Source organism: Brachionichthys hirsutus, chromosome 18, assembly GCF_040956055.1.
Source record: "Brachionichthys hirsutus isolate HB-005 chromosome 18, CSIRO-AGI_Bhir_v1, whole genome shotgun sequence".
In the NCBI taxonomy this organism is placed as follows: Eukaryota; Metazoa; Chordata; class Actinopteri; order Lophiiformes; family Brachionichthyidae; genus Brachionichthys; species Brachionichthys hirsutus.
The window spans coordinates 6,500,993-6,573,081 of NC_090914.1; the positions used below are offsets into that span (position 1 = coordinate 6,500,993).

The 72,089-nt window shown below is 45.8% G+C and overlaps 2 protein-coding genes across 2 annotated transcripts; one reads left to right on the forward strand and one right to left on the reverse strand.

Annotated features, from left to right (window-relative positions):
- The first annotated feature begins 871 nt into the window (after nt 1-871).
- Nucleotides 872-40,748, forward strand: kidins220a (kinase D-interacting substrate 220a). The gene is made up of 31 exons (XM_068752444.1): nt 872-1,003; nt 1,737-1,835; nt 2,459-2,557; nt 3,467-3,565; nt 3,824-3,922; nt 4,001-4,099; nt 4,347-4,544; nt 4,646-4,744; nt 5,076-5,174; nt 5,393-5,491; nt 5,577-5,754; nt 5,839-6,003; nt 6,078-6,257; nt 6,505-6,670; nt 6,760-6,911; nt 7,433-7,533; nt 7,642-7,827; nt 8,508-8,648; nt 9,069-9,306; nt 9,416-9,507; nt 10,189-10,333; nt 10,496-10,658; nt 21,721-21,899; nt 23,694-23,905; nt 24,254-24,370; nt 24,796-24,855; nt 36,831-36,947; nt 37,106-37,204; nt 37,503-37,721; nt 38,977-39,201; nt 39,381-40,748. The coding sequence occupies exons 1-31, from the start codon at nt 872-874 to the stop codon at nt 40,245-40,247; spliced, it is 5,124 nt and encodes a 1,707-aa protein (XP_068608545.1). The 3' UTR covers nt 40,248-40,748.
- A 1,082-nt stretch (nt 40,749-41,830) lies between these two features.
- id2a (inhibitor of DNA binding 2a) lies at nt 41,831-43,926 on the reverse strand. The gene is made up of 3 exons (XM_068751784.1): nt 43,573-43,926; nt 43,241-43,301; nt 41,831-42,462 (listed from the first exon to the last, which is right to left on the reverse strand). Exons 1-2 carry the CDS (start codon nt 43,924-43,926, stop codon nt 43,245-43,247), a joined length of 411 nt encoding a protein of 136 aa, XP_068607885.1. The 3' UTR covers nt 41,831-42,462; nt 43,241-43,244.
- Nucleotides 43,927-72,089: the final 28,163 nt, after the last annotated feature.

Consider the following 72,089-nt stretch of genomic DNA (forward strand, 5'->3'; position numbering starts at 1 on the left):
ACATTTGAGTGGTTAAAATGACTTAACGGTATTATCTTTATGCTGGTCTTTGCCCGCATGCCTAAAAATCCTTATGAATGGTGGGACTAAATTATAGATAATATCCTAAAGTGATCAATTTGCATTGATTTGCCAGCAATCGTGGGTCTTCACATGATTGGAGCGCGCTATAGTCTAAGGGACAATTGGGTCGAAGACTCAAAGTTTAAAGCCTGTTGTTTATCTTCAATGCTATGTGAGGCGTAGGGGGGCGTCTACATGTGCAGCGCTGCGATTGCTCTGCATTCATTATACTGAACTAAGTTTCAGTTTTATGTTTTCAGCACAAGCAAACAAAAGCTGAAGCCTGTGCCCCTGTTAGCTCGTCTGTTATGAGACTCATTGCATTGTCTTATTGAGACTGTACATTGTCGTTGTGTGTGTGTGTGTGTGTGAGAGTTTGTGTTTCTGCTTGTGCAACCATCTACCTTTACATTCTAAAGTTAAAGCATAAACATCCCTTGATTCGATGTGCATGCAACCGCCCTCATGTAGGGAAACCACAGTAGTTTAAAGAAATGTGGACAAATGCAGCAGAATTTCCATGTTTTTCCATTCGGGCACTCTTCTGTGGTTATTTATTGTGACATCTGCAGTCTCTTTTTTGTTTACATGCGTGAGTTTGTGCGCGTTAGCTGTTTTTGGATGATACTTGTTTATTCCATTTCATGACTTCAAAGGTCCACCACAGCCTCTTCCCATCTTCTGTTTACCCACTCGGCCTCTCTTTTGGTGGCGCGTCAAGTCGTGTTGTGCAAGCGGATAGATAACACCGGTGTCTGACCTTTCCTCTCGCTCTACGGTGGTGTCCAGTGGTTGTCCCAGGTTAGCCATGGATACCACCACCTCCCTGAAGATGACCTCGCTGGCTGTCCAGAGTCTGTTCGGCTATGTGGAAGAGGAGAACCTGGCTGCCATTAAAGCACATTTGGACAAGTTTAAAGACGTGGACAGCCGGAGTGATGTAAGTCATTCGTTAGCAGTGCAGAATTTGAAGTAATGAGAGGTTCTTAGTGATCAATATTTTGTGAGACAAGGGATAATAGAATCTGTTGAAACTGCAAAAGGAGGAATTCTTTTCCTGTGTGTTTTTGTTGTTTAGTCCACAAACACAAAAGGAAGTAAGAAAACATGAAAAACTCTTGTTTTAACCAAAATTGCTACTGAAAATATAGAAAATTGAGGTAATACAAATACCCTCTGAATAAAATAACAAAGATTGAGATTTCCGTACCCTTAAGAACAATTGAGAGTTTAGATGGGCGTGCAGAAAGACAGGATGTTCGCACTACCTAAGAAATATTTTGTATCACAATGAAGAGTCACAAACTATAAGGAAGCAATCCTACAGACAGCCTTTCCTATATAGCAATGAGCTGCAACCACGTAGTGCTAGTACCCTATTCAGTATGCTCGAGACGTGCTTCTAAGATATCATGCAACATGATTATACTTAGAGCCACCAATGTATTGAGAGACTGCTGCTTTTGATCGTTATCCCTTAAATTGAACAGTTTAAAAGAATTTTCTGTAGAGGCAACATTTCATTAAGACTGTAGGATTATAGTTAATCAAATAACATCTCTGCCTGCCAGTGAATGCTCTGAGGGTTGCTGAGAAAGCGGTGTCATTAACTTCCTTGTTGGTGTGCTAAATTTGATGACAGAGTCTCTGTTCCTTCCCTCTCCCTGTTCCAGAATGGACAGACTCCCCTGATGGTGGCGGCTGAGCAGGGCAATTTGGAGATAGCGCAGGAGCTCATCAGGAGAGGAGCCAACGTTAACTTGGACGATGCTGTAAGCACGCTCACGCACGACCTCACACGCACATCCGCACGCCGTTGGACGGCACAGGAGGCGAGGCACAGGTGGCAAAACAGCGCAATCATTTTAGCCGCATCATCCTGTTCGGAAAGGACGCATCGTTGAACGAGCGACCTCGATGCTCCGTCTTGCTGAACTCGCCACGCTCGGGCTTCGTCATGGCTGTCACGAGCCGTAATGATGAGTTATTACACACTTTTACCGTTGCACTTTTGACTAAATCACAGGATCTCCTTGCTGGCCAACACCCTGTTCTTTCAGGACCCCCCCCCCCACACGCACACACACACACACAATGTCACGCATGCATTATGCTCCTCCCACTTGGACATACGCTTGCACGCTCACACACCACACCTCACGTGTGCGTAACCTGCCATTACAAACTGCACACTTAAAAACTTGAGCTCACATTAACACAGAAGAGGGACAGGAGAAGCGTTAGAGCTTTTGCTCGCTGTTGTTCTTCATGTCCATGCGACACCGTGTTCCTATGAGCACCTGGTATGACCAGCTGGTAGGTACAGTGGCTTTAAAGTTCAGGCAGACAGCTGGTTTTGGTGTTCCCGAGGGTAAAATGTTGTCCATGTGAGCAGGACTGCTGGACGGCCTTGATCTCGGCATCTAAGGAGGGTCACATCGAGGTGGTGAGAGAGCTGCTGGAGAACAATGCTAACCTGGAACATCGAGACATGGTGAGAATGTTAAATGAGAATTTAAGACACTGGGGTGTATTCATTAAAAAAAAATTACAAATCCTGCTATGGCAACCCCATGACTCACCCTACGCAGACTCTGATTTTGTTTTGATACCTTGATTTTATGGTCATTAAAGGTTTTGAAAAATATGGTGATGCCTGTGTTGGTTGCACTGGATGATCCATTATCCACGAAATGGACAGAAAATGGAATTACTGTATGTGTAATGGCTCACTTCTAGTAGTAATCCTATTTACCGTGCACTGTTCTCTCCGCATGGGGATGGGATTTGATTTCATCTTGGGGTCTGGATCTGGACAGAATCTCTGTAGTCTTGCTGTGTCGGTCAGCCAACCTGTACATGCATGTGCACAATATTGTCGGCATGCTGCTGAGACATACATTTTATTACCTGGAGCGAAACATGCTCTGTATTATTTGTGTTTGAGAGGCAATGTGAATTTCCAGCAGCCAGAAATCCCATTAATTTTAAACTGATGAGCAAAGCGCCTCAATGTGGGAAGAAAGTGATGCATTAGATATCAGTAACACATTTTTTCCATTCACTATTTTATGATGTATGACAGGACATGTAAGTTTAATCCTCATCTTTTTTTGACTTTATGGAAGTGACTGACTCAGTGCTGTGCAGGACGTGTCTAAGCGGCGCCGGACCGATCCCAGTCATCACAGTGGGATTATAATAAACCACAGCGTGTGACTTAGTTCACCCACTGGAAAGAGTGTCACACCGTTTTTTAATAGTCTGTCTTTTACCACAACTGCAAAAAATAATTTTCCCATCCACATTATTACATGCACGTAGTATATTTCAATATTTAGACAATGCTACTCTCATATTTGTTTATGATTAATGCAACGCTGGTCTGTGTATGTTCCCTCAGGGAGGATGGACTGCTCTCATGTGGGCTGCTTATAAAGGATGTACAGATGTGGCTGAGCTGCTCTTGGATAAAGGAGCTAATCCCAACATCACTGGTCAGGTACTGAGACTTTTCTTTTTTCTTTTGGCCCGTCCTGTCAGGGGTCACCACAGCAAACCGACCTTCTCCACTGCACTCTCACTGTTTTTATGTATCTATACGAGCATTAAAACCTGTGAAATGGGAGTACCCGCAAGCATGTTCTTCATCTTCGGAGTCTGAGGCCTCATCATCTTCTGTTTCTGTCGTCATGCGCAGCGCTAATGTTAGCACAGCCGCAGAGCTGACACTGATCATTAGTGTCCTCTGCCTCAACAGTACAGCGTCTACCCCATTATCTGGGCGGCAGGTCGAGGCCATGCTGAGATCGTCCATCTCCTGCTGCAGCACGGCGCCAAGGTCAACTGCTCAGACAAGGTAACTACATACCGACGTAAGGATGACTCCTTTATATCTCTTTCTTTGGGTGGGGACTTATTATCTTTTCCCTCATAGTATGGCACCACTCCTCTGATATGGGCAGCCAGGAAAGGCCACTATGACAGTGTGATGCATCTACTGGCAAATGGAGCGGATGTGGACCAGGAAGGAGCGGTAAGATAGTGGTGCATTTGCTGCAAATGGTTGATAAGTATTAATCCATAATGCTCAAAAGAGACCTGATACCCTCGCTCTAAAATCTAACAAACTTTACACAGTTTGATTTCACACGATCCCGGTTTAATGGTCATGAGCACCAACGTGCAACATGAAATAACTCAACCTGGGACCCAGCGCATCGGTGCTACTTCCAGTCATGTTAAAAGTTAGACGAAGGTGTTCTCTTTCTGTGTCTTTTCAGAACTCGATGACGGCTTTGATTGTGGCGGTTAAAGGCGGCTATACAGAGGTAGTCAAGGAGCTGCTGAAGACGAACCCTAACGTTAACATGACGGACAAAGATGGCAGCACAGCCCTGGCCACTGCTGCTAAGGAGGGACACACTGAGATTGTCCAGGACCTGCTGGACGCCGGGACCTATGTCAATATCCTAGACAGGGTGAGGCCTGTTCAGAGGAAGAACGACTGATATGAAAAACAGTGTGACTGGAAAAACAACTCGTATGTGTCTACTTTTCTTTTTTTCCTGGTCTTGTTTAGAGTGGGGAAACAATGTTGATAGGAGCAGTGAGAGGAGGTCATGTGGAGATTGCCCGAGCTCTGCTGAACAAATATGCAGATATTGATGTCAGGGGCCAGGTGGGAACTCATCGCTCACTGTTTTGCAGCCTTGTTGATGTTTCAAAGACCGCAGGAGGCCCTTTTGTGTTCTCTAGCTTTTGTTTCTGACCTGAAATGTAATCTGTTTATTTTTTAAGTACATGAATATACACAAGTAAGTATTATTGCAATATAAGCAGGCACATCCACATGCCCCATGAGTTTTACAACACACTATACACATACTTTACACACATATAATGCACTGCATTCTCAGCTTTGCACATAATTCTGCATGATTGCCTGTTTGTATTTCCGACACCTCACTTTCTGAAGATCACAGTTTTTTTTGCCTGTTTTTCTACGTCAGGATGGAAAGACTGCCCTCTACTGGGCAGTGGAGAAAGGCAACGCTACCATTGTCAGAGACATTCTCCAGTGTAACCCTGACACCGAGAGCTGCACTAAGGTACGCCTGGAACACCGCACCCAGTAGTAAATAAGTAAAAGGACAAAAACTGTCTTATCTTTACTTGTATTAGTCCTCTTGTGTCTACAATGTTGTATGCAAATTATAAAAATATGAACATAGGCAAAGAGTATAATATAATATACTACAGACCCTACCTACAAAGCCACCATCCATAACTAATAACAATGTGTCTGTTGTGCATTTTTGAATTATAGGACGGAGAGACTCCACTCATCAAAGCCACAAAGATGAGGAACATAGAGATAGTGGAGCTTCTGCTGGACAAAGGAGCAAAGGTGTCTGCATTGGACAAGGTACTTTTTAAAACACACTTGCGCATTATAGTGGTGTTTATTTAGTTGCATGTTTTTGAACCTTTTGTTATTTTGTTCCACTCAGAAAGGAGACACGCCACTCCACATTGCCATTCGAGGGCGAAGCCGAAAGTTGGCTGAGCTGCTGTTGAGGAACCCTAAAGATGGCCGCCTGCTTTACCGGCCCAATAAAGCTGGAGAGACGCCATACAACATTGACTGTACCCACCAGAAAAGCATCCTCACTCAGATATTTGGAGCAAGTATGACCCATTAATCAAAAAGCTCATACCCAAAAAGATTAAACTGCACTTCTGCACTGTTTATCTTCTGCACTTCTCTTCCAGAGCACCTCTCCCCCTCTGAGTCAGATGGAGACATGTTGGGCTATGACCTGTATAGCAGCGCTCTAGCAGACATCCTCAGTGAGCCCACCATGCAGCCGCCTATCTGTGTTGGACTGTACGCTCAGTGGGGCAGCGGCAAGTCGTTCCTCCTCAAGAAGCTGGAGGGTTAGTCAAATCACAGGAGTCTCAATATCTGTCATAAGATACTGTTTTGATTCCCTTCTTTTTTTGTCTCACAGATGAGATGAAGACCTTTGCAGGTCAGCAAATAGAGCCATTGTTCCAGTTCTCTTGGCTGGTCGTCTTCCTCACGCTGCTCCTGTGCAGCTCGGTGGCCGTTGTTCTCTGCTTCACTGTGGATCCCAAGCTGGCAATTTCCATCTCCCTCAGCCTCCTTGCCCTGCTCTACATATTTTTCGGTGTGAAGACAAATCTAGAGAAAGAAATGCAATGCTGTTGTGATATCTGATGACTGTAATGACATTCTGTTGTCAATGACCTGCACTGTAGAAGGAGCATGCTCTTGGGAATTGGTTGAAATACATAATGGCATTTTTTTTTTTTACTATATTCTGTTTTAAGGACAACAAAAGGAATTTCAAAGGGATTAAATAGTAATGTTTATACACGTGTTTACCTGAATTAATAATAATTTGCTGTCCTCAGTGTTGGCTTACTTTGGGAGTCGACGTGAGAGGGAGAACTGGAACTGGGCGTGGGCCATCAGCACACGCCTGGCTCGTCAGGTCGGTTACCTGGAGCTGCTGCTCAAACTGATGTTTGTCAACCCCCCTGAACTTCCTGAGCAGACCACCCGTGCACTACCTGTGAGGTGCGTCACACACACACACACACACACACCTGCATTTTGCTATATAACTTAATGAACTGACGCATTGTTTTTCTTTCTTTGTCACACAGGTTTTTGTTCACGGATTATAACCGTCTGTCCAGCGTTGGAGGAGAGACTTCCATGGCTGAAATGATTGCCACGCTCTCAGATGCCTGTGAGAGGGAGTTTGGCTTCCTGGCTGCCAGGCTTTTCAGGGTTTTCAAGAGCAGTGGAGTCCAAGGTGATTTAATTTAACTAGAATCTTACAGCTGCAAACATGAACATGCATTATCATTGGTTAATGGCTGAAAAATGGATGACCAGGTCCCTTTTAATGAGGTTTGTTTTCACTGGTTTCTTGTTGCACCAATTAAAAAAATAGAATGAGACTGAGAAAATAGAATTGCCGGCGTTGGTTTGTTTGTCTGTCTTTTAGCAAAATAACTCAAAAGGTTACAGATGGATCTTGATGAAATATTGGAACTTAAAATTCCCTGTTCAGACTTTTATATATTTACGACATAGATCCTCTAAAGATCTTAATTTGGAACAGCTTCTTCCCCAGAGCTGTGAAAGCAGTCGTTCCCTTGCAGTGATCTGGGACTCGGAAGGGACGCTCTGTGCTTGTTCCACTGTGCTGCTGTTGCTGTTTTGCACTACTGTTACGCTACTATTACGGTGTATATATCTAGAATTTGTGAAGGTTGTAGTAATTTCAAAGTTAATCTCATTTCTTGTCTTCTATCTTCCTCTCAAACCCAGGTAAGAAGTGGAAGAAAACCTGTTGCGTTCCATCCTTCATCCTGTTTGCCTTGACACTGGGATGCTTGATCACTGGTATGGCTCTGCTGGCCATCTTTAAGGTGTGTTAGAGTAACAAGCTGGGGAATCTAGATTTAAATACAAAGACAATTCATCCCTGGATCCCCTTAATTAATAATTAATTATGTTTCAATGCTTTCATTTCTCAGGTCGACTCTGAAAACTTAACAGTGAATGCAGTGCTGATTGCCATGGCCAGTGTGGTTGGGCTGGCCTTGCTGCTCAACTGTAGAACCTGGTGGCAGGTGGCTGACTCTGTCCTCAACTCTCAGAGGAAGCGGCTTCACGGTGCCGCCAACCACCTGCATAAACTCAAGAGTGAAGGATTTATGAAGGTGGGATACGACACTCGTAATAGTGTTGTATTAAGGATGGAAGAAAATCTTTGATGATGATTAAGCAACTGATATAATTTCATATTTCTCAAATTGTAAGCCTGAAATCTCATGCAAATGTCTTTGTAGGATTACGTAAAACATTTAAAGTATTGTGAGGCTTACAAGGAAAAGTTCAAAGAATGGAATGTCTACAATCCTCTGCCACAAAAATGGTCAAGTAGAATTTCACTTGGAAATGTTTGCAATAGACATGTAATATATTCACAGTGATAAAAAAATTGGTGGTGCCCAATCAAACCCCAAATCTTTCTTAAACCCTGGCCTGAGGGCCAGACAGTCAGCTCTTTACGGACACCCCTGCTAAATTTAGATGCATATATTGCATTCCCGGTCCAGCTGTATTCAGTGGGAAGCTGTGGAGACGGATTACATTGCCCACTCCATCTGTTCGGATTCTGGTTCCCATTCCTTGAGAGATTTGCACTTCCAGTCTTGTAAAACCTTTGCTGAATAGATTTGAAACTTTCAAACACTGAATTTAAATATTTTAAAGTCTTGAATATGTTCAGGATATTTTTTGCAGCTTTAATTCTAATTCAATATCGTTCTCTTTCAAGTCACATAAACCTTAACAATTAACAAGTCTAAACCTTTTTTCCCCCCTTTCCTTTTACCAGGTTTTAAAACATGAGGTGGAGTTGATATCAAAAATGGCCAAAGCAATTGATGGATTTACCCAGAACCAGACACGCATGGCCGTCATCATCGATGGACTGGATGCCTGTGAGCAGGACAAAGTGCTGCAGATGTTGGACACGGTGTGTTTGCACGTGATTTGTTGTGTGGGGACGGAAGTGATGAGCGCAGCGTCCTTTTTTGCTTATAACAAGATAATATGAAGGAATGACATTTTCCAGCTGCCATGTGGTCTTAACTTTCAGTGGGTCTTTTATCTGGACACACAGTCCCACACCTTTCTAGTACTACGCATCCATCCTGGTGTTCCCAGCTGCGTCAGCTCCACTCAGCCAGCTGCTATAATAAAATTTCCTTTAGCCAAATGTTATTATTTAATGAAGTAAGCCCAGAGAAGATGGCAACCTCCTGTGCTAATTTAATCTCCTCATCTCTGTAAGCACTCCCCAGTCACTCTGAAACAATTGTCAGCTTTGAAATCCAATTCTTAGGTTATACACGATACCAAAATCGGTTATCTCATCATTCTCGTCCTCCTCCAGGTGCGGGTTCTCTTCTCCAAAGGCCCATTTATCTCAATTTTTGCCAGTGACCCCCATATTATCATCAAAGCCATCAACCAAAACCTCAACAGTGTGCTGAGAGACTCCAACATCAACGGCCATGACTACATGAGGAACATCGTTCACCTGCCTGTATTCCTAAACAGTAGAGGTCTTAGTACGTCTAAGAAGCTCTGCATGGAAGCCCCCACCAATGGAGAGGCATTGTCCACTGAGGGTAAGGACAAGTGCTAATATACGTATATTGTATTATATGCACACAATTTTGGATAGACGTTTTTGGTTTCTTATCAGCCTGTTGTTGTGTCCTCGTATGTCTCTCCCAGGATGGCATGAAGATACGGACAGGAAGCTATCACAGACCAGTCTAGCCCAAGACCAGGCCAGGTTTGGCAGCAAGAATGCCCTAAACCGCAGGGTAACCAATATTCAGTTTGAGTTTATTCTTATGGCGCAATGATCAATATGTTAACACGTTAGACAGAAATATCACAAAGCTGGAAAATGGATGTTAAAATGCTTTTAGATCTCAAAAACATGAATAGACAACCAGGGTTAGAAGTACTGGTACTGCCTTGGTAACCCTCACTGGGGGTGGGGGGTTGTTGGCAGCCAGTGCACAGGCCAGAGGACAGAAGGAGACGCGCTTGGAAGAGAAAGGTGCCCGGTGTGCAGCCAAGGTTCCTGGTTTAATTGATGTAATGACTGTTTATCCTTCCTGCTGCACTGCCTCCGCCTAATGACGAGGTCGAGCAGCGGTGGGTCCTTATGACAAAACACTGGCACCAGGTCTGCTGGCAGGAGGCTAAGTGACTCTGCTGCTGATGCCCCCCCCCCCCCCCTCTCCTTCTGTGAGACCTTCTCTTTACCCCTCCTGCCCTCCTTTCCACCTCCCTCTCTTGTAAGTGTGCTTCACATGTTTGTTCCCCGGGTTTACCAGTAACCCTTATTATTAGTTCTAACCTTTGACCCCCTTATTATTAGGTGGTGTTCTCTTCTTATTTGTCCTTGACCACAATCTTAGAGACTCGCTGGATGCCAGCTGATGACATGACGGTTTTTTAATGTGCATTTTATCATTTGTTTTGACTTCTTGAAGGACACATACCGACGTCGGCAGATGCAGAGGACCGTCACCAGACAGATGTCTTTTGACCTAACCAAGCTGTTGGTGACTGAGGACTGGTTTAGCGACATCAGCCCACAGACCATGAGGAGGCTGCTCAACATTGTTTCTATCACAGGTAAGGAATAAACTCTTTAATAGATCATAAAAAGATTAAAGAACAAGACAGGAGTTTCAGAAATTACTGCATGATTGCTAGGTTTGTTTTCTCTGGGAAGTTGGAAGAAAGACCAGAGCAGTGACCTCTGAGACCACTAATCCTTTATCTTATGATTGACAGGTCGTCTATTGAGGGCCAATCAGATCATCTTTAACTGGGACCGACTGGCATCGTGGATAAACCTGACAGAAGAGTGGCCCTACAGGACTTCATGGATCATCCTGTTTTTGGAAGAGACGGAGGGTATTTCCTCTGAAGTCTCTCTGAAGACCATCTATGAGAGGTGCAGATACAATCTCCTCTTCATCACGTCTCTGATGGAGAAGGAATACAGATTCACATTCTTTGCATTATGTAGCTTCTTTTTCTCTAGTTTAAAACAAATCATTTGTTTTCTTGATTTAGCCTTTTTTCCTTCAGTTTCTTCGTCTTTCATTTTGAACGTAACAGTAGCAGACTGGAGCTACCGTTAACACAAGATGAAATGGAAGTTAGTTTAGCTTTAGATGCACAGTGTTAAAAAAAAAAACTGTTTTAAGTCAAATTTGACTTTGCAAGACAAAGGACCCCAATTGATTCCAGTGGCCCCCCCATTGGTGTAAGAAGAGCTATTCCTCCTCTGCGCTTCCATTACTGGATGGATATGTGTGGCTCAATGCTGCCTTGTCTTGTAAAGCATATTAAATGATTAGTCAGAGTAGAATTGCACAAAATAAACAGTCCATTAATCATTTCACCGCAGTGGTGCTGGAGGCCAGGATAAGGCCATCCATGGTAGCTCTAGCTTAATATTTTTAAAGCTTAGCAACGTTTATGTCATGAATACGTGCCTGAAGTTTGATTAATTGCCTAGTTTTGTTTGTCATTTTACTGGTTAGAGTAATTGCATGGCCTTTACATGACGATAATATTAAATAATAATACATCTCAAATGTTGCCTAAAAAGAGTGTACTGTATACAGTAAATAGTAATAATGAAAAATATTGGCCAAAGCACATATCCTTGGTGAATGCTTCTGTGTATGGATGATTTAAAGAAATGGTGACATAAACAGGTTCGACCAGCAGGTGGCAGTACAGGCTCTTGCTTTGCGTTAGTCCACAGTTTCTGTCTATGGAAATGACGGCCGCACTAACTGGCACTGACAGACAAATTGCGATCATCATAACTCAAAAGACAAATGATGTCTGCATTATTGCTCGGACTTCTCCGGGTTGCTGAGGGACACAATTCCTCATCACTGGTCAGAAGACAAATGAGACTCGGATGTCTGTGGTTGCGCGGCGATGGAAAGGTCTCCTATCTGTGTGCGTGTAAACAGTATGACTGCTCATGCCGTTGTGTGTTTGCGAACGCGGATTCTTCTCGGCATGTTCACGACAGATGAGAGGACGAGAACCGACACGGGCGGAGCCGCTGGGTTTGGGTGCTGTTGTGCATCAGTCGCTGGCCTTTAAAGGTTGCACTCTGTCACAATACACTAGCGACTATGACTCCTGCGGCAGTGAGGTGTCAGAGACCGTTACTGTCAGCCAATCAGCCAGCTAGATTTAGGAGACAAACCCTCCCTCCCTCTTCTCAAAGGCAAATTGCTGTCTCATTTGACTTCGTTTTTAAAGAACAATGGGCATTACCTTTTAGTTTTTATGCGGCAATGCCGTGTTTCGTGGTGTCGTACAGCATTGGGTTGGGGTGGGGGGAGGGGCGGCAGAGTACAGGTTTGATTACTTTATAAGGTGTGAGGATTGTTGCCTCTTGTATTTGTTAATCTACACAATGATACGTTTCCCTACACTTCTCTGATTCATGTTTTTTCATCGTGTTTAGTTTTACCATTATTACAAGTGAAAGTAATACAGGAAAATATGATTGTGTACTACGACAGCCATAATATTCTTGTGGGTCTCTGCAGCTAACAGTCTAGCTGTAAATGAATTTACTGCTTCGTGGAATTGGGTTTACACTCTTCATTCAACTTAATGGAGCCATCTTGTTTCTGACCGGCGGTCCTGCCTTCCCTTATCTTGCTTTTCTCTCGATGTCTTTCCGAATGGCTGCTCTGTGGCCCTAATGATGATGACAGGAAGACTCAAACATGCCAAACACAGCGGCTCGCCTAGAGGCCTTATCTCTTGTAGTGATCTTCCGCTGATAAGACTCAGGCCTCTGTGTGCTCTTTTCTTCCTCTTTCTCGTGTTCCTATTTTCATACGTTGTCCCCTTTGCAAAGGACGAGCACTTGACTGGTCTCTGAACCTCAGGTTAATTTCTCTTGACTGTCTGCTTGAAAAGTGGATAGATACTCTACTTCCCACTTTAGCGGCGTATGTTCAGCACGTGCACATATATCACATTTCATTCCTTAGACTCAACCAGTAGAGCACTTCCTGTTCTCTGTTAGTTATGGTTGAAATGTTTTTGTTTAATTTGTTCACTACAAAACCACAAAAGAAAGTTCAGACCTCATGCATGTGCTTTGTTTGCATTTCAGACGCATATGCGTTTGTGCAGAGCTGCACTCCCCTGAGCGTTACTAAGTGAATATATTAGTGGTGAAGTGAACACGGGGTAAGTCAGCCCCTTATAGGTCAACTGTCGCCCTGCATCTCAGTCACAAGGCGGCCGGGACTTCCTCTCCTCTCCTCTTTGTAAGGATTCGTGCAGCGTAGTGGGCTACAGCTCACCACAGATATGGTGTTTTACAGATAAATCCTTTTAAGGCTAAGAATAAAAATGCATGCTTGATCCTGGCTTGATCTTTTACGTTTGTGACAGTGTCCATTTGGTAAACCCTCCCTTGCTGTGGTTTTGCTAGATTGAAGAAATCAGTTCATTACACATTGTTTAAAACACTTAATAAATAATATGACACTTTCATATCTAAATTTGCCTTATAAATGAATGTATTTTATTCCGTAAACAAACATAGATTTCTTTTAACAATCACTTAAAGATGGAGAAATGTCCTAGCTTAAAAAATAAAAGAAAGAAATCAAATATTTTTGTCGCTCCTCCCATAAAAGATAAATACATATTTATATATAGATGATTGCACATCTCACATGAAAAATAATTTGTATAAACCAGTTAAAATATGTTTTTAACCAAATAACAAGCATCCATGGTGGACTGTAAAGTGTCAATGTTGCACACAGCATGAAGAGAAATCTGTAGTGCTAATTCCTGTACAGGTAGGGGGCCAGTACTGCCCTTCTAATCTGATGTAGAATGTGTAATCCGTTAATAACCTCAGCGATTTCTATCATTAACAGCAAGACAAGGGGCTGCCTCGAGTAATGCAGGGGGAAAGAGCTGCTGTCTGTAGGAGTTATTGGCTGAAAGAAATCAAGCTTACACACATGCAAAGTGTAACTAAAATGTTTGTCTCACTAGTTCTGCAGGGACGCTTACACAATTACACCTCGAGCAGTGAGCCAGCAACGTGGCCTCCCCAGAACACTGACAGAAACAGAACAGAAAACAAAACAAGTGTTTTGAACCGACCTCTGTATTTTTAGTCATCAAATTAACAACTCTAAATCTGTTTTTTTTTTTTGTCACTAGCAAATTGAATTTGGAGCCTGCAGCCTTGTGACCATCATTCTCAGCATTATCATTTCTTCCCTGCCTCTTCTCAGGAGTCAGTTGTTCCTTGTTTTAGCTGCCATTAGAGCCTAAATGGCTGCGTCTAACTAAGCTATCTTCCGCTGCATGGTTATTGCTTTAAAGCAGGCCTGCCATTTCCAATGACTGCTAATGGACTTTTTAACATTTGTATTTTTTTATTTCCTTTATGTCGTTTAGTCATTACATTATATTTAGCCTTGTTTGTTTATTTGTTTGTTTGCAGGATTGTAGAAAAACTGCTGGTCTGATTTTAATGAAATATGGTGGAGGGATTCAACTCGGAACAATAAAATTCTGAAGCAGATCCAAATTGCTGCACAGATACACAAGTTATTTTGCACTTTCAAGGGATTTAGTTGTGGGTCAGCCCCTCCACAACTCAAACGTCCTGTAAGGTAACTAGACAGTAGACGGTAAGTTGCAGCACTCTGATAATCACCGGACACACCTTCAGTCACTTTTTAAATGCTCTTCAGTCTGCAGTTGACAGTTTCAGTCAATGTTTCCAAGTATTGGTTTTTTTGTAATATAAATAGTGCTGTTTTTTTTTTTTTTACTTGCGGGTCGAACACATTTGGGCCAAATGACGTAAAGGGGCAGCGTCAGTTCAGCCCCCCCGAGAGAGCAAGAGAGAGAGCGAGAGAGAGAGTGTATTCCTGGACATCCAGATCCTGTTTTCAGCTCTACATTAAAAAGTGTCACTGGTCCGCTGAGCAGGTTCCTGCTCTGCTCTGACATCTGGTGCCCTGCGTGTGCCAGAATGCCCCCGAAACACTCAAGAGTGTGTTTCTGGCGCTCCACCTGAATCCTCTGTTTATCACACGCCCCCACACAAACACAGATTGCAAACAAACTGTTGCCATACACATATCCACACTTACTCACACGCACACATGTAAAATGCATTCATGCTGTAACTGAAACAAACCCACATGCGAACACTTTTTGCCACGATACAACTCGTCCGTGTCATGCACATGCAGCAGATGCGCGCACACGCGTGCACACCCAGCTCTCGCACCAGTGCAAGAACATATGTCACCACCGACTCCTCTGGGAATCCAGTGTAACTAATCAGGCCCTGAGATTCAGGCTGCATTCAGCAGACGTGCATGCACGCACACAAACACACATATGCACAAATAAACTTGCACACATACAAGTGCTTGTAATTCCACGGTGTCGGAAGCAGAACACTGCAGAGAAAATGTTGTCAGGTAAAGGTGTGATGCTTTTTAAGCCCTTTTCACTGTTTCCATCACGTGAATAATTAGCCACCTCTCTCTTCGCTTCCCTATTTCCCAGTCCCTCTCTTGCAGATTGACAAGCTGCTATCTCAGTACTTCTCAGACACTTCTAACTTTTCTATATATAATCGCACTCTGAGAGAATATGTAGCCTGGAAATGGAGTCTTTGACTAAAGAGACTCTTAGTCCAAGTACTGAAACATTGAGATGACACTTTCTTCTCTTTCAGGATTATTTTAATTGTCACTATTATTGTAATTCAGTTGCAATTATATTCCAAGATAAAAGCTTGTGTCAGTGAATTCCCATTGTGGAGTATTATAATAAGCTCTTGCGTATCTTGCTGAAAAAATTGCGAGATACTATTCTTTTGCTATGATTAATACTTATGGAAATTTCTTTCCCTGATAAGAAAAGTATTCATTGCCACACTGCCTCTTGTTTGTATTCCCCTCACATTCTTAATACTTTCAATTCTACAGAGATGCACATCAAATGCTCAAATAGTTTCTTATCTTCTCTTTGAGGGAGCCTGTGATCCCTTTCCCAGAAGGTATTTCATTTAAAGGTGGAGTTAAGCCTAAAAAGCCAGCGATCATTGCCTGCCTTTTGTCACGAGACCTGAATTTATTTGAAATTGTCGAGGCTGGTGAATCCATTTATGTCTCAACAGAGTTCTCGCTTCATCGCTGAGACGACGCCAGGGCTTTATTGATTCTCCCTGACGGTGACCTAACAGAATCACCCTACAGAGTAACAGATAAAAATGGATGGACACAAAAAAATCAAAATATGCTTGGAGTGAGATAAAGGAAAGGGTTGGTCTTGGATGAAAAAAGGCATCGAAAGACAGTCGGAACAATAACGTCTATTCTGAGGAGCTAAAACAGGGTGAAGGAATCAAAGTGTGCGACTACTGAAGCAGGTCAGAACTGATACGAGCAGGATTACTGCTGTGGATTTGTTATTGGTGTGTTCAAAGCCTCAGGTGATGCTGCTGCACCAAGTGAGATAGTCCAGGTGGTGAACACACACACACACACACACATACGTCCCCTGGTTCCACACAATGGCTGGAACTAGTTCCCTACTGATTCCTTATGAGTGGATGCATGCGTGTTGGCCTGGCCCGCAGCGTCGTTCCTCCATTCCTCAGGTGTTTGGCGGTGGTGACTCGGTGATGAATCAGCCACAGGCCAGGTGACGAATTCGCATGTGTGTGTGTCGACTTCAGCGTAAGGACAGAAAAAAACCATCGTGCGGAATTCTTTGTTAGAAAATCCTTAAAGCCCTTTTCATTCCTGCCTGTAAGCCGAAGTTGAAGGATTAGTCTAATTGGTCTGAAATCAGAGAACGGCTCCCTTCCCTTTTTTGTACAAAGCATAAAGAGTCATTTCAAATGCAGTAAGAGCCTCTAACTACACCTCTGTCTGCCCTCCGCCTTTTAGCCAGAGTCACATATCAGTGAAAACAGGGTTGGATTAACTTTAAATGGAACACTGAGATGGCAGGAAAGGAGTTCGGGGTGAGAAACACACATCTGCTTGATAGTTCGGGATCTCACTGCTGTTGAGAATTATTGCTGATCGCTCTGTTGTTTGTCTGGGAGGGGGGGAAACTGAACTGGGGAACTGGGGGGGGGGGGATTATAAATAGCAGCACAAGATTGCAAGAGGTTCAGCTGTGACTCAGCCTCTGCAGAAGCCGCGGGCACACTTGATAGCTGCACTCACACACACACACACGCAGCACATCAGGCTTTCCTAAGGTGTGTAGATGAGTGCGAGTCCCAGAGAAGGGAAACTGAAGACAGAGCCCAACCAGCAGAGATGAAGAAGGAACACGAGTGCCCGTTTCTTCCCCATCTCTGCTTTTAAAATAACTTCTTTATTTGGCTCATGCTCCCAGCCCCTTTATAGCACCAAATGTTTAGTAATCAGCTTTGTCGGCTGGTTTTTCTCGGCCGATATGTCTCAGGTTCTAAAGAAAATCCTTCATAATCAGGAGAAGCTTTTCCTTGTTGCATCTGACCCTAATTGAAAAAATCTGCTTTATTATACAACGTCTTTGTTGGGCTCTTTCCCACCCATACTCGTACACTAATTGGCATTCTCCTGTCAGTTCACATCTTATTAGGGATGCACACATCCCACTCTGAGTGGGAGGATCGCTGCTCCAACTTGAGAAGCTTCCTTCATCACTCAGCCTTTGTATGGATTTCAGCTCGAAAGCAAAGTTATTCCAGATGTATTGTCTTCTACAGAGTTATCCTCAGTATAGGAGTCCACCTCATTTAACTCAGGATCATACAGCCAATGCCTTGCTCATTACCGCTCTCAACCCACCATTTGCTCCAAAGTGAACTCGACGGCGCAATTAGAGTCTCAATGAACAAACTCTCCATGCCCGTAGGATGCTCCAAACTCTCTTTTAGAGCATAAATCACCAGGATAAGTTTCAGGGTTTTACTATTTGTCAAGAATGAAGCCTTAATATGTCGAGTCGAGGGTTCAGTTAAGGTTTTCAGGGTCTGGAACAAGGAGGCTCCATTTGGTCGCTACACATGAGTTTAATCATCATGTCAGGGAACCACTGAAAGTCCTGAAACGTGTCTCAAAGGGAGAGACTGTTCACTCCAAAGCAGCTCAGTGTGTATCGGCCTGGTGTGTTTCCCATTAGCCTGCTTGTCTTTGTGGTTTGCTTTGAGATGCACAGGTCCCAGCACTGGAAGAAAGTTTCAGTTATTGGAGTGAACGTTGCTGTGAATCTATGTGGAAAGCAAGTTGGCAATGCCAGTACAAGGACTAAAGAAAGAGAAGGAAATTTGAGACAGGGAGGAGAACAGACAGAGGGTGTCCCCATTACATGACGGATTTGATTCAAATCAAGGAAATAAGCCTGGATCTTTAGGAGACAAAGAACATGGCGTCATTTAAGTGGAAACATGTTTTCGCTCTCAGTATCAGCCATTGAAACGGTAAACCCCTCTCTGCTTCGACGCTGCAAGATAACGTGCCAGAATGTTGGTCTGTCTGCCTGTCCACTCTTCTCCCAGAGAGGATCTCGTGGGTTCATCCACACTCTTGGCAGACACTGAGCCGGAGACTCCAGATTGAGTCTGACCAGAAGAGGAATGTGCCCGACCGGGTCCCTGTTCCCTTCTTCACCCACACGTCTTGTTCTACTGGTCAGACAGCCTGAAACACTTCAGCTTTCCTAGCACAATGTGCACAGGCGATTGTCTGTTCTGTAGGCATCTCGCCCTGTCTTTGGGCCCATTATTGAGATGTTTGACAGCGGGACCACCTCTTTGTAGCATGCTTGCGCATGTCATCTGTAAGCACAGTGGGCAGCTGTAAAGCAAAGTCAAGTGGCACATTCATGCTCGGTGCCCGGATAGAGGATGGAGGCAATAGAGAGTTGAATTCTTCTCATTGGCCTCGGCTACAGCATGTGGGAGGATGAGAGGAACAGAAAGGCTCTGCTCTGCTCCAGTCATCTTTGAGACCTATTAGCATTTGGATAAGCTCAGAAAACTCTCAGCGGACACGCCACACAGAGAGAGGTTGGGCCCGAGCGCCTGCGCTGCTGCAGCTATAAGCTGAGCCCCGTCAATGGAGCCATTGTGCAGAAACTGCTGCTGGGATGCCTGCCTGACGACCTTTATCTCACTTTGTCCTCAGTCTGCTTGAGAGTAGCACGCCGGTTTGTCGTTTGCCAAGTGATCTCTGATAAGAATGGCTTTGTTAATTTTGCCTGTCTGTTCACTGTGATTATAATTGAGACTGAAGTGATTTGTTGCTTAACGCCAAGGCCAGCAGCTCATCATTAGTTCACTTTACAAGATGCGTATTTAAAGTTCTTCCACCTCATTGACAGACTGATGCTTTGATTTGATAGGTACTATTTGTTCTGTAACAAACGATGCCGTCTGGCCTGTCTCACTCATCAGTTTACACATACTGGGTAATTGCATTTGTACTCTTTTTCTTTTCACCTTTCTGGGTGTAAGTCCGTGTGGGATGTACTCACCAGGAGCTGATGAGAGGAACACGGTTGTCTTTCCCACTTCAGGTGTGCAGTGTTCAACTGCGGGCCAGAGCAAACATGCAGGTCAGCAAAATATGTGCAGTTGTAGCTTCTTGGATACCAGGCTTGTTACCGAGGATTATTTCACACGTTGCTCTGCATGTTTAAAATCCTGGATGAGGCCCCAATTTTGCCACAACCTGGCTCGGCGGCGCAGATGGGAGAAAAAAACTTTTATTTGAGGAACAAATCAGTAGCAGAATGTCAGCAGTGGTAAAAAGCAAAGTGCACAGAGTGCAGAGAGTACCGGTAACTCAAGCCTGAAGGCGGGTTTTAAATAGTCCCAGAGTACCGGGCCCAGGTACTCCAAACCCACAGGTGTACCTTCTGCAGAGAAGAAACAAATAAGCAGAGGCCATCACGGTCGGCTTTTAAAAGGAGGTTTTATAATCACCGGCATTGTTTTGTTTGTCTCCGAGTACTTGTCTAGTTTTTATTTTTCATTACTTTACATTATCAACTAGGTAATTGTTGAAATTGCTATATTAACTAAAATAAATATCTTTCACTTTTGGCACCAAGTATAACCAAGTTTGTGTATGCACCACTAAATTATGTTAGATGGTCCTAAAAAAAGTCTCAGGATTCCATAGAAAAACTTTGGAGGGTGTTCTCTATTTAACTGTGTGTGTGTTTGTGTGTGTGTGTGTGTGTGTGCGTGTGTGTGTGTGTGTGTGTGTGAGTGTGAGAGTCGCTGGCTCCTGTTGGTCTGTGTCTGCAGACCCATAAATAAACAACACTAAGCCAGCTGGAAATGGGGGGGGGGGAAAGCACAGGCTACTCTCAGTCTTGATACGGGTTAATGCAGTTCATGGGAAAAGGAACCAAGTGGACTCACATACTGTACATGTACTTACCACACATCTGTGCCAGTGATTTCCCCTCATCCGTGCTTTCCAGGTATACACGCTGTACACTAGCTGGTGCTGCCTATGAGCGTGGGAGTATACAGGTAACATCTGTGTCTTCAAAGGTCCTGCTCATCCTCCACAGCTTGAGGTCACATGAGTGGGGTTCATCTTTGTGCCAACATGGAGCTTCCTTGACCTTTGGGGTCTTGTATAAGGTTCAAATGGAAGGAACACTGAGAGGGCTTTGTCCAGTGGAGCCCAGCTGTGGACCCGCGTCCCTCCGTCTCACAGCCTATCCGCTCTGCTTGGCGGGTTTGTCCTAGCGGTTTGGTGGCGATAGTGAGGTTGGGTTTACCCACCTGGATTGGTGAATCTTTGCAGAAGCGTCAAACTGTATTTGCTTGATGTGTGCTAATAGTCATATCCAAAAAATATCTATCTTTTTTATTTGTGCATTGATTATATATATACAGTAACCACAGGGCCACAGGTTGGAGCCCTGCAGACCTCAAACGCATTGATCACCAGCAATCTATCACAATGTGCTTGAAAAGAAGACATTTCTCTGACTTAGCATTAGCTTGCAAAGGTACTAATCAACTGATCAAGTCTCAGTAAGGACTCACTCTCAACAACGGGGAAAAACTGAACCCATGTTCTCAGCAGAGCATAACAGTACACAGTCTGCAGTCTGTGTGATATACGAGGAGGAGGAGGGTGAACTAGATGGGGGGAGAGAATCCACGAAGAATATGATGAAGGGTTTGGATGAAAAATGGATGCAGACATGGACACAAAAAAAAGCTCTGCTCCCTCATGCATCTGATAAGAGCGGCACATTCTGGTGATGAATGACCGGTGTCATAAATCATTCCTAATTTCATATTTTCACGTCTGAATGATGAGATTAACGACATGAACTGATTTCACTGTGTCGTTGATTGTTTTTCTGGTAGCCTGGCTTGTTTTGTCCTTGATTAAATAGATATTTGCGCGCAGACTTTGTTTTAAACCGATGTTCTTAATATAATAAGATTTTCTATCACACATAGATGGAACAATCTCTAAACATACTCCTTGCTTTTGCCCTGCAATAACAAACATCATCATCACGACGCATTTCCGTCTGCTGCTTGCTAAATTACCCTGATTGTCATCTTCTCAGGTTTCCTCTTCTGCTGAGAAAAGATAACATCCCTCGCTCTATCTGTCCTCAAACATCCCCCATTTCACTATCTCGCCTTCTCTGAATCCAGTTATCGCTGTGCTCTCTTGATGCTGATGACCGTTGCAAATCTCTTCACAGTGGCGCTGGCTATTTTCTCTGCTCTGTTGTCAGCAGAGTGGGAAGCTTTGTGTTTTCTACTGTGGTGAAAAACCTGCAGACAATAGTTGTGGAAAAGCAGTGGTTGTCATTTATTATTTCCAATAACCAAATCCAAATCCTTCAGTTGTTTCAAAAAATTAAATGTTTAGAAAAATATATATATTTTTTTATTAATTCTTATCTATTTTAATTTTCTTCTAAAGAATCTCCAAGAACATCCCTTGCACTAAAGATGTGGAGCCCCTGCTGGAGATCGATGGCGACGTCCGCAGCTTTGAGGTCTTCCTCTCCTCCAGGACGCCCGTTCTCACTGCCAGAGATGTGGAGATGTTCCTGCCTTGTACTGTTAACCTGGATCCTAAACTCAGGGAGATCATAGCAGGTAAATAGACGCAGGTGTACAAACAGCAGAACAGATTCTCAAAAGCTTCTAGAACAAATTGCAGTGAACCTCAGCTTAGGCACGCAGGAGCTTACAATCCCGTCTCCTGGCCTTCCTGAGTGAGTGGACTTGCTCGGTTGTCATGGATGTGGTAAAGTTTCTTTTTTTGTGTGTGAAAAGAAAACAATTACTCATCCATCTTCATGACAACAAGAATGGTTAAGGCCTCACAAACGGCGGTTAAATTACCATATGATTTGCATCCTTTTTATTCTTGAAAGCATTGACTGACAACGACGAAGCCTCCTTACACTTGTTTACATGCAGTTACATCCACGCTTTATTTGCATTAAATGGTCATTTCATTTTAGAACTTCAAATTCCTTTGTGTAAGAAAGTGAACTGGATATATTTGTGTGCGTGTTTGTGTTGACAGAGAAAGGAGAACTGCCCTCTCTTGTGTTGTGCCGAGTTCACTGCCAGCTCATTGGCAGCGACATTACTCAGAGCATTGCAGTAGGGTCTGCTCTAGAATCACCCACCACAGGGGCTCACAGCTCCCTTCTCATTTCCCCAACGATCAAATGTCGAGCAGGTTTCCATCGCAGCGCTGTGGCATCACGAGAATATTCTCACTCGCCGCCGCCGAGCTTCATCCAGCGCCACGCCAAATGTCACAGTTCGTATTTGCAGTGACGTAATAGCGCATCGGTATTAAAACTGTAAGCTGGAGTGGCGGTGCTGTCCTTTTTCTACTGTGCTTCAGTGTTCATTTAGAATATCCAGTGTCAGTGACGCCTAGTGTGTGAAGCTGCTGCATCATAGTGTGTTTTGAGAGCACAAGAATACACAAAGTCTGTTCCATTGAGCCAAGGGTTGAGTCACGGTGGGTGAAGCTCCAAATGGAGCCGTCCGGTCTCTTAAGTACAGGGTTCTTGCCCAAAAGGTGTGCGACATTCAAGCCGTATATATCCATGGAACATGTGTGTAAACGTGTGTGCTCAAAAGAGCGTAGGTGTTTTTCGAGTCCACGCGTGTCTCCGGGGAGCGGAAGGTGTCCAATGCTCCCAACCAGTCATCCCACCCCCCTCTCGGCCACTCTGTACTTTGGTGCCCAGTGTCCTGTGGCCAGCCGGTGGGCAGTGCTGTGAGTGATACCCGCCCATGAGCCTGACTCACATCATAAGGCCTCTATTGTGCGCTCGGACTTGGTTTGGGTCTCGCTCAGCGTGTCATTCAGCAGCCACTTGTATAACCAGGAGACTTTCTGGTGCCTGCTTCTGTTTCTGGTTCGTACTTTGTTGCCGGCCACACAGAGCCACTCTGTTCTGTCTCAGGGATTATTTGACTTTTTAATTTGAGATGTTTCACAAAAAGCTCCCTCCGCTGTTATTACTGAGACTTCTAGAGTCCACTTGATTCACTTGAAACAAACTTGCGGCACAGTGCGTTCACTGAGGGTGTCTTAGCGCACGTGGTCTGCTTTATTTGGCTACGTGGCTAAAATGTATTTCACAGGGGCTCCGTGCGCCGGAGTCATTACATAGCTGACTCCACAAAACACAGAAAGTCTTCACATGTATTGGTTTGTCAGCAAACGGCATAATGAAATCAAAGTGAAGTGTGCTGTGATTGGAGCATCTCCACCTGCTTTCTGTGCTGCATTTAACTGTTCTTTCTGATTCCCTACAGTGCTTCTCGTGTATGTCCGTTGCTTCATATGTATTTTCTGTCTTAGGTTTCTCGATAGAAACGCTCCTCATTCTTTCTCCCCTGGGCTCTCTCCTCTGTTAGATGTGCGTGCGGCCAGGGAGCAGACGCACATGGGAGGAGTGACCTATCCCACGATGCCTCTGCAAGATGTAGCGTCGCGCCCCCATTCAGGTTACGGCCAACACGCTGCCGCCTGCTCCCCGATGGGCCCCTATGCCAGACCCCTGCCTCCTCAGCCCCACAGTGCCTACTTCAGTGGATTAACCGGCCCCCAGCACCCCTTCTACAACCGGGTGAGACGGGAAGGGATTCAGCCTTTTACATATTAAGGTCCAACAATTGTCAGTACTAGTGCCAGCTGAATGACCCACACTGTTCCTGCACAATCACAGAGAGCCTCAATGTTTTTAAATGCCTCGTCCTGAATCTGAGTTCTTTGTTCCTTATCAAAGTGTGACATTGATACACAAGGCAGTGTCTTAAATGCGCCCTTCAGATTATTTAAAAGTTAAAACCCAAAAAAGTAGAAGCAAGTTAGCTTCAGCATTTTTTCCCAGCATCATTTTTTTTGACCTCCCTCGTATGATTTTAATTTTTATTTCTCCCGTCCCTCTTCACGTTGCCTTCTTTTACCCCCATAGCCTTATTTCCCCCATCATGTGTATCACCCGCCACGGCATTACTCCCATCATGCCCCCCCATCCTCGCGCCCCTGCATTAAACCACCTGGTCAACACAAGGACAACACCAGTGGACTCGTAAGTAAAAAGCAGTACTAGACCTACCAGGTCTTGGGATTGACGATCGCACCTGCAGGTGTTTCGTTTTAACGTTGTTTATCTTAAACAGAGTCGTTTGTCCGGTTTGGGATGAATCTTTAGTGTGTTTTGATGGCGTTGACCTACATACACAATAACATCATATCACTTCCTCTTCCTTTCCTACATGCGTCGTAATATTTTGCCCGTCTCTTTTACATCCTCGGAATTTCATCATCACCTGTTTTTCCTGCTCCTGTACCCGACGTCTGTGCCGCTCCAGACGCTGGTCATTCTCAGTTTGTGCGATTCCAAAACCAGAGTAACAGTCAAAGCTTTCTTCCATGACTTGGGAGGCGATGAGTTCCAACTTTATTTGCCTTTCTCTCTCTCACTCCATGCAATCCTTGTCTCCGTTCTGTCAGGATGTTATTGCAGAGGACACCAAAGAAGGCGTTCCCTCCTGTCCCTCTGAACCTACTGTGGTAACATGTAGTTACAGCAGTGAACGCTGCAGATATACAGAAACACAAGCAGTCGTTCATTGTCTGCCTGTTGGTCTGATGCATGTGGCTCGTGTGTCCTTTCTTGTGCCGCATGAATAAAAAGCATGCCTTTAACAGACGGTTCTGTTACCATAGTGGATTGCAGGTGAGCGTGCACGGGGGGGGGGGTTCTCGTTGCAGAATACTGCATTAACTACTTTAGCTACATCTTCTGTGACCACTAACCATCAAGAGGGATGAATGTCAGCACGTGTAAATATAACACGCTGGATGACCTTCACTCTGATGGTGGCACAGTCGCAAACAGCTCCAGTTATATCCTAAATAGATACAACAAAATATTAACATTTCTGGAGAAAGCAGCAGCCTTTATTTGAACCCGACTCCTGTAACCCATTGATGAGCTGTTGAAAACATTTTAGGATCGATCACTCTCTGATCCTCATCTCTGTCTGCATTTAGGCTTGGTTTGTATATTCCGAAATGACCATGCTTTTCATTAGGCCCGAGCGCCTATTCTAGGCGTAAGGGGCTATTGCTTTTGCAACGCAGAAGACAAGTTGACAAGCGTAGCGAGTCAACCCTCGACAAAGTTGACGAGCGCAGCTCGTCAACCCTCGGCATCCAACTTTGCCATGCTGTTGAGGACGACCAACACACTCACGCACACACACACCGACACTCAACAGCACACACACACACCCCGACACTAAACAACACAAATGCACACACACAGAGATCCACAAACACGAGTTGACGAGCGCAGCGAGTCAACTCGTGTTTGTAACTGTCTTCCGATGGTTGACGAGCGCAGCGAGTCAACCATCGGGCGACCAACACACCCACGCCCACACCCACGACACTCAACAGCACACACACACACACCCCGACACTAAACAACACAGACACACAGACACACACACACACACAAACACGAGTTGACGAGCGAAGCTCGTCAACTCGTGTTTGTGTGCCCCCACAGACGCGTAGCCCTCGTCGAGACCATTCCGAAAATGTATTTTGTGTAGAAATCGCACACTCAGAAAAAAAGTTATATTGTTTTTGCAAAAATTCTTTATTCTTCTTTATTAGGCCCGAGCGCCTATACTAGGCGTAAGGGGCTATTGCTTTTGCAACGCAGAAGACGACAAGTTGACGAGCGCAGCTCGTCAACTCTCGACAAAGTTGACGAGCGCAGCTCGTCAACCCTCGACAAAGTTGACGAGCGCAGCTCGTCAACCCTCGGCATCCAACACACTCACGCACACACACACCGACACTCAACAGCACACACACACACACACCGACACTCAACAACACACACGCACACACACAGACATCGACAAACACAGTTGACGAGCGCAGCGAGTCAACTGTGTTTGTAACTGTCTTCCGATGGTTGACGAGCGCAGCGAGTCAACCATCGGGCGACCAACACACCCACGCCCACACCCACGACACTCAACAGCACACACACACACACCGACACTAAACAACACAAATGCACACACACAGAGATCCACAAACACGAGTTGACGAGCGCAGCGAGTCAACTCGTGTTTGTAACTGTCTTCCGATGGTTGACGAGCGCAGCGAGTCAACCATCGGGCGACCAACACACCCACGCCCACACCCACGACACTCAACAGCACACACACACACACATCGACACTAAACAACACAGACACACGGACAGACACACACACACACAAACACGAGTTGACGAGCGAAGCTCGTCAACTCGTGTTTGTGTGCCCCCACAGACGCGTAGCCCTCGTCGAGACCATTCCGAAAATGTATTTTGTGTAGAAATCGCACACTCAGAAAAAAAGTTATATTGTTTTTGCAAAAATTCTTTATTCTTCTTTATTCTTTATTCTTTATTCTTTATTCTTTATTCTTTATTCTTTATTCTGCTGTTTAAACGGCAATTTGACCCCCTGAACGTGCTCGAAAACTCACCAAACTTTGAACCAAGCTCAGAACCGGCGAAAAATTAATTATTTTATGTGTTTTAAAATTGGGCATGAAAAAGTGGCGCGCTAGCGCCACCTACAAAAATCACAATGCATTGTGCCTATGGGGGGTCCGACGCCAACTTTGTCGGACAGCCACGAAATTCGGTACACACATGCGTCAAGTTAGGGCAAAAAAAAAAAAGTATTATGGCCACGCCCCCAGACACACAGGAAGGCGGCCATATTGGATATAATTTTAAAAACTGCAGAGTCAGCGTTTGCACACACACACACTCCAATCCAAACCAAATTTTAAACACTTATTGACCCTTCCTACCTGGACACTTTAAAAGGGACACTTTGACAATCAGCCTTACAGCGCCCCCTAGAGAACAATAACAAAAATTGAATGGGAATTAAAAAAATACTTTGCCAGAAATGATTGAAACTTACCAGAAAAGTCCCTCATGTGGTCCCGATCAAAAAACACAATCGTAACCTTGTTGTTGTTTTTACGGTGTTGCCGTGGCGATGGCAACCCCTCCTATGGTGAGGGGTCCGACGCCAACTTTGTCGGACAGCCACGAAATTCGGTACAGACATGCGTCATGTCAGGGCAAAAAAAAAATGTATTATGGCCACGCCCCCAGACACACAGGAAGGCGGCCATATTGGATTGAAACTTAAAAACTCCTGATGGCAGAATGCCATATAATCCAAATACCGATTTGACTAAACTGTGAGCGACTCATGCAGCTCAAATCTAAACACTTGCGAAGCACTCAGGACAAAAGCGGCGTGCGTCGGCGGGTCAGCTCAACGGCCTGTCGGCCGGCGAGGGCCTACAACGCCGCTTGCGGCTTTAATTAGGCCCGAGCGCCTATACTAGGCGTAAGGGGCTATTGCTTTTGCAACGCAGAAGACGACAAGTTGACGAGCGCAGCTCGTCAACTCTCGACAAAGTTGACGAGCGCAGCTCGTCAACCCTCGACAAAGTTGACGAGCGCAGCTCGTCAACCCTCGGCATCCAACACACTCACGCACACACACACCGACACTCAACAGCACACACACACACACCGACACTCAACAACACACACGCACACACACAGACATTGACAAACACAGTTGACGAGCGCAGCGAGTCAACTGTGTTTGTAACTGTCTTCCGATGGTTGACGAGCGCAGCGAGTCAACCATCGGGCGACCAACACACCCACGCCCACACCCGCTACACTCAACAGCACACACACACACACCCCGACACTGAACAACACAGACACACACACACACACACAAACACGAGTTGACGAGCTTCGCTCGTCAACTCGTGTTTGTGTGCCCCCACAGACGCGTGGCCTTCGTCGAGACCATTCCGAAAATGTATTTTGTGTAAAAATCGCATACTCAGAAAAAAAGTTATATTGTTTTTGCAAAAATTCTTTATTCTTCTTTATTCTTTATTAGGCCCGAGCGCCTATACTAGGCGTAAGGGGCTATTGCTTTTGCAACGCAGAAGACGACAAGTTGACGAGCGCAGCTCGTCAACTCTCGACAAAGTTGACGAGCGCAGCTCGTCAACCCTCGACAAAGTTGACGAGCGCAGCTCGTCAACCCTCGGCATCCAACACACTCACGCATACACACACCGACACTCAACAGCACACACGCACACACACAGACATCGACAAACACAGTTGACGAGCGCAGCGAGTCAACTGTGTTTGTAACTGTCTTCCGATGGTTGACGAGCGCAGCGAGTCAACCATCGGGCGACCAACACACCCACGCCCACACCCACGACACTCAACAGCACACACACACACACATCGACACTAAACAACACAGACACACGGACAGACACACACACACACAAACACGAGTTGACGAGCGAAGCTCGTCAACTCGTGTTTGTGTGCCCCCACAGACGCGTAGCCCTCGTCGAGACCATTCCGAAAATGTATTTTGTGTAGAAATCGCACACTCAGAAAAAAAGTTATATTGTTTTTGCAAAAATTCTTTATTCTTCTTTATTCTTTATTCTTTATTCTTTATTCTTTATTCTTTATTCTTTATTCTGCTGTTTAAACGGCAATTTGACCCCCTGAACGTGCTCGAAAACTCACCAAACTTTGAACCAAGCTCAGAACCGGCGAAAAATTAATTATTTTATGTGTTTTAAAATTGGGCATGAAAAAGTGGCGCGCTAGCGCCACCTACAAAAATCACAATGCATTGTGCCTATGGGGGGTCCGACGCCAACTTTGTCGGACAGCCACGAAATTCGGTACACACATGCGTCAAGTCAGGGCAAAAAAAAAAAAGTATTATGGCCACGCCCCGAAACACACAGGAAGGCGGCCATATTGGATATAATTTTAAAAACTGCAGAGTCAGCGTTTGCACACACACACACTCCAATCCAAACCAAATTTTAAACACTTATTGACCCTTCCTACCTGGACACTTTAAAAGGGAAACTTTGACAATCAACCTTACAGCGCCCCCTAGAGAACGATAACAAAAATTGAATGGGAATTAAAAAAATACTTTGCCAGAAATGATTGAAACTTACCAGAAAAGTCCCTCATGTGGTCCCGATCAAAAAACACAATCGTAACCATGTTGTTTTTACGCTGTTGCCATGGCGATGGCAACCCCTCCTATGGGGAGGGGTCCGACGCCAACTTTGTCGGACAGCCACGAAATTCGGTACACACATGCGTCATGTCAGGGCAAAAAAAAAATGTATTGTGGCCACGCCCCCAGACACACAGGAAGGCGGCCATATTGGATTGAAACTCCTGATGGCAGATGGCCATATAATCCAAATAACGATTTGACTAAACTGTGAGCTACCAATGCAGCTCAAATCTAAACACTTGCGAAGCACTCAGGACAAAAGCGGCGTGCGTCGGCGGGTCAGCTCAACGGCCTGTCGGCCGGCGAGGGCCTACAACGCCGCTTGCGGCTTTAATTCTTTATTCTTTATTCTTTATTCTGCTGTTTAAACGGCAATTTGACCCCCTGAACATGCTCGAAAACTCACCAAACTTTGAACCAAGCTCAGAACCGGCGAAAAATTAATTATTTTATGTGTTTCGAAATTGGGCATGAAAAAGTGGCGCGCTAGCGCCACCTACAAAAATCACAATGCATTGTGCCTATGGGGGGTCCGACGCCAACTTTGTCGGACAGCCACGAAATTCGGTACAGACATGCGTCAAGTCAGGGCAAAAAAAAAAAAAAATTATGGCCACGCCCCCAGACACACAGAAAGGCGGCCATATTGGATTGAATTTTAAAAACTGCTGAGTCAGCGTTTGCGCACACACACACTCCAATCCAAACCAAATTTTAAACACTTATTGACCCTTCCTACCTGGACACTTTAAAAGGGAAACTTTGACAATCAGCCTTACAGCGCCCCCTGGAGAACGATAACAAAAATTGAAAGGGAATTAAAAAAATACTTTGCCAGAAATGATTGAAACTTCCCAGAAAAGTCCCTCATGTGGTTCCGATCAAAAACCACAATCGTAACCATGTTGTTTTTACGGTGTTGCCATGGCGATGGCAACCCCTCCTATGGGGAGCGATCCGACGCCAACTTTGTCGGACAGCCACGAAATTCGGTACAGACATGCGTCATGTCAGGGCAAAAAAAAAATGTATTATGGCCACACCCCCAGACACACAGGAAGGCGGCCATATTGGATTGAAACTTAAAAACTCCTGGTGGCAGATGACCATATAATCCAAATACCGATTTGACCAAACTGTGAGCTACTAATGCAGCTCAAATCTAAACACTTGCGAAGGACTCAGGACAAAAGCGGCGTGCGTCGGGCGGGTCAGCTCAACGCCCTGTCGGCCGGCGAGGGCCTACAACGCCGCTTGCGGCTTTAATTTTTCTTTTTCTTTTTCTTCTTTGTTCTGCTGTTTAAACGGCAATTTGACCCCCTGAACATGCTCGAAAACTCACCAAACTTTGAACCAAGCTCAGAACCGGCGAAAAATTAATTATTTTATGTGTTTTGAAATTGGGCATGAAAAAGTGGCGCGCTAGCGCCACCTACAAAAATCACAATGCATTGTGCCTATGGGGGGTCCGACGCCAACTTTGTCGGACAGACACGAAATTTGGTACACACATGCGTCAAGTCGGTGCAAAAAAAAAAAAATATTATGGCCACGCCCCCAAACACACAGGAAGGCGGCCATATTGGATTGAAACTTAAAAACTGCTGAGTCAGCATTTGCACACACACACTCCAATCCAAACCAGACATTAAACACTTATTGACCCTTCCTACCTGGACACTAGGGAAACTTTGACAATCAGCCTTACAGCGCCCCCTAGAGAACGATAACAAAAATTGAATGGGAATTAAAAAAATACTTTGCCAGAAATGATTGAAACTTACCAGAAAAGTCCCTCGTGTGGTCCCGATCAAAAAACACAATCGTAACCATGTTGTTTTTACGCTGTTGCCATGGCGATGGCAACCCCTCCCATGGGGAGGGGTCCGACGCCAACTTTGTCGGACAGCCACGAAATTCGGTACAGACGTGCGTCATGTCAGGGCAAAAAAAAAATGTATTGTGGCCACGCCCCCAGACACACAGGAAGGCGGCCATATTGGATTGAAACTCCTGACGGCAGATGGCCATATAATCCAAATAACGATTTGACTAAACTGTGAGCTACTCATGCAGCTCAAATCTAAACACTTGCGAAGCACTCAGCACAAAAGCGGCGCGCGTCGGCGGGTCAGCTCAACGGCCTGTCGGCCGGCGAGGGCCTACAACGCCGCTTGCGGCTTTAATTCTTCTTTATTTTTCTTTTTCTTTTTCTTCTTTGTTCTGCTGTTTAAACGGCAATTTGACCCCCTGAACATGCTCGAAAACTCACCAAACTTTGAACCAAGCTCAGAACCGGCGAAAAATTAATTATTTTATGTGTTTTGAAATTGGGCATGAAAAAGTGGCGCGCTAGCGCCACCTACAAAAATCACAATGCATTGTGCCTATGGGGGGTCCGACGCCAACTTTGTCGGACAGACACGAAATTTGGTACACACATGCGTCAAGTCGGTGCAAAAAAAAAAAAATATTATGGCCACGCCCCCAAACACACAGGAAGGCGGCCATATTGGATTGAAACTTAAAAACTGCTGAGTCAGCATTTGCACACACACACTCCAATCCAAACCAGACATTAAACACTTATTGACCCTTCCTACCTGGACACTAGGGAAACTTTGACAATCAGCCTTACAGCGCCCCCTAGAGAACGATAACAAAAATTGAATGGGAATTAAAAAAATACTTTGCCAGAAATGATTGAAACTTACCAGAAAAGTCCCTCGTGTGGTCCCGATCAAAAAACACAATCGTAACCATGTTGTTTTTACGCTGTTGCCATGGCGATGGCAACCCCTCCCATGGGGAGGGGTCCGACGCCAACTTTGTCGGACAGCCACGAAATTCGGTACAGACGTGCGTCATGTCAGGGCAAAAAAAAAATGTATTGTGGCCACGCCCCCAGACACACAGGAAGGCGGCCATATTGGATTGAAACTCCTGACGGCAGATGGCCATATAATCCAAATAACGATTTGACTAAACTGTGAGCTACTCATGCAGCTCAAATCTAAACACTTGCGAAGCACTCAGCACAAAAGCGGCGCGCGTCGGCGGGTCAGCTCAACGGCCTGTCGGCCGGCGAGGGCCTACAACGCCGCTTGCGGCTTTAATTAGGCCCGAGCGCCTATCCTAGGCGTAAGGGGCTATTGCTTTTGCAACGCAGAAGACAAGTTGACGAGCGTAGCGAGTCAACCCTCGACAAAGTTGACGAGCGCAGCTCGTCAACCCTCGGCATCCAACTTTGCCATGCTGTTGAGGACGACCAACACACTCACGCACACACACACCGACACTCAACAGCACACACACACACACCGACACTAAACAACACAAATGCACACACACAAAGATCCACAAACACGAGTTGACGAGCGCAGCGAGTCAACTCGTGTTTGTAACTGTCTTCCGATGGTTGACGAGCGCAGCGAGTCAACCATCGGGCGACCAACACACCCACGCCCACACCCACGACACTCAACAGCACACACACACACACCCCGACACTAAACAACACAGACACACAGACACACAGACACACAGACACACACACAAACACGAGTTGACGAGCGAAGCTCGTCAACTCGTGTTTGTGTGCCCCCACAGACGCGTAGCCCTCGTCGAGACCATTCCGAAAATGTATTTTGTGTAGAAATCGCACACTCAGAAAAAAAGTTATATTGTTTTTGCAAAAATTCTTTATTCTTCTTTATTTAGGCCCGAGCGCCTATTCTAGGCGTAAGGGGCTATTGCTTTTGCAACGCAGAAGACGACAAGTTGACGAGCGCAGCTCGTCAACCCTCGACAAAGTTGACGAGCGCAGCTCGTCAACCCTCGGCATCCAACACACTCACGCACACACACACCGACACTCAACAGCACACACACACACACACCGACACTCAACAACACACACGCACACACACAGACATCGACAAACACAGTTGACGAGCGCAGCGAGTCAACTGTGTTTGTAACTGTCTTCCGATGGTTGACGAGCGCAGCGAGTCAACCATCGGGCGACCAACACACCCACGCCCACACCCACGACACTCAACAGCACACACACACACACCCCGACACTAAACAACACAGACACACAGACACACACACACACACAAACACGAGTTGACGAGCGAAGCTCGTCAACTCGTGTTTGTGTGCCCCCACAGACGCCTAGCCCTCGTCGAGACCATTCCGAAAATGTATTTTGTGTAGAAATCGCACACTCAGAAAAAAAGTTATATTGTTTTTGCAAAAATTCTTTATTCTTTTTCTTTTTCTTCTTTGTTCTGCTGTTTAAACGGCAATTTGACCCCCTGAACGTGCTCGAAAACTCACCAAACTTTGAACCAAGCTCAGAACCGGCGAAAAATTAATTATTTTATGTGTTTTAAAATTGGGCATGAAAAAGTGGCGCGCTAGCGCCACCTACAAAAATCACAATGCATTGTGCCTATGGGGGGTCCGACGCCAACTTTGTCGGACAGCCACGAAATTCGGTACACACATGCGTCAAGTCAAGGCAAAAAAAAAAAAGTATTATGGCCACGCCCCCAGACACACAGGAAGGCGGCCATATTGGATATAATTTTAAAAACTGCAGAGTCAGCGTTTGCACACACACACAATCCAATCCAAACCAGATTTTAAACACTTATTGACCCTTCCTACCTGGACATTTTAAAAGTGAAACTTTGACAATCAGCCTTACAGCGCCCCCTAGAGAACAATAACAAAAATTGAATGGGAATTAAAAAAATACTTTGCCAGAAATGATTGAAACTTACCAGAAAAGTCCCTCATGTGGTCCCGATCAAAAAACACAATCGTAACCACGTTGTTGTTTTTACGGTGTTGCCGTGGCGATGGCAACCCCTCCTATGGGGAGGGATCCGACGCCAACTTTGTCGGACAGCCACGAAATTCGGTACAGACATGCGTCATGTCAGGGCAAAAAAAAATGTCTTGTGGCCACGCCCCCAGACACACAGGAAGGCGGCCATATTGGATTGAATCTCCTGATGGCAGATGGCCATATAATCCAAATAACGATTTGACTAAACTGTGAGCTACTCATGCAGCTCAAATCTAAACACTTGCGAAGCACTCAGGACAAAAGCGGCGTGCGTCGGCGGGTCAGCTCAACGGCCTGTCGGCCGGCGAGGGCCTACAACGCCGCTTGCGGCTTTAATTCTTCTTTATTCTTCTTTATTCTTTATTCTTCTTTGTTCTGCTGTTTAAACGGCAATTTGACCCCCTGAACATGCTCGAAAACTCACCAAACTTTGAACCAAGGTCAGAACCGGCGAAAAATTAATTATTTTATGTGTTTTAAAATTGGGCATGAAAAAGTGGCGCGCTAGCGCCACCTACAAAAATCACAATGCATTGTGCCTATGGGGGGTCCGACGCCAACTTTGTCGGACAGCCACGAAATTCGGTACACACATGCGTCAAGTCAGGGCAAAAAAAAAAAAGTATTATGGCCACGCCCCCAAACACACAGGAAGGCGGCCATATTGGATATAATTTTAAAAACTGCAGAGTCAGCGTTTGCACACACACACACTCCAATCCAAACCAGATTTTAAACACTAATTGACCCTTCCTACCTGGGCACTTTAAAAGGGAAACTTTGACAATCAGCCTTACAGCGCCCCCTAGAGAACGATAACAAAAATTGAATGGGAATTAAAAAAATACTTTGCCAGAAATGATTGAAACTTACCAGAAAAGTCCCCCATGTGGTCCCGATCAAAAAACACAATCGTAACCATGTTGTTTTTACGCTGTTGCCATGGCGATGGCAACCCCTCCTATGGGGAGAGGTCCGACGCCAACTTTGTCGGACAGCCACGAAATTCGGTACAGACATGCGTCATGTCAGGGGAAAAAAAAAATGTATTGTGGCCACGCCCCCAGACACACAGGAAGGCGGCCATATTGGATTGAAACTCCTGACGGCAGATGGCCATATAATCCAAATAACGATTTGACTAAACTGTGAGCTACTCATGCAGCTCAAATCTAAACACTTGCGAAGCACTCAGGACAAAAGCGGCGTGCGTCGGCGGGTCAGCTCAACGGCCTGTCGGCCGGCGAGGGCCTACAACGCCGCTTGCGGCTTTAATTTTAAGATTCTTTCTTTAAATCTTTTACTCTTGTTTACACTACATTTCTCATATATTCTCTCACCCCAGTCAGATTTTACACATTACCCGTCACGTCACATTTAATCTCTTTGTTCACATGCATCTGGTTTCTGCAAAAATCTATACGATACATGGAATCGTGCTCATTTATATGTGTATGCGGGCCGAGCCCAGTGTAATTGCTTGGTTGATATAAGTGTGAGCGTGGAATTGTCAGGCTGTCGGGATTATCATCAGAGCAACTATCGGGGCTGGCAACACACCCTGACAATGAACCCAGCGCTGTTAGAGCTTATCTCCTTACAAAGACGTTTCCTCCCTCACAGAGCTCTGTTTCCTCTTCCCCATAATTCTGCCCAGCCCTGAGCTCAGCCCAGCTGTAATTACAGTCTTATCACACACACACACACACACACACATACACACACACACACACACACTAAGACTCCTCAGGAGTCTTATTGTCTTGTGACTTGATGACGTTCCGTCTCTCATCTCAGAGGCTTCTCCAGTTTTGAATGATATTTAATGGGAGTGATTGAGGTTGTGAAGTTATAATGAGAGATGTTGAAACTCAGTCATACAGGTTTCACCTATGGGGGCTGCAGGCCCCCCACCCCCATGGTGGATGTCACCTGGAGGTTATTTACATGCGAGTTGAGCTTCACCGGGAGGAAACCCACAACTACGCTGTTTTTGTGACAGCGGGTGGGGGGGGGGGGCGGCATGTCGGCCGGGTGAGACCTCAGACAGCATCAACAAGACCGTTGGTTTCGGTCACATCAGACCTCGTGGCTTTACGCCTCCTCCGCGCGGCACGGCTCAACGGGAGCCCACAGACTTGCAGACTCCATCCCTTAAGTGTTGTGTGCAAACTTTACTCACTCGTGTATGTGTATATACACAGAGAAAAAGAATAAGAGCAGATAACTACGTATTTGGATAGGTTGGCAGCTTTGTTTACTTTAACACTTACACTGTGTGACTGATGGAGAGAAATACTGTGTAGGAATGTGGCTTTCCATCTCCGGGAGTCTCTCGGTGAAAAGCCTTCACACGTCTTACCAGGAATCGCTGCTTGTTTTGTCCTAATCCAGGTGTCCAGAGTTGTAAACTGGTCTGACAGAGTAACCCTAACTCACAAAAAAACACGCTGAAGAGGTTCCTTATATTCTAATTGTGTGTTTGTTTGTAGGTCTCTCCTCTGGCTCTGCTCAGCTCTATGAACACGGATTCAGTGTGCGAGCTTGTCAAGCAGATAGAAGGGTTGGACCACAGCATGCTGCCTCAGTACATTTCCACCATCAAGAAGGTTCATCTGTTATTCAGAACATAAAGAATAATATCCTTGTGATGTCTTCTAGACTACATAGATTCATAACTAACATTCCTGTTGTGCAGCATCTTTTCTTTGCCATTGTCCTCCCACCTAAGGAGTAAACCCGTTTGTCTCTTCCCTTTCTATCGCAGGCTAACATAAATGGCCGGGTCCTGTCTCAGTGCAACCTGGACGAGTTGAAGAAAGAGATGGAGATGAACTTTGGTGACTGGCAGCTTTTCAGAGGAATGGTGAGACAACCTTCCTCCTCTGGAGCGTCTTTGCTTGCTTTGATTTTATTACTGCGATGGAGGGAGTTTGTTTCAGAGGAGAAATAAGTTGATAAAAATGATAATGAGAGAATCAGTCCAATTCTCTACTTTATCGTATGCAAAGCTCCTCTCGGAGCAGCTGGAAAACCAACAGGTATTTTGTTGCCAGCCCAAACATCTGGTTCAATATGGCTGACTGAACGGAGGTCATTGTTCAATATTTTGTTTTGTCTGTCCCACGCTTTAATAAAAAATAACTATCGAACATTTTTTGCAGATGATGGAGCAACGTCATGCTGAAAGCCAGTCTCTGCTTCAAGACGAGAGCCAAGCTGCGAGTGAGCAGGGCAGCAGTGTGCACCACGGGGAGCCCAGCAGACGCCTGGGGGGGAACCAGCGCGACTCGGCGGCCTTCAGCCTCAACCTCAGCTTTGAGGAGCTGAGCGGAGCGGGCCTGGAGGAGCCCGCCAGACCCAGCAGCTACTCACACTGGATGGTAAGTCTTCCTCGAATGGCATTGATCCAAGCTGTGTCTTTGCTCTTCTTACTCACTGGATTAGATAACAGGTATTAAACTCTAGACTAATGTCATAGATTTACTTGCCCATATATTTTCATCCAAATCGCTGAAAAAATGTGTCTTTATTTTTTAAGTTCCATTTCTAAGCAAGAAAACTGCAGATGCAGAGTTCTCTTTTTGAGCCCTATAGGTTAAGATTTATTTTTGGCAAAAAGACAAATAGATAAAACATATTTCTTTAACTTTTCACTTGTTTTTGTCTGGTCTTATTCTGTCAAACTAAATCTCACCTAGAGAGAAGTTTCTTTCCTATTTTTTGCCAGCGGAATTCTTGCAGGAAGGCTTCACTGGAAAAGGTGGACAGGCAAGGAAATGTGTGTCGTGTTGACGAAGAGAAAGCGTATGGGGGTGTGATTTTAAAAGGTTCCTGTGACTTTTATAAAGTGGAGAAGCTCTGCGCTTATATTTGTTGGTCAGAGTTTACAGAGGAAGAGCAGAAGAGGACAGAGACGCAGTGGAGGATTCACCAACTGCTGCTTGTGTGTGTGATGCTACACCCACAAAGGAAACGTTGGGTTTAAAGATGGGGAAATGTATGGGTGGAACCCTTTAATGTTGCTGGTCTAAAAATAAAGTGTGTAATGCTTATGCATCTTGCAAGGTCACACACCCAAACCAGGCCGGTGTGATGGATGGCGGTCACAGCTATTTGACGTTAATGTAGCTCGGAGCGAGAGACGAGCGTGGCAGAGGAAGCCGACGGAGCTCTTGAACATGGCTGAATTAAAAATACGCACACACACACACACACACACACTGTGCTGCACACCAGGGTGTCAAGAGGCCCCCCTGTTTGTTATTTTCACCTTCCTTGTATCCAGTTTGCAAAATCTGAGACACGAGCAAACACTTGCACGTAGGCAGCTGGCTCTGCTGCTATTTTATATAATCTCACTTGGTGATCTTCTTCAAATTCAAATCATTTGACACTGAAAACACGCCACGGCTTTCGCTGTCGCTCCGCCTGCTGTCTTTGCCACTAACTTTATCGCTGTATCTGATTCTCACCTTCTGAATATTTCATTTTCATTATAGCATTTTCGACTGCTGCTTCCCCGTTTTGTATATTTATAATATTCGGGTGTCAGTTCTTGTCATCAACTCCTAACCAAGCACAGACACGCTGCACTTGCTTTAATAAAAACTCCTCAACCAACTGTTGTCCTGTCAGGCGAGGAATCAGCGCACCTCCAGTGTCTCCAGCCTCAACTCTCAGGAATCCTCCAATGACACCTGCAAGCTGACGGACACGCAGCAGGCCGAGTACCGCGATGCCTACAGGGAGTACATCGCTCAGATGGCGCAGCTGGAGACGTCCGGCGGCGGTGGGGAAGACAGGCCCGTGCAGCCGCACCCTGGACAGTTCCTTCAGGCGTCCAGCTCAGAGGACAAAGGGGTGGGTGGACGGTTACGAGTTCTTATCATGCCCGCAATTGTGTTGACGTATTTTCTGAGCCTCCGTGTCTTTGGAATGCCAAAAGGTCCTCTTCTAGGCAAGGAGGAGGGGGGATCGCTGGTTCGTGACGTTCTTAACTCTTGCATGTTCTTCTCAATGAATCCTGTTCCTCTCCTCAGAACAAGGAAGGAGCAGACCAAGACAGCCGCAAGTCCTTCACCAAGAGGACCTCCAAGGCTGGCGATGCAACGGACTTCTCCTCAGGGCCTGATGCTCAGCTCCTCGACCCCATCAGCGAAGAGGATGAGAACCACAGCGCATCGTCCCGGACCCCTGGCACCAAAAAGAAGGGCGCTGGGGCATTGTACCACAGGCTTCCAAACGAGGAAGACTCAGGGCCAGACGAAGCTGACGTTCCCACGCGCCCCCTCCACAAAGTGGGCGCTGCTCCGTCCTCCCACCGAGGCGCACAGCCCACTGGGCTGCTGCCCAAGCCCGGCGTCCTGGCTGAGATCAGCCTTGATAAGAAGGACTCGTCTGACTCGGGGGTGCGCTCCAGTGACAGCTCCTCAGACCCCTCCCTGGAGGACTCTGAGGCAGGCGCCGATGGAAACCAAGGAGTGCTGAAGCCCGGCTCCATTGAGCTGGAGCTGGAGGGCCTGGTGAAGAAGAGAGGCTTGCTCCCCAGCAGCCTGAGCGGCCCGCAGGACGCCACGGCGGCCCGCATGTCCATCTGCTCCGAAGCTCCGTCCGAGGCTAGTCTAATGGCCAGCAGTCCAGACGACGGATGGGCATCCAGCAGCGTGAGCAACCTCAACCGGACCGGCAGCCGCACCTCCCTCAACAACAACGCAAACAACACCAACGCCAACGACGGCTACCAGCAGGGGGCGAGCGTCGCCGGAACTGAATCCGCCGCCCCCTCCTCAAGCATCAACGTCTTTCCAGCTGTTATCATCACCCCCGGAAGCAGCACCGCCGCCTCCATCCACAACCGGAACCTGCACACCATCAACCTGGGAGATGAGAGGGAGAGCGTCCTCTGAGGAGCTGGGGGGGGGGGGTCTTTAATGTTCTGGATGTTGTTGGTGACGATATTTAACTTGTTATTGTGATGCGTTACAAAGAAACAGAGTCGGTTTGTGCTCTGCTGTCGGGGAGCGTTGCTCTGAATCAAGAGCAGCCGTTCCAAAAGCTTTCATTCATCGATTCATGAATGTGAAATAATTCAACCCAAATACACATTCAGGTCAAAGTTGGGTTTACTTGACTCGCGTTTAAGCTGCGAGGCCTTCTCTGTGCTCGTTTAAATGTGATTTATGCTGTCTGCTTGGTGTTTAAATATTACATGGTGTAGCCTTAAAATGGTAAAAGCAGCGAGGACTCGTTTGTGTGTTTGTTGTGTTGCTGCGCTGTGTAGTTTAGACCGTGAAAGTGCGTCGATCATTTCTGTGCTAGAATGAACTCCATGTACTCGACGTTGTTGTGAATCGGTAAACGTTTGTGCCTCGTGTTCTCCTCTTCTCAATAAACCGGAGTGCTTAAACCGAGTCTTCTCCACGACCATTAAATGTTATATATCTAATGCAGCTCAGAGAGGAGAGAGAGAGAGAGAGAGAGAGTGAGTGTCGGGGCAAACAGCAGCGCGTCGATGACGCGATCCATTTCCTCCGATAGATGGCGCGCTCTCCACACAGACGCACCAGAGGCGCTGCCTGTCAGTGACCGGACCTGCAGGAGGCCTCCGAGGAGATTGAGGCGCGTCTAGACTCACAGCATACACGTGTCAAGTAAAGTGAGTCAAGTGCCGTAATCCTAAATTATGGGATGGAATTAAATGGCGCCAGTCATGTTGTACTGTAGAAACAAGTAGAACCAGCCAATGCATGGCATTTAAAGATAGTTGGGTTATTTCAGGGCTACGTCACACCGTTCTTTGGTTAACCGTGTGCGTATCGACGCATTACTTTGCGCGACAAGCAGCAGAGTTCAGTCACTGCGTGTTTTCAGCTGGGCTGAACAAGGCAGGAATTGGACGCGAGTCTAATTCCATCTGTCACAAGGCGAGATAGGAGATGCATTATTCGGGAAACATGAGGAATGGAAGCACAGCATCGTGACTGTTCCGGAATAAATGGACGGAATAACCTCTCCAACGCAGCATCAAGTTTAAGATTACTTCTGGAATCCGTGACGCGCCACCAACCTACTTTCAGCTCAAGTTCATTTTCCACACATACTTGTTGTTCTCAAGCAGCCGACAGTCACGCTGACACGTTTAATCCTGTTTACTTTACACGACATGTGATATAGGAAGGTGAGCAGCGCGCCTTTCATTAAAGTTGTTGCTTCCTGGTCGTTTTAGTCTCGTGGAAGTTAAATGTGGCGTTCAGGGGCCATCACGCGGCGCACACGCACGCAAGGTATGGACACTCGGTTGCAAAGTTTGCTCTGAAATGCGTCAGATGTTCACTTGTAGCTTCAGGTCATGCCACGGGCGCGTACTTTCGCAGAAACTCAGTTTTACGCACTGCTGGGAAACTGGTTTTTACGCACGGGTTTCACACGAACAACATTATACAATTCTCACTTACACTTTCCCGTAATGAAACATGTTCAGCTTGAGTTTTTGATTTATTTTTGTATAAAAAAGGTACAATTTACATTACTTTTATAAAAAGTTTCAGCATAATTAAGTACAACGTTACACTTTTGCAGAAGTTTCAAATTTCTGCAACTATACAAGATAAACTCCAAATAAGAGTTCACACGGTCTCATTCTCTCGTTTTAACTTTTTTTTTAAAACAACGTCCAGTCAAAGTGCCAACAATTCTGACAAGACAAGACTAAACTTTTTTTTTTTTTTTTACAGTAACTAATCAAGTTGTCTTTTCTATTCACGTTCCCACCTCCGCAAAAAGCGAAGTCTTCAACACAGGACAGGGGTGAGGGTGGGGTGAGGGGGAATAATCCTTGTGACAATAATCTCGTGTTTCCTCCCACTGTCGGGAATGTAACCAACCTTCCATTTCCAGAAAGGACCCACAAATAAAAAGTCTTAAGTTAAATAATAATCATCAAGTGTCCAAACAGAAAACACATCACATAAAGATTGTCCCATAATAAGCAGAAGTCTCTTGATTTCAGCGTCAGAAGAAAAAGAAAGTCCAGGCCTGGAGGACAGAGGGTTGGAGGGGTGGGAGTCCTGCGCTCCAGGTCCTGTGTGTGTGTGTGTGTGTTTTTGCGTCTTGACCAAACACCTGCAAAAGATTGAGAAAGAGAGGCGTGTTTAGAAAACGCAAGCAGGGCAGAGATCCGGACAGACTGGCGCCAGGGAGGAAGCCGCAGTTTTTAACATTTAACCAAACACTCCCAATACTAAGCAAACGCTGCGCTCCAGATGTACACAGAGTAAGAAGGGGGAGTCTCTCTCTCTCTCTCACACACACACACACACACACACACTTTACGCACAACTTCAGCCTACAATCTGGGGAAGAATCATCGTAATTGCTGCTCAGATGGCGCCTACCCACTTCTTGTACCAATTATGTGCAGACATCGTAGCAGTAATCCAAACAGCCATTATTTTCCTGTTGCAGATGCTCTTCATTACAGACACAAGAGGGTATAATACAGCCCTGACGTCTGCTGCTGAGACACAGCAGCCTGAAGCGAATACATCTTCCACTTTATTCCATCCAAAAGCGGAATATGTGCCAACGAAACGTCTCCACGCGAATCTGGGCCATTTTTACGCACACGCTGAAGTCTTGAAGGAGTCCGTGATGTTGATGTTTTTTTTGTTTTTGTTTGAGACGCAGCTTGCAGCTCCGTGTCCCCCCCCCCCCCCCCCCCCCATCTGATCAAATTTGGATTCAAGTCAAGCGCCCCCTCATAGCTGACGCCCCAGCGTTGCAGCGCATATACGGAAACATATCGGGACCATTACGGCTTCGGCAGGCTGGGAGACAGGCTGGGAGACAGGCTGTCGCGGTGGACAGAACGCAGCAGCAGACATGGGGACAGGCTTCTTACCGCTTTAACGACGCAGAGTCCGGCTGTCATCTGTCACCAGCTCTGATGGGAACTCCGGGGACTGGAAACAAACAAACAAACAAACGGATCGAATGTTAATTATTCACGTAGAATCCGATTGACGTGGTCGAATCTCTTCCTCAACTGATTCTATTAAAGAAAGAGAAAAAAAATGGGTTGGGGGAGCTCCCCCCCCCCCAACATGGTAATTTTACGCGTTACGCGTACGCTTACAAAAAAAAGCGCACTGGATGTGCGCAAAATAAAAAAAACAATCCACTATCCACCTATCGTTTCCCCAAATGAAGATGTTTATCTACTGCGTAAATTACCTGTAACGACAAGATGCTGATGTCCGCGTTGAGCGTCGTCAGAGGGGTCCGGGATGGAGCCTGTCCCGGCCGCGGCGCGTGATGCAGGCTGGTGAGCGCCACGCTGGAGTCCAGCGCGATCTGCAGGTCCAGGATGTAGTCGATGACGTGCTGCAGGATTTCCATCTTGCTCACGTTCTTGTTCTGGGGGATGCTGGGCACCAGCTCCTTCAGCTTGGAGTAGCAGTCGTTCATGTTGTACAGCAGGCTGAGCGGGTCGTCCACCGGGGTCTTGCTCCGGGAGATCCCCAGGGAGTGCTCGGATAGGTTGGCGTTGGTTTTCCTGAAGGAGCGCACGGGGCTTATCGCTTTCATTTTTAGTCGGAGGGGTTGCCGGTGGAGGTTCCTTTATTTATTTATTTTTGCTAGACGACGAGCGACCAGACTGGATTAAGGAACTGTCAGCGCGGTTTATATAGGCAGCGGGCTGGACGGGCGACGCAGGCAGGTCCAACGCTCTGATTGGTCAAAAGCGCACCGCATCACTCAACGCTATTCGCTCCCCGCGCTCCGGATCCCTCCCCCTTCCCCCCACCGCGTTATGTTGGAGGCGGAACCCAGAGGGCGCGTCGCAGCTCCGGTGGGCAATTTGGGAAATTAAGCCCTTACCTGTTTCTGATCAAGAAAATTAATGATTCGCACCGCTGTCAATTGATTATGGATGAGCGTGGCCCCGCGCCAAAATAGCTTTCCTTTTTTTTACGGCTTTTAATTTTGTTTTTTATAGCTCTCTGTGATGAATATGCAAGCAGGAGATTTGATATTTAAAAAAAATCCATTCAGAATAAACATTCTACGTTATATAAGGATTTATATGTGGCAGCACATCGTAAAGACAGAACGTTCTCTTTGAAGGACATGCGAGGGTTCGGAGCTGTGAAACTGATGACGCGCCTGGCCTGATCATTCTTAATTCCCTCCGGCTCGGACCGGTGTGAAGGAAAGCTTGTGGGAAAAGTTTGAGAGGCAAACGAGAGCTTCCACTACGAAAATGTAGAGGACAAATACTTTCTACATAAATGTGTTCTTAATGCATGAGAATAAAGGTAAATAAACACCTTCTGATTCTGATGCACCTTTGCGTCACGTGTCACCCGAGTCTGTTGCGCGTCAAACGTCATTTAGTCGCGGCCTCCAAATGTGGCTTTCATATCCGCGCACGTGAGGAGGTGATTAACGACGATCGGCACTTTAATGGTTTCTGAATGAGCCATTTGTTTGTCGGAATTACGCGCTTCGTTCTTCAGCTGAAGGTAAGAGGCTGTTTGATGCTGCACTAATTGCCCCCGAGGGCAGTTGTGTGTAGACTGTTGTGACGTGTTCGATTATATTTGCTTTGTGAATTCAATTTCAGTTAAAATAAAGCGTGCGATTCTTCTAAGAGGCGATGAGAGGGTCACTTAAAAAAATATAGAATGAATACAGAGACTTTAGAGAAGATTGGATTCTAAAAACGAAGAGGCAGGTAGGATCTTTATGAAAAGCGCAAACGGGCTCTTCTTCCTTTTGATTTACATTTACAGAAATTACATTCCTCAAGTATGTGACGATTTTGCGTATTCTACTCTGAGGGAATGGCTGCAGCGTTTTATGAAACGGTGCCCGTTTTTACGCGTGCGCGGACACCTTCAGCTGTCTGGCGATGCTGGTTTTATGCATTCCTAATATGATCTGGAACTCCTGCTGACTGTGTCCACATCTGGCGCAATCGAATTTTTCATTTTCTCCTCGTCTGCCCTTCTTCCCCACAGCTGCGCACCTTCCGCAGACGCGCCTGACTGATGTCTGACAGGCCCGGTGATGAATTGGCGCAAGAGCGCGTCGGTGCAAATGCCGAGCGAACCTCTGGCAGTAGCGCGTCACCCTCGCCTTTCTATTCTCCCCTTGTTTCTCGTCTCCTCCGTCTCTCTCCCTCTCTCTCTCCCCTCTCTTGCTCTGGCTTTGGAGCAGACTCTCTGGCGCCGGTGCCGTGACGTCACCCCATTCACAGCAGCCCGAGAGCCAATCCTCGCGGCGCCGCTGAGGCGGTTTCTATGGACACGGGTTTTCGGAATTGTCAATCTGAAGTAATTCTGATCAACCTGAGGACCCGAACCGGGGAAGTGTTCACACCGGGGTCGGGGGTTCGGTTTCACTGCTTTGTAACACCGTAGCCATTTTACTTGGTCTCATCTTAATGAAGCACTAATAAAAATACATTTATTTAATGGGTTAAGTTACCATAACAGCCACAGGGTCCGTTTTCTGCTTTGTGAAAGTTTTAATTAGAGTTTTTAATTACAGCCAAATACTGAGGAAGACAATATATATATATATATATATATATATAATCTGCATATTTCATCCCCCCTTTTTTAAACTCTTTTAAAACTTTTTAAAACTCTTATTTTTATTTATTTCGCCATAATACTGACATCTTATGCGTTTTCTGTCCCTTCCTGGCAAGGTTCAAGATTCAAGACTGTGGGGGAAAAAACGCATTCATAATTCATTGAATTTGTATCATGAAATATGAACGTAACCTTACAATAATGGTATTTATTAATAATAGTTTTTTCAGAGGAGAGATGATCTCATTTGTCACGTGTTTTAAACTCCTTAACAGCCAGACTTCATTCGTATTTGTTCATTGATACACGCACATAAAAAGAGCCACAAGTTTATCTGGTTCTTCTGCTCTTTTTTGAGACTGAAAGACATTCCTCAGTCCCAGAGAAGGTCACCCGCCTATTAGTTTGGGTTCAAGAGATAAGGTTTAGGAAACGAGAGGAGAAGCGCGCCCTGCCGTCCCGGCGTCGGGCTGTCTGCGCGCCGGGCAGCGAGACGCTCCTTCGCCCTGCAGCTGCACGGGTGAATATTAGAGGCTGAAATATAAATGCGTTTTGTCTTTGTCAGAAATGCATTAAAAAAAATACAGAACGATACAGAACTTTCTTTAACTGACATTATGGTGGGATGTGTTTAAAACATTCCCAGAATAAAGGTGCGTCCCTTAAAAAGTCGAACGACAAAATCTGCAGCTTCTAAAGGAAAATAGAAAAGGTCCCAAACTAGCAGGAACAGTGCAGACAATTCAAAGAAACTGCAATGCCGGAAGGTAAAGCAGCAAATGGGATTTAAAAGTGCAATGATTTGTTTTTTATCTAATTTCCACTCCTTTACGCGATTTGTCTCCCAAATGTCGCTCTGTCTTTAAACACAGCGCAAACGTTCACCCGAAAGAGAGTTAAATAGTTTAACAGTCCGCGTCGCGTCCATCAGGGAAACGCCGCAGACACCTCGTCGGCTCTCCGCCGTCCCGGGGCAGAACGAAAAGCATCGCGCTCGGTCCTTCTCCGCCGTCGGACTGCACGCGCCTGACGCGTGGGGGAGTGTGCGCAAACTGCGCATCCAGTAGCGGCGCTGGACTCTTGGAGCAGCGTTGAACCTGTGGGGCGTGGTCTGCACACCCCTAAACAAGAGCGATGTGTCGCGCAAAGGGGGGGGGGGGGGGGCGAACTGTGCCCTCCACAGAGTGAAATGTTTGTGGCATCCATGGTTGTTGGAGTTTTTTTTTGCAATGCTGGAGGTGCAGCAGGAATCATTTCATTGGCTGCTGTGAAGCCAGTTCGACCTCTGTCGGGTCATTTCAGGTCACAGAGTATTTTAAATAGTTAATGGAGTCCTTGTTTTATCCAATCGACACTCCAAGTTTACCGTCAGAGAAAAGTGTCAAATCGAGCTTGAAATTAAATGCTTGAAATATTTATGCGTAAGAAGTGCAGTTTGTTGGACAGAAGAGGAAGAAGCATGACTTTATCTGCATTCTTTTCATTCCGTTTTACTTGGAAATGAAATCCTCTGCATCAGGCACAACTCGCCTCTGATTTATTTGGCCTTGATTAAAAATAGGTCTGCAACTGTCCTCGTCTCTCCTGTGGTCGGTCCAGATGGGACTCTCTCTCTGCATGCTCTGCTATAGCGACGGCCATCCAGGCCGGGCTCTGTTGCAACGTGAGAAGCTCACGGAGGACGTGGATAGACAGGAGGAGATGAGGTGGCCAGATTTGGACTGGCAGACAAAAGGCACCATGATTGTCCGAGTGGCTTCCAGTCTGGTTGTGGCGCCTCCCTGGAGGCGGGTCCTCCCCTGCCCTGCACACTTGACTCCCCCACAACACACAGCTGGCTCCAGGTCAAGTGACAGGTGGAGGACAATGGAGATGAACAGCTGAGGTATTGCAAAATGTTCCTTGCAACTATGATATATACACTCCTCAAGCAGCTAGTGAACAGAAGTTGTTAAAATTCCACTTATTTTCTCTTTGAACCTCTTCGATATTTGGGCCAATGTGACCAGTTGGCAGTATGGAAAAATTGGCTGCAGTTTAACTTTCGGGGCAATATTGCCTGTTGGCATACAATCACACGTTAACGTTGCTGCGTCGCCCACCTATCACTGCTGCACAGCTGTCATTGCAGCTTGCAGTCTGTACCCCCATAATCAGATATCTACATATCTCCGCGTTCACACAGGGAGTATGTCAGTGTGGTTTCGGGTTGCACGTACTGTCAGGAGAAGATTGTAGAAATCAGATTTAATGCAGCAAGGAGAATGGATGTGAGCTGCTGCCTGCGAGGGAATTTTAAATTGCTTCAGGGCGCCTTATCTGTCCCGGAGTTATGTTGCAGAAAATTATCAACATTAGCATTTGGTGTTATTGACCACTGAGTCAGTTACTGTGGGGATGAAACAGGTGCAGTGACACTGGAGTTTTTTTTTTTTTACTGGACTATAGTCAGTGAGTAAAGTGATATAGTAGGTGTTGTTTCTTTCCCAGGGTGCAGGCTGTCAGGTTCCTCTATCCCGAGGGGAATTGAGAATGTATGCAAGACATGAAACTAACTTCAGATACCGCCTCAGCCTGATGCTTCTTGGATTCTGTGGTCACATGGTTTTGTATGGATATCTTGAAGATGGCGTGTGTGAAACGGTTTACTCTTAAGACGCGTTTTTAATTTCAGGGAACCTCTAGCTAATTCAGTAGTAGACAAGAAGGTTGGCTGGTGGGTTAAATGCAACAAGCCATCCAGTTCCTGACTGAAAAAGTGGAAGTTAGAGAATCCATGTGGTATCTCGCAAAAGTCACGTTTTTCAAGCTTCCTGCTTTAGTTCCTCCCAACAACAAGCGAGTTTCAAGCTATAGAAATTTACTAAATGCATTTGCATCCAAACTTTCACGCGTCAACCAGTCATTAAATATCTTCTCCGCCATCTCTTCAATCAAACTCCTTTTTTGTCTTATTTCAGACACGCTATCAAAGCAGCAGCTACGGCTGTCAATTACTGGAGAGGAATAATGATCTTTGTTAGTTTTCACGTGAAGTTTATAGCTCTCTGGAATGAGCTCGCTTCCTTCTGCTGTATCTCTTCTTTGCAACAGAGCCCGCTTCCTCATAACCCCTAAAGCATCTGACCGCAGTCGCCCCACTCTTACTCAATCTGCATTTATTTATACGACGCAACGGGAAGAGAGAGTTAATGTAGGAAACGCACTCCTCTCCGGACTGATTCATTGCTCTGTCCTGTGCCGTCTCTGACCAGCCACGGCTCCCACTGCGGTAAACAATGAAAGGCTTCACCCGGTGGGGTACGAGCTGCTGTCGCATTCAGGTCTGCTGCCTGTACGCACAAATTCAGAGCTCCAAGATATTTAATTGAGATTAAATGATAGAGTGCATTTTATATGACACAGAAATGACTATACATATTTTTCAGATTTTTTTCGGTACAGCGGCTGCATATAGTTTAGTTTGTTGCAGATCAAGTCTAAGTTTAATCAAATTTGATTCTTTACACGTGTGTGTGTCTGAAAAAAACAACAGCCGTGAAATATGAAGCAGAACAGATCAATACAAATGCATACAAACAAAAATGTTCTTTGCTTTATAGTTATTTGTTACAGGCACAGCAATCCTGAGGATCAAGAATGCATCCCGCTTGTTTTGGGAGCCTTGGGGGGGGGGGGGGGGGGCCTGGAACCATTCTTGTGGTGAACCAAAGCTAATGTAAAGCAACTCTCCTCTATTTGCCACACACAGCCAACTAATACGGTGGAGTTAACATCAGTTAGCAGTAAAAACAATTCCAGACGGGCAGACCCTGTCCTTAAAGCAGTGTGAAATGTTGAGATGTTATCTTTGAATGACCACATTCATTTGATCAAAACACTACATGTATGTACAAACTCACAATAAAAACTAGAAAAGTACTCAGAGAGCGCAGACCTCTGCCAAGCAGCTCATATTTGCTGCTTTATGCATATATCCAATCATCCAGGTTTTGTTCACGCTCCAATGTGACACTTTAAGGCCCAAGTCATTTGGAGAGCGTTCGCCTCTGCAGACGCGACCTTGCTTGACTCGTTGCTCAGTGATGCTGAAGGCGTCTCGCCGCAACCTTGCATGCAGATTTGCTGCTGTAAGCACATTTGAGGGGTCAGGTGGATCACTGGCAGCCATTGCTTTTAACTGATCACAATGACAAAGGTTCTCACGGGCCTAATCCTCTTTGGCTGCCATCGCCCGCGCCTCCTCAGCCGGCGCCCATCTCATCGGCTCTCAGACCCAGCACAGACTTTTACAAGCATTTCTCCCTTGGCTTGCATTTCCCTTCCCTTCACTTTCCTCTTTCCTCTCAGATTATCTGTCTCGCGCTGCCCGTCGTTATTTTCATCTCAGTTTTCTTTTGGTTTTGCAGATTCATTGGCTTTCTTTCCCACCGAGGGCATCTGGGTCTTTAAGGAGCCCCTTTTCACCCGGCTACTAACAAAAGCTGAGTCACTTTGTTCAAATGAAGAGCCGAGTCTTTGAACGGCACTTGCTAAGCCCCATTTGAAGAGAAGCTTCAGTCTCTTATCAACAATAGCTTCAGTCCTGTGTGGGCACTATGATCAAGCAGAAAGCGCTGCATTCAGGATGGTGGGAAACCAAGGAGCAGTGAGAAAGAGAAAGTATTTGAATCACAACTTTCTTCAGCTGTGGCATCTTTACATCTCTGTGATGTAATTACTTTAAATCCTCTAAACCTGCTGTGTTTCATATTGCTACTGGTTTTTGCTTCCTCATTATGACATGCGCCGCTGCAGTTAGTCCCAGCCAGCCCAGGCTAATTTGGCCATTTACTTTAATATCAGTAGAATGAATCAACTTTTAAAGGCTATTAGTGCTATTAAAAATACCCCCAGAGGGAGCAGCTACGGCTTGTGTATTTCCAGTGTCTGGGTATGTGTTGCAGTTAGTTTTAGATTATTGGGATTTATTGGAGTAACAAGCTAATGGAATTAAGGGGCTGGATTTCATGCGCCGTTGCCAAGATTCAGCATTAAAAGGATGTGTGCTGCATAAACGGCGCTTTAAGCAGATGAGATTCCGACACGGGACGGATTCGCTTGTCAGAGCAGCGGTGTTTGCTTGGCTCCGGAGCCAGTGAAACTGTCAAGTGTGCTCGTGGCCACAGATAGATGGACGGATGGAGGATTCAAAGAGTGGTTCGTCGTCGGGAGCCGAAGTTGACAAAAGTGCTCAAATACTGAAAGCGAACAAACTTTTTCCTCCGATCTAGTTCCGAAAAAATGACTGCTGGAAGACTTCTTAAAGACACCGATTCCCTCTTGATGAAAAAAGCCGGGATTTCTACACGGATCTATATTTGCCAGCTAATTATGTGCAAGAAAAGCAGAATCGAAATGAAATCCAAATATTTACCAAAAATAAACTCCTGTTTTGTTTCATTTCTCCGTTGCCGGTGCCAGAACAGAGTCCTCTACATTACAGATAACTCATCTGATGTTTGTGTTTGTTGGTGGATTAGCTGGGGAGGCGTTGCTGTTGGCCCAGGCTGTAAAATGCTCTCATCTGTATTTTAATGGACTACGAAGCAGTGGGAGGATGTGGCTCCGTGCCACCATTTTGCAGTGAAAGAGGAGATCGTATGTAGCAGGTAATCTATTTGTGAGAGCGGTTTATCCGTATAAATGGAATTAGTGGATGGTTTGACGACGCAGTAAAAAGGCAACGCTGAGTGTGAATGCGTGTGTGTGTGTGTGTGTGTGTGTGTGTGCGCATCAAGTGCTGGAGGCGCCGTGTTTGATTGATCATAATTGAGATTTTGATTTATTTTGTTTTGTTTTTGTTTCTATAATGATTCTGGGGATGTGAAATAAAATAAAGTTAAATTAAATCATTGCTATGAAATTAGAATCCGCACGGACTCGAAGTGGGGAAGGGATTTGACACACACCGTAAATCACAAGTTATCAGGTGCATTAGCTGCCGTGAGGAAAACGGACGAAACTTTGAATGAACTGAAATGCCCACTCACTGCTGCTAATTTCCCGCTAAGATAAAGAAGTTGGTCAGATGCTTTACATCTTACATTTCGGCGCAAACGTCTGAAAGCGAACGACAGCCTGTGTCTCCCACACACACACACACACACACACACACATGCAAATGCACACACATTGCAGATGGTAATTCCTCTCTAACCCGGCTTTTTGTGGCCCTTTCAGAGTTTGAATAGATGGAGAAAGGACTTGTCTTTTGTCAGGCACTGAACTCAGCAGTGTGTTGACATTGGGATGGCACCTAATTAGGTTAGGCCCAGCACAGCATGCAAGGCTAACTAGGCTGGCCTAGTCCTCGGGCTCCACAGATCCCAAGGTGAATGACACATGTGTCTACTAGTGTACGTTTAATGTTATATAGCTGCAGCAAATACACACAATCACTTATTTTCCCTTCTCCATCTGCAGTTAGCAGCTAAAACTCTGGCAGCCAGGTGAGTGTGATAAATATGGTGGGAGTTATATTTCCCATTGATTTCTATAAAACAGTCTAATACAATAAATATATATTTTTTTGACAGGTCAATAAAGAAATGTGTTGTTTGGGGAGCAAAATTATATTTACTTTAAAGGAAAACTACAAACTATTGCAGAGCATCTGTGATGTTGCTTCAGATGCCTCAAAAGGAACCTGGTGTGTTATTTGACATGCAGCTTCACCATAGTGTTCATCAGCACCACGCAGCGCGCCAATAGTGGATGTTTATGGCCTTTTCATACATTTGCTTGCCATTAAGAAAAATAGAAAATACTCCCTTGCCTTTAACTTTGCCTGCCAGCTTTAGTTAGTTCCATCATGTACGGTAATTAAGATGCGCCTTTACAACACACTTGCCAGGGTGCACCGGTTTAGAGCGTAACTAACCCCATCTTTAAAAAAAAAGAGACTTTATTTATTTGTCCACTGACCAAAGATCCAAGCGGGACAGAGGGAGGTTGACAGAAGCTCTGTTTGAGTTCAGTTTCACGATGCTCTTATTTCCCCTGAGGGGCAGCACTTTGTAGCATCGTTAACGGATTCCTTGCGTGGAATCCCCTTCTCTGATTCATTTCCGCTTTATTGCCAGTTCGGCCTGATTGAAGTGAGATGGTCAAGCTGGAAAGGGGATCTGAGCTGAAAAAGAGGATGCAGTCTGGGAGTATCGAATCTCTGAGCTGACATGTGATACGGATGATTAACAGAATATGATTCTGACGTGCTGCTGTACGTATATCTAAGTTTAATATGTCAGTTTTGGGCGGGGATGGAGACGTAGTAAGGCCTTGACCACTTAAGGTCACATTTGCTCTTTGCAGGTGTCAGGGAATTAAATGAGATCATTAAATGTCTGAGTGTGTACGGGGGGGGTATGGGCTTCATGTAAAGAAAGACAGGAGGAGAAAGGAAGAGGAGGACGGAGAGGGGGGTGGTCCGGTCATGCTCAAGTCTGGCGCCTTTTAGATAGAAGGAGAAGAACACAAGGAGAAAGAGGGGAGAAAAGGAAAGTCGAGCCAGGCTTCGTGTCAAGCTGAAGAGAGAGATGGAGAGGGAGAAGCAGACCGACCAGGGCCCAGCAGTGGGGCCGGATCCATATGGCGCTGCCGGCTCTGGAATGAATAGTGAATGGAGCGGCTGGGCGCTGGGCTGCTGGAATCTGCCTCCAAGCCTTTGTGAACAGGATGACCAAAGACAAGAGGGAGCTCTGCAGATGGCCCGGGCTATAAATAGGTAGCTAGTCTATCTCTGTGCTGTCACTCTTCTCGTCTATCTGCCTCCCAGCCTCCCCTCACCCCCACCCTGCATGCTGCCCGGGCCCCGGACACCACTAAACCCAGTAAATAAAGCCCGATGGTTGCCACCGGGCTGAGAGCCTCCCCCCCCCACCAAGCATTTATCATTAATACGGATGCAGGAGAGGTAGTAGAAAGTGTGCGAGCGCGACCTGCAGAGAGGGAGACGGGGAGTTGATGGAGCACAAGCCGATGACGGGAGAGATTGAGCAGTTGTGCTTTCACTCCAAACTTCTCGCAGATGGACTTTAAAGTGAGTGATAAATCCGTGTCCAGATTGAGGGTCCTTTTGTCATTAAACTAAGCCTTAGCACTGCTGTCCATCTGGCTCTGCATGTGTGTGTGTGTTGTGTCTGGGACATGATCTGGTAGCGGGAAGAGCACCTCAATCCTTCCTTTTAGTGTTACTGTGCAAACTACAAGCGGCGAGCTGCCCTTACTTCTCATACATTTTCTTCTTCACACTTACACACACACACACACTCACATTTTAAGCCTGGTTTTTGTAAACACACTTGTTGTGTACGCCTCGCTTGGAAGCGGCTTCAGACTCAGAGGTGCCCGATCTGTGAGGTAACACCAAAGATAATTGTTAGGAGGGGATGAAGCTCAGAAGCAGACCTGTGGAGACAGAGTAAGCCATGACGCGCATCTGTGTGTCAGAAATAACAGTAAACATAGTGAAGCAAGTGGCCCGGATGACGTACGTCTGGACCACACAGAGTAAAAAACAGAGAGAGAGACCTTTCAATTCTTTCCAAATTTTGGATTTTGTTTTCCAGTTGGACTTACAAATCAGCTGATAATTCTGTGTGTGTGTGTGTGTGTGTAGGTGTGTGTGTGTGTGTGATTACGTGCAGGTGCAATGACATTTTCGACATGTAATGACTCTCTTGCGATTTTAGCAGCCAGGTGTTCTCTGTAGGAAACATCACCGGGTCAGCCGCTGAGTCGGGCTCATTTGGGTTGCATCATCGCCCTCCTTCTCGACAGACTTAGCTGTGGCCGACCAGCCAGCAAGTGTGCACGTGTGTTTTTTGTATGAGCATTCACAGCGAAGTAAAAAAAAACACAAACCCAGTACTTTAGTACTGATAACATTAAATTATATATTTTTTTGCAAGAGCCAATGATAACAAGGATACCCTGTCGTACTGTCTTGATGCTAGGAGGACGTTTCTCACAGGGCAGTCTGAATCTGTATCTCCTACTTGTCTTCAGGATTTAACAGTCAGCCGATGAAGCTGACATGTAGGCAGTTGTTTTGAATATTTATCTTAAAAAAAAAAAGGGTCTGGTTTGGACGCAGCCACCGGAGAGGAGGAGAAGCCTCTTTAATAGACTTTCCCAGCAGAGGCTCTCCGTCTGTTTAAACTCCAGCATACACCTCGCATCAGTATCTTTGCTCGTAGGTGGCATCGAGACCAGCCAAAACACTCAGACATGTTTCTCTGCAAAAAACAAAAAAGGGAGGTTTTTGTTTTGGTGCGCGGCAACAGTCGTTATCCATCACAGTCGTGTCGTGTCGCGTCACAGCAGCCCAGAGGTTGCCTGCTACCACCGCTACAGTGTTTATCTCAAAGAACGTGTTATTATCAGGCGAGAGCTTCATGCAGATGAGAATACAAATATCTGTGAAGCGGCGCCGTGACATCACAAATGCTCTGTTTGGGTGGGAAAAGGTCGCGTAATCGCAACACGCTCTGTCATTAAGAAGGATAGACTGTCATTATATTACGCGTGTTGTTAGAAAGAAAAAAAGGTTTCGGTTTTTAACTGGTGTTTTCCCAGTTTGTGTGTGTGTGTGTGTGCGTGTGTGTGTGTGTGTGTGTCCGTCTGCTTCAAGTCCATGATGCTCGGGCTTCAGGACGGAGAGACCTTTAGATCACAGCGAACAGGACGCCATCATAGAGAGTGAGATGAAGGATAGAGCAGGGAGACAGATGGGGCAAGGATCCATGGCCTTGCGTCCCTCTGTCCCCTGGCATCGCTGCCACCTCTTTTCACTTGTCTTCTCTTTTTGGTTCAGATCCTTTTTAGCCATTATGTGGGACCAGATGACATCAAGCCTGCGAGTCCGTCCCATTGTAACTGCAGATGTCCTCTCATCACTCGCTCTAGTTCTATCATGACATTGCTATTTCTGTGATATTGCCAATGGTGTAAAGGAGTTTGGCAACCTGCCTTTCCCGTGACCACCGCCACTCGCCACCGCCACTAACACATGCACCAGAAAACGACAGACAGTGAGACAGAAGTTGTTTTTGTCTTTTCCTTTTTCTCCCTTGCTTCCACATATGGTCATCCGTTCTGCCTGTCTATCTGTCTGTCTGTCATTACAGTAAATCAGAGGGCTCTCCGGCTTTATCCGAGCGTCCTTCTGGCTGCGTTTGGCTGCAGCAGATGTTGGAGCCTGGGACAAAATGGATTTCCCCCCACTGAGAGCAGCTTTTCTTGCCCTCCTTAATGGAGGCTCCTTGAAATGCTAATGCCCCTCCATTAGTGTATAGTGGTGGTCTAGCATAGTGATGGTGGGACAAAAAGGAAAGACAGCAATCCAGGCTGGAAAACTTTTGTTGCTGAACAACCCTTAGAAAATACTCTTTGCTGATCCAGACAGACGGGCGTCCGAAGAGGTTTGGGAAAAAGAGGGAGATATTTATCCGACGTGTCTCATCCACTGGCCTTCTCCTCATCCTCCCATCCCAAACACCCCCCCTCCATCCTTTCCTCAAGGTTCAGATCAATTGAGGGATCATGATTATCAAGCATGGGAGTGGAGCGCACACACACACCCACACACAAAGAGCCAGCTCCGACGTTGTACCCAAGCGATGGCATTTCAAGGATCAAGTGTTGATTCTGAAATTAGGAAGCTTAACTTGACTGACAACATTTGACGATCAGCTGCCGCTCGCCGCTGTCAAGGGAATCAAAGGGCACAAAGCAAAGCTGCTCTGCTTGAACAGCGCGCGCGACATGCTTTCGCTGCTGGAGGTGTGACATAAGTAGAGAGGAGGACGAAGACGAAGAGCAGGGAAATAACATTTGTGGAAATGTAGATTTTTGCATTGTGCATAAACACAAAAATATTTCGTCACAGATGCAAATATCTTTGACAAACTTTGTAATTTCATGCATAGATTTATGGCTGTTTTTTTTCTGTATAAGGCAGGAGAGGCTTTTTGCCCTTTTGCTTTTTTCCGAATCCTCTGCCTCCCACACACACACACACACACACGTGCTCACAGTTTAATCACTCTGGACACTCTTGTCCCTGTCAGCAGCTGGCGGCCTGAGTCTGTTTTGAGCTTGTGTGTGTGTGAATGCATGTGTGTGTGTGTGTGTGTGTGTGTGCAGAGCCCCAGTAAAGCCTGCTGCTCTGCTCTGCTGTGCTGGCCAGGCCATGTGGCCACTTTAAAGCTCCTTTCTGAGAGTCCTGTGAAGTTGTTAAGGAGCTCCACTACACTGGCAGTTGGCTCTGGGAATCCCTCTGCCAGCTGTAGCATGCACACACCCCTCTCTGCTTCACGTCCCTCTCTCCGTCTCTCATGTCCTCCCTCTCATGCGTACACTCATTCCGTTTCTCTGTGCTCGCTCCCATCTCTCTACGCTCTTTCCGTCTGTATGTGTGCGTCGCCCGTTTGTCCATCTCTCATCTTCTCTTTCTCCCACTCCCGTTTTCCCTCTGTCTGTTCCTCGTTCTAACCGTGGCATCTGCATAATCTATGTAGTGAAACATCATTGCGGACCTTCTGTCTCTTCTGGCACGAGTCCGGCTGCACATGTTTTCTCCTGTATACCTGCTCAGACTGGTTGAAATGCAACTCTGGCAATGGAAACAGAGCCAAGTGCGGCGATGAAGGTTATTTAAAAAAGAAAAAACATGGGAAGCTGCAATTCTGCAACATTAATCTATATATACTATAAATATTCAGATTGGAAATATACCCTGACTGTCCTTGTTTCATTCTCTTTCTGATTTTTTTTTTTTACCAGCTCACACACACACACACACAAACAAAAGCTGGAAGGTTGCATCCCTCTCTGAATTTGGCTGACCTTTCATTGAGAGCAGAGAGCATGTGCACCTGTGTCCTGATGCCTGGCTTAAACCCCCCAAGGTCTGCAGCGCACATCTGCTCGAGTGCACTTGCTTTGTACAAAAGGAGAAGATCTGCTTGCATTGCCATCAACTCCACTTGCGGAGGACGTCCCTGGCTGCAGGGTTATTGATGGATTGTTGGAGAAGGCCAACGTTTTCAATATCCGTTTTGTGGTCTGCTGGTGTTCACTGTGGGAGCTTTTGTTTGCCGCTGAGGTGCTTTTTCATTCGGTGGATTTGATTCACCACACTTTAATTCATGGCGTGTTCAAGGTTTATGTTCATCACACGCAGTTCGCTCATTACCGTAATCACACGGAGACAAAGAACTTGACCTTCCCTGTGGCTAATTATTCAAGGTACCGGTAATAAAAAATGAAAGGTGAGGTCGGTTTCTTTTTTTGCTCCTCCAGAAGTGAGTCACGGTGCGGAGGAGGAAACCGGTGAAAGTAAGAATAAGAAGTCTCTAACATCAGATAATCCGTGAACCTTTCCCTCTGAGTCATGTTTGTAAAGATTTATAGGCTTCCATTGACAATGGCGGTTATTTAACAACGCGAACAGCAACTCCCATGATCCCACACTCTACATTTTTTGTATTGTTGTTACTGAGTGACGCCTAGCAGCAGAAACAACAAAGAATACCATCCAATATTGACCTTGATAAACTAATGGATGTGTGTTTTCAGTACAAATGACAGAAACTAATCAATACATGTGCTAATTTAGAAATAGCTGATCGTTTCATGGAAGTATTTTTTATACTTTTTCACCTAATAAATTGGGGCTAAACTTCACTTCAGGCCTCAACTGAGCAACTCTTTCAAACTAAACATTTCTGTCTCAACCAGACAGGACTCCCCTAATTACCGGCTGACAGACAAGGTTTGGAGCTCCTGCCGATTCTCCTCCATCCTCCTGCCGGTTCATCTTCCTCTTCCTACTCCTCTCCTCTTCCCATCCTCTCCTTTCTCTAGAGACGACCATGCAAGCTGGCGTCCTTTCACTCCACAGATGTCTCTGTTCCTATAGGGCTCTCGCTGCGAGGAGATGTGTTGGCAATCCTGTGAAACACACCTAACACACGCGCCTGGGCGCGCACACACACGCGTTCGCCGACAACACCCAAGCACACGGTGTGATACTGCTGTTGTCGCTGCTGGAGTCGATGTCTGTTCGGGCTCTCATCTTCGCTCCCTCGCTCTCCAGCTCCTTCCTTTTCCTGTGTGTCTCTGTTCAAAATAAAAGGCAGTGAAAAGTGAGGAGAAGAATTTGGAGTGTGTTTTTCCTATCACATCCTGTGTGACAACCTGGCGTAGCCTAGATCCGCCAGAGCTCTCAAGTTGGGTGTGAGCGGGTTGTCACCACATACCTGAGGCAGGCAGCATCAACACCTGTTCAGAGCGCGAGTGTGTCATGTACGTCAGTCAGTCGGCGTCTCGCTGTACTCGCTGTGGGCTTTACAACTTATTTCATTAAATTCCAGAAGCAGCTCCTCGACTCAACCACAGGAGGAAGTTTTCTATGGAGTTTCTGTGCAAATGTTTTGCGAAGCAAACTTAGTTTCCTTTACTTTCGCTCGAAACGTGCTGCAGCCGTCTGCGAGCGACGCCTGTTCAGGCTAGCATGTTGGTGTGTTTGACTGTTTTCAGCAGTCGTGCTCTGATGTGTTCTCGTGCTGGCTGCACTGTTGTGTGCCACGTGTGTGTGTGTGTCCACAGCATGGCAGTCCATCTGTCTCCAGGGGAGCAGCTTCCTGTTCTCTCCCTCTCATCTCTGCCACTGCAGGAACACACAACCTGGTCTGACATCCGCTCACAAACACACACACACACACACACACACATCAGCACGTGTGCATATATACCTTCTCTGTCCGACCATACATCCGTCTGTTTGTTGACTCGCATTTGTCTGTCTGTCCTTCTGCACGTGTCCCCACAAAGCTCATCAAAGCCAGTCATCTGCCTTCCTTCTGTCTCTCTGTCTGCCCATCTATTTGTCTGTCTTCCAAATGGTCACAAATGATCGGGCGGAGTGGGCGGGTGGGGGCTTCACACGTCCTATTTGGCATCCCCAACTAAAGCTCAATAGACTGCTGAATGGCAGGGACACAAAATGGCTGCGGCAAAGTAGCTGCTGCAAAATGGCGAGCAATGGGAGGCGTGATATCGAGTTGAGGGTTTGTCTTCGGGCCTCGACTAGGCTGTGGTTACTTTGAAGTTTGCGTGAAGTTCAAGGTGGATGGTTTGCATCCACAGGTTTGGGTTTGCTGCAGACCAACGAGTGTGTGTGTGTGTGTGTGTGTCCGAGAGGGACATTGATTAGAGCTATTTTTTGCTTTGCCACATGACAGATGCAGCCTGTTCACAGCAGAGACGTCAATGCCCACACCTGCTTAGTGTGGGCAATCGCTGCAGGACTGACAAAGTAAGAGGGAGGACTTTGTTTGGAGGCAGATATCTAGGAGAATGTGGAATACCACTTTGGCACAATATCAGAACTTTACTACACACAAATAGGCTACCTGTAGTTGCTAACGCGCCGGCGGTCCGAGCTGTTTACTGTTGCCATGATTGCAGCCTATTAGAAAATAAACATTTTGTTTGACTTTCCTTTGCAGTTGGTTGCGCCTGCATTTCCGTCCAGTGATATCCTGCTTCCAGCTCTGCGCCACGATGGGGCAATCTGTTGACTGTTGATTTAAACTTTAAAGTAAAGACAGCCCCCCCCCCCCTATATGATATCATCCCCACACACGTGTGTCAACCACGCAGTTTTTGGATACAGAGAGAGAAAGATGGGAAATCGTGATGAGGACTTTTCTGGCACATGGAACTGTTTTAAATGAAGCAGGAAAAAAAAGGGACCCAGCCGTCAGCGTCGGGGCGTGTTTGACGCAGGTAGGATTATAGGCCCTAATAAGTTATAAATGATAGTAATGGCCATCTGTTCGCCTATAGGGAGCTCCTAGCCAGCTCTGATTTGGCACGCTGAGCCGCGGCACGACAGACAGTCCTTTGAGCATTGGGCATTTAAAACGCAGCCACCTCGTGCCTGGGCATTTGCTAAATTCAGACGTGACACTCTGACAGCAGATGCTCGAAGCTAGACTTCAAGAAGAGGATAAGTAGAGACGTTTCCCTCCTCACCAGGAGCATTATGAACACTGTAGTTAGATAGAACCCTCAAATGCACCTCCTCCATGGATGATTAATCTCAGCCAATTAGGGACCGATGATTGCAGCACAAGGATGTAAAATCCACACACCTCAGGAAATGCAAGAAACAGAATGCCAATATGGCTTAACTTTTAGAAAAACACCCGAGTGTTGCATTACCTGGGCCGTAATAGAGACTGCTTTGTTCAACGTGGCAAATGTGGCCTATCCATCTGTGCGTGTTTGTGCGTCAGAGCTCTGGTCTTAGTCGCGTGGCAGGTGTCTCATCCCAGAGTAGTGTTTGCAGTCCTGCCTCTTTAAGCGCTGTCGCCTGTCTGAGGCAGATTACACACACACAGAGCAGATGGGTGCAGACCTCAGCACCCAGAGACACACAAAGCAAGGCCAGGCCAGCTGAACGCACTGGACGCACACGAGTTTCTGTCTGTGCGTATATGGAAAATCTTGTGTTGTGTCTATGTTTGTGTGAACATTATTATTACATTATTTGTATCGGCGTGCATATGTATTTTCATGTGTTTTTCTTGCATCGGCATAGCTAAAGACATCAGCGTGTAAATATTCTAATCCTGCTGCCCAGAGATGAGGAGGAGTCTCTTCGCCCCTTCGTCTATCTCCCACACATGTCTAGTCCCATATCGAGGCTCGCTCAGCTGCCTGGTGGAGATATTTCTCTCGTCGTCGTCAGGTTCCCTCATATCAAAGTAGGAATTACTACAGTCGTATGGCTGCTACGCTAATGCACCACATGTCTTCTTTCTTATCAGGCCTGGTGTGGCTGGGATAAAGTGCTACGCCTTGCTAAATGTAAAAAATGCCTGAGGCTAGAACCGCACCAAAGCTTGCTGACACAAAACGTGCTGTTTTAAATCTTTACAGGCATCCTAAGGGTCAAGCTACGCAAGGCAAGATTCATATATATATATGAAAATACTTCGGTAATTCGCAAAGAACATTCGTGTTCCGCATCACCAAAGCAGCGGCTTCATATTTGGTTCAGTGTAATTATGAGGCGTTGCCGTCATAAACTGAAGACATAAATCACAGCTGGGTCTGAATATCAATCGGTGTCAATTTTAACAAAATATTGTCATTCAAATTTGATTGATTAATCAAATGGTTCATCATTTCATGTGATTAAAGACTGGTTTCAGAATGAAATTACCAGAAATAAGATGTCATAGCCCATCAGCAAAGCATGCATTATGCTATGCTTTGCTGATGAAACCGGGATGTTTTGAATCAATGTACATTCTAGTCATGCAGACCACGGGTTAGCAGTGTGCCAACAATAATTCATTGTTTTATGTGGGATTGTGAGCTGGAATTTGTTGTGGTCTGGGTCAGTCTCTTCCTGGAATATTCACTGGTTAGTTAAAGACCATGTTTTATGGAGGGGTGGGCATTTTCATGTTGAGAGAAAAAAAGGCCCTCCTCAGAATGTAGCCACAAAGTTGGAAGGGCAGCACTTTCTGCAATATCATAGCATGTCGTGGCATCAAGTTTTCCCTTAATTTAAGCCAAAACCTTCAAAAATGGCCTGAAACCATAAATACCCTTCAGTATGTAGATGGGGGAATGCGCTTTTACAATATATGGTGTACGGAACACGAGTCTATATCGTATAATATGATTATGCTCGCTGATTAACAGGATGGTAGTGTTTGGGTTTTTCCAGAAATGTGCATTCTCATTTCCCAAACTGAACATGATACAAGAAAGAAAGCAGGTATGAGACCTCGCCTGGCCGTTTTTGATCTCTGTACTCATTTTGATCCGAGATGCAGCTGTGGTTTTACATTATTTTGTTAGTCTCAGTCATTTTCTGCATAGTTTCACAGAAATGACGAAGTGATGCCACAAGAAACTTGTTAGGCTCTGACGAAACTGACAAGAACAAGCGCACATACACAGATTTTACATACAGTTGGAATTACACACCCCTACACAGATACAGACGGTCCTCTGTTGCTCCTCACAGCTGCTGCTAGACCTTTCATGTGACCAAGGGCTGCAAGTCACACATGAAAAGAAGAATGTGTCACCAACAAGGCTGATGAATGAGACCTATTTGGTGAAGCTGTGTGTGTGTGTGTGTTTGTGTGGATGCAGAGAGAGGGAGTTGGCATTGTCTCGTCCCCAGCTGTGTGTGTCCTCAGGGAGCCCGAGGTCCAAACAGGAAGACATGTCAGATGGCCGAGGGACCGATCTCTGGGATGCAACAATTGAAAATCTGTGTGCTCTACGGCACACACACACACACACACACACACACACACACACACACCCCCATGCACACAGTGTGCAGCTCTGATAATGAGTTGATAATGAGTAATTAGCTGACCAAATCGGCTCTGCCTTTGCTAAAAGCTAATTGTCAAGGGCCGAGGCACAGAATGCACAGGAGCAGTATGGGTATCTAGAAACAGAGCTTTGTTTTTCGACACCAGGAAGTCAGTCCAGGTCAGCAGACAAATCAAGGCAGGCGCAGGAAGTTGCTCTGACTACAAACCGGGTAGTCAGAGCAAGCAGGCAGACAGATCCAAAGGATCAGACAGGGTCGAAACACCGGAGGTCAATCTGGCACGCTGGAAAGTAAGAATCATCACTAAACAATCTGGCAGATGGGTGCGGCAGGAGGAGAGCATAAGTAGTGTCCGGGCTGATGAGAGATTAGCTGCAGCTGAGCAAAGGAGCACAGGTGACCGGAATGAGCTGATTGGAGGAGGAGGATCTGAGAAGACAGGAGAGGTTAGTACATTGGAAAAAAACAGATCCACCTCAAGCTGTGACACTAATGTTATAGTGTTGAATTTAGGAGGTACGTGGGTGTTGTGGAGGGGATGTGGGGAGGAGGAAACTTCCTTTATCACCACCTAGTGGGATCTTAGTTTTAAGGTGGCTGAACGACAACCACCGAATGAGATGCATCCTCTGTGACAGGTTAACAATGTTTAATTGGGCAGTTCATATCCATCACAACCAACGCCAGTCACCGCTTGGAAATGAGCTTAAGCAAAGCTACGGTGTTTGTGTTGACATACGTTATTCCACGATGATGGAGGTGAGAAAGCACGTGTGCGTGTTTCTGTGTGTGTGTGTGTGTGTTTTCTTGTATTTATGTATGTTAGCACAAATTAGTTTTCAGCTTGACTACTTGTGTGTGTAAATGAGTTTGAAAGACTGTGTAATCACCCATGATGAGGAATAAGTGTGCCCTGTGTGAGAGTGTGTGTGTGCGTGTGTGTGTGAAGGCAGCTGGACCTTGGCCAAACCCTTACTAGGTCCTTTTTGGTGCCTCTCAAGAATGAAGCACGCACTCGAGAGTGAGAGAATGTATGAATGTGCATAACAGAAAGACAGCGTTGAAAGTGTTAGAGTGTAATTAACTTCAGGAAAATGTCCATCTCTTCTCGTCCTCTGAAAAACAATGTAGATCACCTTTGATGTTACATAGCCACCATACTGGGAGGAACCTGGAGCGCCAGGCTGAAACTCTGAACTTTCTTTTTGTGAGGTAACACCACTTACCACATGAATTAGATTTAATTGAAAAAGAAAAATCTTTTTTTATAAGTTACTCAAAATCATAATCACACATTAAATTTCTCTGCAGGAAGAAAATGCATACTTCTGGTAAAGAAAAATGCATGCATATTATATATGTGGGCCAAGCTGGTAAGTTATATTTTATTGAAATACAGTAATTAGAAAGTCTTTGTTTTGTTCTTCTTGTATGTATTGGACTCAAACCTAGAAATTAGCAGTAAATTAACTCTCTTCCGTTGTATCGCGTCCCCAAAAATTACCGATTTGGCACAATCAAAACACACAAAGGTTGGCGTCACGGTCGGCATAAAGAAACATGCTAATGCTCATCAGTCAGTGGCACAGATTTGCTTGTCACTATTCACCAACATGTCCATAAAACATTTATAGGAATGTTTTATTCTATATAATTATTTTATCCGCTACATCTATCCGTTTGTCCATCCATCCCTTTTAAATGTTCTCACACTACCCACGACTGAATTATTTTCCGTTTCACTCACTCGTCCTCTCTCAATGGCTTTCTCACCGTTTTCTCTGTTATTCCTGCAGCGCTCTCCTCTCTGATATATTTAAACCATCCCCCTGGGGAGAACAGAAGCCAGCCTCAATCTGGAACCAATTGTTTTGTTCGGTTCATGAATCAAGAACCAAATCCTGACAACAGAACTCTTGTAAGGGCCGCATTGTTATTCCCCCCCCCCCCTCCCCCCCGAGTTGCAGATTGTGCTGTTATCGAAGTATTTATTGTGCTTCCGTCGTGCATTTGTGGATGCAGAGAGAGTCTGCAGCCTCACGGCACATCAAAGCTGTTGCAAATCTGGAGCAGGGGCCAAATGGCAAGAAATCCTGTAGGCAAAAATCATATGAGCCCCAACTGTTATTGATGGGGATTTCTTTCAGCATTGCAGTAATCATGCTATCATCACTATTTTATCATTGACATCCTGGCGATCCATTTATAATTTCAAAGGGTGAACGAATAAGTGCAACACAGTAATGATAAGCCACTGATTAGGAAGCCAAAATAGTTCCCCTGTCAAGCTAAATGAATAGCACACTCCGGCCTTACTCTACGTCCATCCCAGACAGAAGGGATTTACGCAGAAGCGTGTGCCAGATCGTGCACAGATTGCACATTTAAGGTGAGAGCAGACTGCAGGGCGTCTATCCCCTGGAGGTCATCTTGTAAAGGACCTCTGGCGGATGGTGGTGTGGGTGTGCCTGCACGTGCATGTGTGCGCCTGTTGTAGGCTGAGCCACTCGGCATACACCGACAAGCTGAGCAATACAGCTGAGGGCATGCTGAGTGAGAATAAAGGTCACCAAATGACCTTTATTTCAGATGTGGAGCTGCAGACACAAGGTCCCTAAATGACCAACCGCAAAGTGCCAGATGCCAAAACGATCAATACGCTACACTGCCAAACTTTGTGAAACAATAACACTGAAATGGTCTCTGTGTCCCTGCTGGGCAATGTTACCCTCTAAAAACAAAATGTATCTTAAGAGGCTGCCTCCGTTGTGTTTTTTGGTGGCTTCCTTGACCTCCTCGTAGGTTTTTCCTGTGCAGTCACATGTGGAAACAGGAGACAAGTCTCGACAGACGTGCAGGAGGATCTCCGACTGCTCTTAAACCTATTAAGGCCACCTGGGTGTGTCGTCATGCATGGCTGGAGAGATGGCCATTGTGTGTGTGTGTGTGTATGTGCGTGTGTGACCGGGAGGACCAGGGCGTTCAACCAGATTAGCAGGCTCTCACATGTCGTATAACAGATTCCCCCGTTTTGTGACAGACCTGCCTTCATTCTGCCGCCCACTAAGCAGGATGACCTTTGACTCCTACGCTCGCACAGAGACATCTATTTATTGCACCTGCATGTAATCCATTACTCAGCCCTGCCACCGAGATGCGTCTGCTGCATTACTTTGCATCATTTCAGTTTCTCTCTTTATATCGTTGATGTGTGAGAGGAAAGATTGCCAGACGGGCCTCTTCACATGCAGGTTGAGTCAAAGCCTTAACAAATGTCATTATCCAGACCAGCCTGGAGGTGATTAGGTGCAGTGTGCTGCTTATGGATCCATGCAGGCCAACTGCTGAGTGTGTGTTTGTGCATATGGGCCCGGGCACGCTTGGGGCTGTGCTCCGATGGGTCCCATAACACCAAATCAAACACAGAGGGATGCACAGCCTTTCTGCTTCATTCATAGCTTGTGCATGCGTGTGTGTTTTTGTGAGCAGGGGGGTTAAGTAATAAACAAGGTCTGCATGGTGGCAACAGATGCAGCTGCAGCAAAGAGTGAAGTTGAGTGTCAGCAGTAAGGACTCACTCTGTGCTTGTTTGTGTGTGCAGGAAAAACACCAGCAGTCGGGGCCCAGTGAGAGTCGTAAACACCGGCAGGCCATGACTTCCACAAATAGATCTCTTAGAGGAAAAAAAAAAACGAGAGCTGGAGAAGGAGGAAGATAATTTCACGCACACCATAAAAAAGAAACATGTGTTAGCGCAGGAATACTCGGCGCATCATGATTTTACAATTGAACAAAGCAAATAAAAATGCTGGGTTGTACAAGACAAAAACACACAATCAGTTGTACCAGTAAAGCTGAGATCTGGAAATTTATTTGCACTGAAAACGGAACGTTCTGGCATCCATTCCGGAAATGTCAGCTTCCTCACAGAAGCACGTTGTTCTCCCTCCCGCCGTAGCTAAAGCGCCAACACTTTATTCATCATCTTCATCATCTTTCATCATTATAGGGTAATCCTCCCACTTCACTCTTGAAAGCCCCCTGCAGTGTCTCTTTCTAGTCCTGTTGTGTGGCGAGTGTGCCATCTTGATTCACGCATCCTGCCAGTGGTTCATAATCCCTCCTTTGTGCAGGCAGAATAGTGCACTGCTGTCTCACTTCAATGCCTTAAGGCCAGATATGTGTGTAGCATGCTCACTATTTATTCACATTGCTTGAGCACCTCTGCTGGCTGTCCCCAGCTCACCCCAGAATGACCCCCCCCCCCCGTCCTTACCAGGGCTATTTTCCAATATTATTTATGCAGGGACTCTTTTTAGTCCTCTTTAAGCTGGCTTTTTCAAGGCTTGTCACTAAAGAGCTAAAAACATACAAATCCCCTCCAAAACCATATGGAACACTATACCATAATCAGAGCAGTCTTGTGTGTGTGTGTGTGTGTGTGTGCGCATTCACTAATATTAGAATAATCCCTGGTGATTATGGGAGTGGTTATTAGGATGAATATGGCAGCAGCGTTGGGTTGGGCCGAGCTGAGCTCAGCCCAGGCTGTAGTGAGAAACAGATGTCAGTTGACCCACATCTGCTGAGCATGCTGGGACGCTGGAGTGTCAGGTCACAGCTCTGATCACCTCAGGGACACTGTACATCGGAGGCTCCAGAGATCATTGGCCTTTTCTCTTGGTTCACAGTTTCCCTTAAAAGTTGTCTCCCTGCCTCTGTTTCGCTCTCTACCGGTCTTTCTCTTCATCGGGTTCACGTTGGCACGGCACGCAGCGGATTAGAGACCGCTCGATACGATCACCGCAGATTTGTGCTTTGACCTGGACTCCAGTTCAAAGACTAAAGTCATGACATGGACTCGAACAGAAATTATTCATGAGCATCGCTAGTAGTGAGAGAGGCTGGGCAGCACGATAAAATCGGCATTTGGTTATGCACAGATAATGGCAGCTGTTTAAAGCAGACAGCATGCACGCCGCAAATCCTCTGTATTTGGTCTGTACACGTTGTGCTGTTCTTGTTTGTTTGTGTCTATTGTCTATTAGTTGTCTATTACTTAAGCAGGACATGGCATGCATATTGTATTTCAATCAGAAGAGACTAGTAGTTGGACTCTGTGGACATTCTCATTCATCCAGGTCATGGTTGATCTCTGTGTTGACCAAATGTACAAAGCTTTGGTCTTCCTCAGTGAACTCTCGACTGAGGTTCATTTTGTAATTCGGTTGTTTTCTTTTTCAGAACTGCAATTTTCTCCTATTTCACCCTCATCTGTCTGAATTTCCTGTTCTTTTTTTCCCCATTGCTCTGTTTTTTTTGTATAAATTAAAATGTTTTTGACGTTTTCCCGATGAGAACACAAGCGTCTTTGAGTTTTCAGAAAAGCGCTATATAAATAAAATGTATTATTATTATTATTATTATTAAGCTTGATCAGGAGCTTAACTGCCGTGATACTAGACTGCACAAAAGAACCCGACTTCAGTTAGACATCAAAGTATTATTCTTCTCAAGCCGCATTACCAAGAAGAGATATTAGAAATATGTCTTTATTTTGCTTATGAATTTAATCCGGTTTTAACAGTAGTATGTTTTGCTGTCTGTCTGGGCATTAGAATGTTCCGTGACCTTTCTGTAACATTTTCTACCGCTGAGTGATGGAAACGACACAAATGCATGTTGGAGGCCTCCTCCAGTGGTCAATGACAAGCACAAGGACAGAAACACAGAGTTCCTCATGACCAAACCAAACATTGTGGCTTCAAGTTCTGGTTGTATTTACTTGAAATGATGCGGTGGACCAACACTGAGAAGCAGCTAATTGAAAACAGCTTGCTGGACCTACAGTGGATACCGACTGTGGGATAGCCTCTCATTTATATTGTTCTAATGCACTAGTTCTCTGGTCATTCCTCTGCGTTCCCAGGAGACCTGAGGGGTTAAAGTGCTGGATAGCCGAGGAATGACTCATACGAGCCTTTCTGTCTGTCAAATAAGTTCACACAGTGTCATATTGCCTACTAAGGACAGGGACATCAAATGTTTGGTTTCCCAAGGAAGAACCCTGAAACTCAGAGTGAAAAACAAATAGTTGTGATATTCACTGCCTGTTGCATAACAATGAGAACTTTATGGATTATACAAATGCCTGCTGGTTTTTACTTTTAGACAGTGTATCAATTTAAATGACATCAGCTTGCAAACGGCTTACTCGCTGCTTTTCTTCTTTCTCTTCATCAGCCTTTCTCTTATTTTTCCTTGCCGAATTTCCCCTCTGCCTCAGTCTTGCTCCTCTCCCTTCTGCAGGATTAAGACCCATCTTTGTCATCCCATAGGGCAGAGTGGTTTGACTGACAGCTGGGCTCAGCATCTTGACACAGGTCCGTGCCCCCGTCATCATCGCTGATCGTCCCGTGCTGGCCCTCAGAGTGACAGGACCCTGCAGGAGACTTTTTACTCCTGGCGCAGCCGGAAAAAGCCCTCCTCGATCCCCTGCTTTCAGCAGCGCTGCAGACGCACGCCCTCCACCCCTTTTCTTTTCCCACTTCCTTCCTCACCTCTTCCTCATAACTTCTGTTTCCTCTGCCAAAGAGGCTGTACCATCGCCCGTGTGTGAGTGGCTTGACCTTCATTAATGACCTTCCCCCTCCTCTCATACCAGCTTTCTTGTGGGCGTAAACTACTGTTAATCTAAAGGAATCATCTGCCCTAATCTTAATTAAAGTAATTACTGTGTTTGTATTAACTTAACACTGATGATGAGCAACAATCTCCGAGCAGCAAATAACAGATGGGATGCTTAGTGCTCTTTTGGGAATGCATGTGTACATGCGGCATATCTGCAGCTCTTCACTTCATGCAGAAGCTTTGTCTCTGCAGTTTCAAGACATAAACAACACAAATCTTACCTTCCTTCTTTCTTTGCCACTGGACAGTCTGGTAATACCACAGTGGTGAGTCACATCATTCTGACAACAATTTATGCCGGGAGTGCAGAACTTTGATATCTACAGGATAAGAAGGCTTTTGTGGAGAAAGTGACACCCACGCTGCTTCGACTCCTCCACGGTCTCCTCCCACGATCTGCACTTCCTTCCCTGAGGAGGTTTGGCTTCTCCTGCCCCCCCCCCCCCCCCCCCCCCCCCACGGACGGCGTTTACGTTGTGACGGCCTTCTTGTGCTGTAGAGGTGAGGAAGAGGTCAGATGACTTCAAGAGCTGTGCTGAGGAATATTACGGTAAATGAAGACAGATGGATGTAAGGGTTGTTTTTTTTTTTTTTTGTGTACTTCAAGCAATTCCTAGAAACTGCTACTTGCCTATAATTTGTTCTAAATCCTTGTGGGTTTACCCGGGTAGTAAGATGCTGGCGATGAAGGCTTCCACTGTCATATGATGTACTATAATGTATTGATAATGGTTTATAAATTGTGAATAGCTTCACTGTAGTCACCGTTACAGTAGCAAGCAGCATATAAACCTTGAATGCTGTGTGTGTGTGTGTGTGTGTGTGGTCTGATCTGCACTATGGCGGCGTTAGAATTCCATGTGGTGCCGTGCTGTCTGCGCCATCACCTCTCCTCACCTGTTGAGGCTGTGATTAGATACTGTCAGCCCTCGGGCCGTAGCTATCATACACAGGTAGTGTAGCTACAAAGCTACAGCTTTCCCCTCTGCTTTGACACTGGAGAGAGAGAATCGGTGAACTCCGAAAACCGCCGACGGTGCTGAAAGTTTGAGTCAGGCTAATGAGCAATCTGTCAACAAGTGTGCAGCAGATGAAACTAAGGGGGGGAAAAAGTAGCTGTATGACTGCCCATGCCCCACACACACACACACAACCAGCACTATTTCTTTATAATGTGGAGCAGGATCAATGTAATATACACTTTTTGTGACATAATCAATGCCTCTTTCATGTCTGCGTCTTTAGTATGAAGCTGAAACCTGGGTGTTTAGCTTAAAGACTTCTAAGCAGCGGGAGAAAGAAACGATATATGGCAACATTTCAAAAATACTTCTTTCGATAACTCCCAAATCAAGAGGTTGAAACTTCCCTGTTGGCATCTCAAACAAGGAGAATTATAAATCAATTTGCAGTTTCATTTTGTAAGCAGAGAACAACGTGGTCGCCGCTTTGCCTTGTGGAAGTAGCCCTTAGCTGCGGCTCTCTTATCAATGGTGGGAATTCTACCAAGCACTATTTATAAATGTTGAGTTTAAATAAAATACTCCCCAAATGCAACATTTATCAATGGAACTTAGTTCACAGCACTGCAACATTACCCCTCAAAAATTCAACAAGGGAAAGTATCTCCATTACTGTACATAATTGGTGGCGCACGCTGCAAAAAAGTTCTCGCAGCGACCATTTCTTCCAAATAAAATATTTAATTGCGTTCATCTCTTCAGTGCTGGAGTGGAGGCAGAAATCTAAGTGCTATCTCAATAAATCTTCTGGTTGACTACATACATTCGGAACAAGTGAGAAAATGTGTGTTTTTCCAACGTGAGTGGATAAACCCTCGGAGTATAACTGCTCTCAAGCCTGAAGATGCCATAATGCAGAAATGCATCATTGACCTTGCGATGTCTTACAAAAGGCGGTTCCTGCTTGTGCACTGAAGTGCCCCATCGTGGAGGCTGGGAGGCTGACAAAGTGGGCTTGACCCTGGGCTCAGGATTGTTGTGACGCTTCATTTTGGCGGGGGGGGGGGCTGGGAGGGC

Bases quoted from the DNA above. Each gene is read 5' to 3' on its own strand.
- kidins220a (XM_068752444.1), top strand. From the start codon at position 872: ATGGATACCACCACCTCCCTGAAGATGACCTCGCTGGCTGTCCAGAGT. The intron at 10,659-21,720 runs GTGCAGATACAA...TTTCTTCTAAAG, and splicing joins CTGAAGACCATCTATGAGAG to AATCTCCAAGAACATCCCTT. The intron at 37,205-37,502 runs GTGAGACAACCT...CATTTTTTGCAG, and splicing joins GGCAGCTTTTCAGAGGAATG to ATGATGGAGCAACGTCATGC.
- id2a (XM_068751784.1), bottom strand. From the start codon at position 43,926: ATGAAAGCGATAAGCCCCGTGCGCTCCTTCAGGAAAACCAACGCCAAC. The intron at 43,302-43,572 runs GTAATTTACGCA...GTTTGTTTCCAG, and splicing joins TCAGCATCTTGTCGTTACAG to TCCCCGGAGTTCCCATCAGA.